Source organism: Enhydra lutris, unplaced genomic scaffold (assembly GCF_002288905.1).
Source record: "Enhydra lutris kenyoni isolate GAN:26980312 unplaced genomic scaffold, ASM228890v2 scaffoldscaffold85, whole genome shotgun sequence".
Lineage (NCBI taxonomy): Eukaryota > Metazoa > Chordata > Mammalia > Carnivora > Mustelidae > Enhydra > Enhydra lutris.
In genome coordinates this window covers 8,634,664-8,699,448 of record NW_019154169.1, presented here as the reverse complement: position 1 = coordinate 8,699,448, position 64,785 = coordinate 8,634,664, and the positions used below count along the sequence as shown (strand labels likewise).

Sequence of the window (64,785 nt, the reverse complement as noted above, 5' to 3'; positions counted from 1 at the left end):
CCTGGGATCGAGCCCCACATCGGGTTCCCTGCTCAGCGGGGAGCCTGCTTCCCTCTCTCTCTCTCTGCCTGCCTCTCTGCCTACTTGTGATCTCTGTCAAATAAATAAATAAAATCTTTAAAAAAAAAAAAAAGTCATGATCTAAAAAGCCAGGTCTGTGTGGGAAGAGAGGGAAGAGAGGTGGCCCAGTACTGTGTTCTGTCTGAGGGAAACAGGCAAGCGGGCTGCCTTTCCTCCCAGCTGTCTGTAAGTCACGTGGTCCGGCCCACGGTCCTGTTTCCATTTGCCAAATCAGAGACACCCATCTCTTATGGCCTTGGGGATTGGCATGGAGGTGTTGCTCTGTGTCCTGAAGGCTGGGCTGCTCCCAAAGGTGACTGCTGGGCAGACGCCAGTGCTGGCTGAGAGTGATACACATGCACTCCCTGTCCCATATTGTACCACGGCCATCACCCACCCCCGGGCTGGCGCACACACACTCCTTGGCTCCCCTTGATTTGGAAGCTTTGTGTGCCCGGAGGCAGTGGCACGCTTGCTTGGGTGTGACCTGCCCCCCCGCCCCGAATTTTCAGCTCCATAGGAGTCACAGGGGCCACACACAGAAGTCACACACACTGGGAAGTCACAGAAGCTGGTGTTTCCATTAACATGCCCTTGGGCACGTACCCAGCTAACCCATGCAGACGTACACACACTCACAAGCCACACGCCCAGGATCACGCAGACTTGGAGGTCACAGCTCAGATTCACACGCACTCGTGAAAACACTCGTGGGTCACATGTGGGTACTGCATTGGCTCATGCTTGGTAATCACAAGATGCCACATGCCTAGATCCATTTGGTCACCGCAGAGTGGACCCATGACCCACACCCCATGACCCCAGAGGTCGTCAGAGGGGGCCACCTGAGGGCCTGGGCCCCTTGGCTGACCTCCACCCTTCCCTGACTTCCCAGTGCCCGAGATGGAGCCTCCGGGTGCCAGTGACAGCGACAGCATCAGCGCTCTGTGCACGCAGATCAGCTCGTCCTTCGCCAGTGCTGGAGCCCCAGCACCTGGGCCGCCACCAGCCGCAGCAGGTAAGCCCAACCCAGCCCCTGTAGCGGCCACCCCGCAGCGCCCTCCCCGCAGCGCCCCGCCTGCAGGCCCCTGCTCCGTCCAGACGCCGGGAACCTAGGAATCCCACGAGCTTAGAACCGTGGGTCATCTAAGGGCTAGGGGACCATCCCAGCTCCATGGAATCAATTTTGAGCCTTGGATCATCTTAGAATCCCAGGGTGATCTCAGAGCCATGGGTTCATCCTAGAACCACGGGGTCAACTTAGAACCACGGGATCCGTTTTAAACCTTCCGGTCTCAGAACCATAAAATTGAGAAACCCACAGTCTTAGGATCACAGGATATTAGAACCTCCAGATTCATAGCCACGAAGCCTTGGAATCACCTTAGAGCCATGAGCTTATCCTAGAACCACAGAAGCCCTCGGAAGTGCAGTATAAATTTAGAACTCTAGAATCTTCAAAAGCACAACCTTAAAACCAGTGAACCTCGCTATGTTGGAAATGTATGGGACCCCTCGACAAAGACTTACACCATCTTAGAATTTTAGCCTCCCAAAACGATACATTGTCAAAATAATCAGAACTAAGGGTGCTATCAAAAATATTTAGGAACAGGTTTGGCCCTGACCCATCAGAAGGGAAGCTGGGCTGGTGACGGTCAGTCTTGCCTGTACTTTTCCATCTTAGGACCTGAGACTCTCAGAACTGTATTTTCTGAGCGCTCGGAACCAGCCCGTGGTCCGGGATGGTTAAGCAGTTTGCCCCGAAGTCGACACAGGTAGTGAGCGGCAGGGCCCAACCCCCAGCCTAGGGTTCTCTCAACTGTCCCCTCTCCTCTCTCTAGGGACTTCTGCCTGGGGTGAGTCCTCCGCGCCCCCCTCAACTACCTTCCAGCCTGGGCACAAGCGGACCCCTTCGGAGGCCGAGAGGTGGCTGGAGGAGGTGTCCCAAGTGGCCAAGGCGCAGCAGCAGCAGCAGCAAGCGGCCTCCGTGCCCCCTGTGGCCCCCGCTCTGCAGCCCTTCCCTGGCCCCGTGGGGCCTTTCGATGCGGCACCTGCCCAGGTGGCCGTGTTCCTGCCACCCCCACACATGCAGCCCCCGTTTGTGCCTGCCTACCCGGGCTTGGGCTACCCGCCCGTGCCCCGGGTGCCCGTGGTGGGCATCACCCCCTCACAGATGGTGGCCAACGCCTTCTGCTCTGCCGCCCAGCTCCAGCCCCAGCCCGCCACCCTGCTCGGGAAGGCTGGAGCCTTCCCACCCCCAGCCATGGCCACTGCCCCCGGGGGCCAGGCCCGCCCACGTCCCAATGGGGCACCGTGGCCCCCAGAGCCGGCCCCTGCCCCGGCCCCTGAGTTGGACCCCTTTGAGGCCCAGTGGGCAGCATTAGAAGGCAAACCGGCTGTTGAAAAACCTTCCAACCCCTTCTCCGGCGACCTGCAGAAGACCTTCGAGATTGAACTGTAGCTCGAGCTACCCTGCCCGTCCCAGCATCTCCTGGTGCCCCACAGCTGGGCATGGAGGCCCAACCTCTCTCCCTAGTCCCACACCCTGGGGCTGTGCCCCCCAACATCCCCTCCAGCCCCCTGATCACCCCCCGCAACCACTACAGAACTGACATTGTATGCCCAGATTGTGACAGGATGGAATTCAGGGATGGACCCGGCCTGGCTAAGGGACCCATTTCACTGCCAGACTTAGGCTGGCAATGCCCTCCCCACCCCCACCCCCACCCCCACCCGCACACACAGTGGGATGGCCGCAGTCCCGCTGAGTGCCCTCAGTTCAAGCAACATCTCCCAGTTTCTGTCGTTGATCTTCCACCTTCCAGTGTCGGGTGGGATGGAAAAGGGACGCCTGCCTCGGGGCTCTTCTGGGCCCACTAGGGCCCACCCCAAGTCTGGTCATCCCCTCCCATACACAGCACAAGCAAAGGGCTTCCCTCTGCCCACCTGCTGCGTTCACTGCCAATGCTGTGCTCACCCGGATCACCCCTCTCCCCCACTTGGGGGGGGCCCACATCTTCCCTGGGCCAAGGTCTCATGGGGGTGGGGGCCAAGTTGGGGGCCCAGGAGGCGGGGTAGGGGGAAGGGGAAGGAGATGCTCAGTTACCTCACGTCAGTGCCCGCTGGGGAGGGGTCCGGGATGAGGAGGCGGGGGCGCCTGGCGGGTACTTTTCTATCTTTTATTTCCAGATTTTTTTGTATCTAAACTTACAGATTTGTATTATACAAGGACAGCCAATAAAGGAAGAATATAATGACGCCCCTCGGGACAGTGGGGGGTGTGTCGGGGCGGGGATGGTGCAGTAGCAGAGCCTTTTCTCCTGAGTCCTCTCCTAAAACAAGAGGGACCATAACCTCTGAGTCATAACATGGTAGGAGGGAATGCTGGCCCAGCATTTGAGAGGTTGGGTATTAAAGGGGACCCAAAATTAATCACCCCGATTTCTAATTCTTAACAGAGTCTGAACCAAAGAATTCAAAATATTATAATCTGCTTCTAATCAGTTCAGTATTGAAATGTCATTTTTGTATTTCTTAGTCGAGTATGGAAATTCTCAATAACCAGCTCTGGAACAGTAGATCTTTGAGCTGGAAAATTGGTCAATTTGCATTTTCTATAACTTAGGCCAAAGTGTCATCTGACACAGCAGCACGTTTTTTTAAGTCTGTCTCTTGTTTTTTGGGTCCCACACCCCATGGAGACCGGTTCTTCAGGGTGCTTCTCCCTTCACAGAAAACACAGACCTGGGGGTAACCCACTCACTTCCCCCCCAAGCTTGGGCTCTCAGAATAGACCTAACACCCCTGCCCTATCTGGGAACCTCCTCCCACCTAACCCGCGTGGGGCATCCCAACCCCACTGCCACCAAGGTCACTTCGCGGGGACCACCCAGCCCAGGCTGGTTCAGTGCCCCTTTTCCAGTTCTGTCTAGGAAGCTCTGCCCACCCTCACAGCGGCTCCCCGCGCCACCCCCTCCCTCGGGGAACAGGCCACGTGAGCCCCTCCTCGTGCTTTCTGGGGGGTTCCGCCCTTCGCGATGCCTTCTCTCCAGGCACCAGGGAGGCCGCAAGGGCTCTTTTGGAACGTCCCACCGAAGGGCTAGTGCTTAGCGCCCCCTGCTCTCGGAAAAGCTCCACAGGGCGCCGCAGCCCAGGGGTACCCCGCCCCCGAGCCGGGGGAACAGACCCCACCGCGCTGGCGCCCTGCGGCTCCCCGGGCCCCCGCGCCTCTCGCCGCCCCCTGCGCCGGGTCTCTACGGAAACGTCCCCCACCGACAAACAGCCCCCGCCAGACCTCCGGCTCCGGGAAGGCTGCGGGGATCAGCGCGAGCGCGGGAGAGCAGCGCCCCCTTGTGGCCCTGTCCTCGGCAAGCCGGACCAGGGCTCGGAAGGAGAGACCCGCAGGACCGACGCTAAGGCCGAAAAAGTGTTCAAGCACATACATACACGCATGCGTGGATAAAAACAAAATTAGCGGCGCGGTCATGAACAACATTGTTCAGGCTCTGGTTCAGCCGTTTGCTCCTTCAGTAAATGCTCCCTGACTCCTCCCATCCCCCACGCCTCCCGCTCCTCCCTGAGCACCCTGCCCCACGCCTCCCCAGGTCTGGCCCCCTATCACAAGGACGCTACGAAGGCGCACGCACCAGTTGGGGCTTTCCACGACGTCGCCTCTGTTCAATCACGAAGCAAAGTTAAATCACAACTCTAAAGCAGGTTCAGGATTCCAAGCTCAATGACACCTCACCATGTGATTAAACATGGCTTCTTACCCAGCGCACAGAGCGGGACAGAAGACAAGCCACACGACAAACAAGAGGACAGAAGGGGGCAGAAAGTGAACGGACCAAAAGCAAGGTCGGGGTCAACTCTTTGCACCTACTGGGGCCTTTTTTTTTTTTTTTTTTTTTTTTTTTTAAGATACTATCTATTTGAGAGAAAGTGAGAGAGATCATGAGAGGGGAGAGGGTCAGGGGGAGAAGCAGACTCCCTGCATGGGCAGCCTCCATCCCAGGACTCCCGGATCATGACCTGAGCCAAAGACAGACGCTTAACCAACTGAGCCCCCAGGCGGGGTCACCTACTGCTTCTGATGTTCAAGCACAGAAGGATCTCGGTTCTGTTCGGAGAGCAATTGGGAGAGTCTTTGGGAGGAGATGCCTTTTTTTTTTTTTTTTTTTAAAGATTGTATTTATTTAACAGACAGAGAGAGCACAAGTAGGCAGAGAGACAGGCAGAGAGAGAGAGGAAGGGAAGCAGGTGCCCTGCTGAGCAGAGAGCCCGATGTGGGGCTCGATCCCAGGACCCTGGGATCATGACCTGAGCTGAAGGCAGAGGCTTTAAACCACTGAGCCACCCAGGCGCCCCTGCAGCTGCCTTTTTAAAGTGTCAAGACAGAGAGGAATCAGGTCTGAAGAGTCTCAACAGTTTGCTGCCAAAATCCTATCTCTTTTAAAGGGATTTCCTCGGTTTGGGGTCTCTGCTGACTTCCTCCGGTTCTGCTCGTTATCAAGTCTGGGTGTCAGCTGACGTTGGTCCCGGTGATATGTCCTAGCTGCGGTACCTTAACTGCTTGCGTCATTCCTTGACACAGGCTCCTGCTTGACATGAGAGACTCCATTTTGCTCTCTACACCCCCATCCCCAGGGCTGTCACTGTTGGCCTGTGAAGGCAAGGGACAAAGGCCATCTGGGTCACCACTGTAACTCCACAATCAGGGACACAGAGTAAGGCTCAGATGACCACCAAGGCACCCTCAACATTCTCCCTCAACACACATTTTGCTTTAATAGTTTTTTTTTAAGATTTTATTTTTTCATTTGACAGAAAGAGAGAGCAAGCATAAGCAAGAGGAGCAGCAGCAGGAGCGGGAGAAGCAGGCTCTCCTCTAAGCAGGAAGCCCCAAGTGGGGCTCGATCCCAAGACCCCAGGACCATAACCGGAGTCAAAGGAAGACATTTAACCATCTAAGCCATCCAGGCGCACCTACCCTAAAAAGATTTCTTGGGCCCCTTTGCAGCCACTCCCCATTCTCACAACCAGCCCCAGGCAGCCATTCATCTACTTTCCCTCACGTATATATTCTTTTCTCCCTTTTACATACATTTGCTGGATACCTGCTTCCATCAGATATTACGTGCTGAGAATACACAAAGACACACACAGGCTCTGGCCTCAGGGAAGTCAAAGTCCAGCTGGGGCAATGGCTAATGGGAAAATATGTCCATTTGCTCATTCATTCATTCAAAACTATTTAATGTTTACTGAGTACCTTCCATGTGCCACGTACTACCCTAGGATCTAGGGATAGAGCAGTGGTGGGAGGCGGGACAAAAATCCTGTTCTGCTGGAGGATATTTTAATGAGAGGCTAAAAATAAAGAAATCACCAAGTAGATGTATGATACAGTGCCTGGTGGAGTGTTATGAAGTTTTATGAAGAGAAATAAGCCAGTGGAAGGGATAGAAAATGATGGGGTGAGGGGCGCCTGGGTGGCTCAGTCAGTTAAGCATTGGAATCTGGGTTGTGGCTCAGGTTGTGACCTCAAGGTCCTGAGAGTGAGCCCCACATCTGAGCTTCTGCATCAGGGCTCCCTGCTGAGCAGGAGTCTGCTTCTCCCTTTCCCTCTGCTCCTCCTCCCTGAGCTAGTGCGTGTGTGTGTGTGTGTGTGTGTGTGTGTACACGCACTCTCTCTCATTCGCTCTCAAATAAATAAATAAAATCTTAAAGAAAACTATCCCTCCCTCTCTCCCTCTGACCCTCCTCCCCCACGCTGGTCTTGTGTTCTTTCTCTCTAAAATAAATAAATAGGGCGCCTGGGTGGCTCAGTGGCTTAAGCCTCCGCCTTGAGCTCAGGTGATGATCTCAGGGTCCTGGGATCAAGTCCCGTATTGGGCTCTCTGCTCAGCAAGGAGCTTGCTTCCCTCTCCCTCTCTCTCCCTGCCTCTCTGCCTGCTTGTGATCTGTCTCTGTTAGATAAATAAATAAAATCTTCAAAAAATAACAAAATAAATAAATCTTTTTAAAGAGATTGATGGGGTATGATTTTAAGGTGTTCAGGGAGCATGTCTATGAGAAATAAACATTTGATCAGAGACCTGACCTATTTGATAATAAATATATATAATAAATTTTATAATAAAGTGTTGAGGCCCGACGTCGGGGTGGCCCACACACTGGGGCACACTCTGCGCTCCTAGCCATCCCAGGTTTATACACGCCTTCTGAGCAGGTCTCAAGAGTTTGGTTTAGGGACCCCAGGGGAGGTCCCGGAGACATCATGTGGACAAAGTTCACATGATTTCCATAATAATATCAATATGTTCTTTTAGCTTATTTCACTCATGGAACGTATACTTGTAAGTTCTTATATTTTGTTTATTTATTTTGAGGTAGGATTTCACTTTATTTTTATCTTTTTTTTTTTTTTTTTTTAAGTAATCACTACACAGAATGTGGGGCTTGAACTCACGAGCCTGAGCTCACAGGTTGCATGCTCTACTGACTGAGCCAGCCAGGGGCCCCAGGTTCTTGTGTGTAAAATTCTCTGTTTGGGGGCACCTGGGTGGCTCAGTCGGTTCGGCATCTGCCTTCGGCTCAGGTCGTGATCCTGATAAGGGAGCAAAAGGCTGGCTAAGGACAAAGCAGACACTGGCACCCTACACCCCCCACCCCTTGTGACATCTGTGACATTCCTCCGGAACTGCTGGCTGCCCTACAGGAAGGACAGATGGTTAACTGATAGAGATCACAATCCTGCAGGATAGGAGTCCCCCTCAGTTTGCAAATGCCCTTGTGACTTACAAGGAAGAGGCTTTCTTATCAACAGCCTAACTTCCAAAGACCCATAACTCAGTTCTGGAAGCCCTAACACTGCCCCCTCCCTGCCCATAAGACTGAAGGATCCTGAGGTGAAAGGAGCTGTAGATCAAGCTGAGTTTATTCTAAACCTAAAGTTCACTGACAAGGATGTGTGACAGTAGAAATGTGACATTCCACCAGGAAACTCCCAACTGTCTTCATGTTGGTACCTCGTCGTTAGAGAAACAAACAAACAAAACACAGCTTGGCTTGACAATTACCAGGCCGCCAGTATCCTGAGTCTTCTTTACCATATGTCCGCCCATCTGACCCCTTTTGTCCTCACCTCCCCAACTCCTAAGTATATAATCAGCCACTCGGGATCCCGGTGCAGCAGCTCTTCCTGCCCACAGGGCCTGTCCCCGTGCTTTAACAGAATCACCTTTTTGCACCAGAGACGTCTTAAGAATTCTTTCTTGGTCATTGGCTCCGGACCTCACTTATGTTCTAAAACTTCATCATTTGGCACCCAAACATGGGGCTTTGAGTCCTTACATCTGGACTCTGAGCCTGGGCGCAAAATCGGTGAGTACTTTCTTTCCTCTTCCCCTAGTCTCATTTCAGGCACCCTTCAAGGAGTGTGGTCTTTACGGAACACTTGCCTGTCGATTGCTCAGGCTGTAACCATCTAGCCCGTGGCTACTCTATGGGGAGGAAAAGTCTGCCTTTTGGCTGGAAGTTAGTTTCCTGGTCAGAATGGTAGTAAGACCCAGAAACTTGATGCCCTCTCTTTATTTCTGCTTTTACACAAAGTTGTCTGTCTTGAGCACAGGGCAGCCACCTGTGTCACTAGGACGGCTGCTAATCTTAAGACTCCTGTGTGAGGCTTCCTCCTGACTGATCTAATGTGATCCCCTCCACATCCCTGGTCTAGCCACTTCTGCCCACAGGACCTCCACTGGGAGTCGGCCAAAACTAGTACATGACTGAATTAAAACCCAACTGGGGACCGTTTCTAGGGAAGTTGGCTGTAAGGACCACATATGTTGGAATGTCGGTTAGACCATGATGGATTTCTATCTTTATGGTTTTCTTCCAATGTCCTCTATTAACTACTTGAAGCTACACAATTGGGTAATTTCCTCTTGTGAAACTTTTCTAGTATTTTCCATGGGTTGAAAACGCCAGGGCAATAACACAACTTCCAGAGTGTAGGACGACACAATATTTTAGTCCATTCACCAGGCACCCACCTGTAGCCTAGGATGCGATGGGGAAGAGGAGGGCCGCCGGCACCCCTCCAGGGCCTTTTCCGGCAGGAACGGTGTCACAGGAAGGCAGGGATGGTGCTCAATAGTGATTTTCGTTGAGGGACATCTCTGGTCACTTTTGACACCTGGAACCTCTGACGTATCCTGTGTGGGATGCCACCCAGGAGTCGGGGGGGATTTTGGTAATGGACCTTCTTTTTCTAGGAACATGGGATCATCTTCTGTTCCCAAGGATTCTCCCTTGGGATGCCTTTTAACCCACTGGTATCAATTTGGACTACAAGATTAAAGAAAGAAAAAAAATGAACTTCCTCTGTAACACTGAATGGCCTCAGTACTCCTTAGGAGGTGAGGAAAAGTGGCCCATAAATGGGACATTAAGTTTCAAGTCAATCTGTCAGTTAGACCTCTTCTGCAAGGAGAAGGGCAAATGGACTGAAATCCCATACGTCCAAGGCTTTATGGCCCTAAATCAGGATCCAGACCTGCAGGCCTCTTGTAGAGTGTGTGTAACCCTCAACCAGGCTAACAACCCCCAGTGGATATGTTGGGTGAGGACTGTCTAACTAGGCCGATTCCTCTTAAAAACCTGGGATATTGGAGGAATTGCCAGCCAGTCCAAAGAAAGAGGATGTCTGCTCTGTTGCTATCCCTCCTCCTTATAAACCCCAAGACCCCTCTGCCCCCAGCCCAGCTGGACATACCAGGACGGGACTCCCTATCTTCCATTTAAGAATGGGATGCTTCCTCTTAGGGAAGTCACTGATGGAGAAATGGACACAATTAGGGTCCACGTCCCATTCTCCATGGCAGACCTGGCTCAGATAAAACAACCATTAGGACAGTATTCTGAAAACCCCTCTCGATTTATTGAGAGCTTTCAAGAAGTATCGATTGTGTTCGATTTGACCTGGCAGGATATATATTTATCATTTTAACTCGTTGCGCCCGTGAGGGAAAGAGACAAATCTGGGAGGGAGCACAGGAGTTCGTGACGAGCTGGCGATGAGAGGCAGGGATGGTTGCCTGGCCGGGGGTGCTGCTGTCCCTAGCACCAAACCACGCTGCAACTATCAGGAGGACAGTCCAGGGGGAGAAAAATGAGATCATATGATCACTGATAGAAGGAATGAAAAAAGGGTTCTCTAAACCTGTAAACTTTGATAAACTTCAGGAAGTCACACAAGGAACTGATGAGAATCCAGCTCTATTTCAGGGACGAGCGGTAGAGGCCATCCGGAAATATACAAATTTGGACCCAGACTCACCCGAGGGAGTCACCATACTAAATACGCCTTTTATCTTTTAAGATTTTATTTATTTATTTGACAGACAGATATCACAAGCAGGCAGAGAGGCAGGCGGGGGCGGGGGGGTGAGAAGCAGGCTCCCTGCTGAGCAGAGAGCCGGATGCCGGCTCCATTCCAGGACCCTGGGATCATGACCTGAGCTGAAGGCAGAGGCTTTAACCCACTGAGCCACCCAGGCGCCCCTAAATACGCATTTTATAAGCCACTCAGCACCTGACATCTGCCAAAAACGAACTAAAATGGCTTTAGGCCCTTAAACTCCCATTCAGTGCCTCCTAGAAATAGTGACTGGAGGCTTTAATAATAGAGACATGGCCTTAAGGCAAGAAAAGGACTGGAGAACTAAACTGCAGGGTAAGATACAGGCTCAAATGACGGCTGCACCATACTAACCAGGGGCAAAAGAAAAGGCCGGTAACAGAGAACTAGTTAAGTCCCCATGCTATACGTGTGGCCAGATCGGACACTGGAGCAGAGAATGTCCAAACAAGCCCTCTCCACTAGGGCTGTGTCCTGTCTGTAAAGAAACAGGACAGGGGCACCTGGCTCAGTGGGTTAAGCCTCTGCCTTCGGCTCATGTCATGATCTCAGGGTCCTGGTATCGAGTCCCACATCGGGCTCTCTCTCAGCGGGGAGCCTGCTTCCCCCTCTCTGCCTGCTTGTGATCTCTCTGTCAGGTAAATAAATGAAATCTTTTTTTATTTATTTATTTGACAGAGAGATCACAAGTAGGCAGAGAGGCAGGCAGAGAGAGAGGAGGAAGCAGGCTTCCTGCTGAGCAGAGAGCCCGATGCGGGGCTCGATCCCAGGACTCTGAGATCATGACCTGAGCCGAAGGCAGCGGCTTAACCCACTGAGCCACCCAGGCGCCCCTGAAATCTTTTTTTTTTTAAAAAAAACCTTCCAATAAATACCTCTGCCCAAAAAGTTGAAATAATGTTACTTATCCATGCTCTTTAGTTGGCAAAAGGTCTAAAAATTAACATTTATACTGACTCTAAATATGCCTTCCTGGTACTATATGCCCATGGGGCTATTTGGAAGGAAAGGGGATTGTTATCAAGTCGTAACTCCCCAAGCCAACATGGGCCTGAAATCATTACCCTTTTTTTTTTTTTAAAGATTTTATTTATTTATTTGACAGACAGAGATCACAAGTAGGCAGAGAGGCAGGCAGAGAGAGAGAGAGAGGAGGAAGCAGGCTCCCCGCTGAGCAGAGAGCCCAATGTGGGGCTCGATCCCAGGACCCTGGGATCATGACCTGAGCCGAAGGCAGAGGCTTTAACCCACTGAGCCACCCAGGCGCCCCTCATTACCCTTCTTGAGGCTGTACTCCTGCCCAAGGAGGTAGCATGATTCACCTCAAAGGATATCAAAAGGATAGGACCTTAGAATCTACAGGAATCATGAAGCCAAAGAGGTAGCAAAACAGAAACAGATATTAAGCCTTATGCCAGTCTTAGCTCCAATGGGGTCCATAATCCGCCAGTCTACTCAGATCAAGAGACTCACATAGCTCAGGAGCGAGGATATACTAAAACTACAGAGGACCGGCTTGTTAACAATGAGGGAAAAATCTTTATACCCAAAGATAATCAGTGGAAGTTAATACAGGGCCTACACCAAGCTACTCATTTGGGCAAAGACACTTTAAAACATTCAATTAAAAATATATTTGATGAGGGCGCCTGGGTGGCTCAATGGGTTAAGCCTCTGCCTTCAGCTCAGGTCATGATCTCAGGGTCCTGGGATCGAGCCCCACATCGGGCTCTCTGCTTGGCAGGGAGCCTGCTTCTTCCCCTCTTTCTCTCTCTGCCTGCCTCTCTGCCTACTTGTGATCTCTCTGTCTGTCAAATAAATAAATAAAATCTTTAAATATATATATATGTATATATATATTTGAAGAAGTGAATTTAACAGCCACAATAAAACAGGTCTGCCGATCCCCTATTGTCTGTACCCAAGTAAATCCGGAAGGCGCGGCTCGCCCTCCTCCTCTCTTAAAACCGGTCCAAAGGCCTGGATCCTCTCCAGGAGAGGACAGACAACTTGATGTCACACAAAGGCCATCCTGCAAAGGCTCTAAGTTTCTATTAGTGTTGTTGATACCTTCACCAGATGAGTCGAGGCCTTTCCATGTAAAACTGAAAGAGCCATAGAAGTAACCAAGATTCTGTTGCAAGAGATTATCCCTAGATCTGGCCTTCCTCGATCTCTTCAAGGTGACAATGGTCCTCCTTTCACCACTGAAATAACTCAACCCATAGCCCAAACCTTAAAAATTAAACATTTCTTGCATTCAGCCTGGCATCCACGATCCTCGGGGAAAGTAGAAAAGGCTAATCATAGTTCAAAACGTCATCCTGCTACACTTAGTCTAGAAACCCAGGAAAACTGGGTTATTCTCTTGCCAGTAGGACTTCTCAGGATAAGAACTGCTCCAAAACAACCCCTAAGACTCAGCCCTTTTGAGTTATTGTACAGATAACCATTTCTTTCTGTAGATCTGTTATTAGATGCAGATTATAATGCTCTATTATTCAGTGGAAGCTGGTTTAATTCATAGATTACTCAATGAATCTACTAATCCTCACTCCTAAAACCTGATTTAACTATAACTGAATGCCCACCCCATGTAAATCCCAGAGACATGGTTTATTTAAAAAATTGGAAGTTGGATACAGCAGAGAACTTAAATCCAGAATGGAAAGGCCCATATCAGGTCATACTATGTACTCCCACTGCGGTAAAGCTAGAAGGTCGCTCTTCGTGGCCTCATGTATCTAGAATAAAGCCTGCACCTCCTTCACAGGAACCCGGTGCTCAAACTAATGTGTCTTCTTCCTCCTGTGAACCCAGAGAAGATCTCAAACTTCTCTTCAAGCGAAAAAGATTGTATATCTTCTCTTTGCTTTCCTTTCACCTATCTTAACGGACAGTTCCTTTCTACAGTGGGCACAGTGTTATGCTGAACTACAAAATCAAACGGGTTGTTGGATGTGTGGAATTTTGCCCATGTCAAGTACCTCTGGGTTACCCTGGTGGGTTTCCCCTTCACAGGGCACTGATTGGCACACTCTATAGGATTATATTTCAGATATAATATATAGAGATAGCATGTATCAGGATAAATCTATCACTAGTCAAGAAATTTCTTCCTGGCCCGTGATCAGTAAGGCGTGGAACTCACCAGGACATGACCAAACTTTTTCATATGCTCAAACTATTAAAATCTTAACTGACCTTACAAACCCACAAATTAATACCCACCAATCAGCACCCAAGCTACAAAACCCTACTTATCGCTATACTGAGGAGAGCATGTATCAAATCTGGGATCCATGTTTCTGGCTCACACCCACTATCAGACAGCTCAACCAAAAGGCAGTTTTATGCTGGGAGCAAAGAAATCCTACAGATGATACTTGGACAAGTAACACACGACATCTGGGATGGCTGTCCTTAGAAGCATGTTCCCAAATAATAGTACTCCTGGCTACTGACTGGTTTGCTCCTGATTGGGTAAGGCGATCTGGCATCAGATGGCCAGCACCAAGTGGAACCCACTGGGTATTTGGAACTAACCTGTGGCCCCGGCTTCCTCTGGGGTGGATAGGTCACTATCCTTAGGTTTTGCTGGGATTCATGGATGCGTTACTAAAAACCATCACTACCAGGGCATGATCTCAAGGTCCTGGGATCGAGTCCTGCATCGGGCTCTCTGCTTGGCGGGGAGCCTGCTTCCTCTGCCTGCCTCTCTGCCTACTTGTGATCTCTCTCTGTCAAATAAATAAACAAAATCTTAAAAATAAATAAATAAAAACCATCACTACTGCAACTAATCTCCCCAATTTAAAACAAAGATGGACACGATCTGCTTTTAAATGGTATGATCACTTAACATCCATTTTTGTTCCATCTGTAGGGCTAGAGGATGTCATCTGGCATGTAGAACCCCTTCATAAATGCGCCGTGAAGGCACTCAGTGATTCACTAAATAGCATTTCCTTATTTAATATGGAAGTCACATAGATGTGCAAGGCGATCCTACAGAACAGAATGGCCTTAGCTGTCCTAACAGCGCGGCACAGGTGCAACGATCAGAACAGAATGCCGTGTGTACATCCCAGATTATCACAAAAATGTCACAAGACTAATAAAAGATATGAATGCCCCAACTGGGGCTGTACAAAATCCTTCTCTCTTTCAGCGATTGGTTAAGTTCCTGGTTTAAAGGAGGATTATGGTCAATGATTAAAGATCTCTTTCCTGGTCTTCTCGCAATTTTTTCCTTTTTTAAAGTTTTGTTTTTTTATTTTACAGAGAGAGAGATCACAAGTAGGCAGAGAGGGAGGTGGGGCGGGGGGGGGGGGGGAAGCAGGCTCCCCGCTGAGCAGAGAGCCTGATGCAGGGCTCGATTCCAGGACCCTGAGATCATGACCTGAGCTGAAGGCAGAGGCTTAACCCACTGAGCCACCCAGGCGCCCCTGGACTTCTCATTCTTATAGTCTTACTAATCTTAATGTGCTGCCTCCTTCGATGTTTCTCCACTTGGTGCTGAGACTCCGTGGCTACAATGACTTCACGTCATCCACATCATCCTGACCGCCCACAGAGATAAGTTCTGTACCGTCACTGTTGGATTCAGCTACCTCCATCTTCCGTAACTCCCCTACATTCCCCAACTGACCAATGTTGACTCATAGGTAGGGACAGCTCGATGCCCCTATTCAACAGGAAGAAGTTCCAGAAGATGAGACCTTCCACCTTCAAAAACCTTAAAGATTTAAGGGTCAAAATTGTTCAGGGGGGAAATGATGAGGGAACAGAAGGCAAGCTGAGGACAATGCAGAAAATGGCACCCGAACCGCCCCCCCCCATGGGATATTTGTGACATTCTTCAGGCATTCCTGGCTGCCCTAAAGGAAAAACAAATAGTTAACTTGTAGAGATCACAATCCTGCAAGACCCGAGTCTCCCTCAGTTTGCAAATGTCCTCATGATTTGCAGGGAAGAGGCTTTCTTATCAATAGCCTAGCTTCCAAAGATCCATAACTCAGTTCCAAAAGCCCTAACACTGCCCTCCCCACCCCGCCCCGTAAGACTGAAGGAGGCTGAGGTGAAAGGAACTGTAGTTTCTTCTAAACCTAAAGCTCACTGACAAGGATGTGTGACAGGAGAAATGTGACATTCCACCAGGAAACTCCCAACTGTCTTCATGTTGGTACCTCGTTAGAGAAACAAACAAACAAAACACAGCTTGGCTTGACAATTACCAGGCCGCCAATATCCTGAAAGTCTTCTTTACCACATGTCCGCCCATCTGAACACCCCCTTTTGTCCTCACCTCCCCAACTCCCGAGTATATAATCAGCCACTTGGGATCCCGGGGCAGCAGCTCTTCCTGCCCATGGGGCCTGTCCCCGTGCTTTAATAAAATCACCTTTTTGAACCAGAGACGTCTTAAGAATTCTTTCTTGGTCGTCGGCTCCAGACCTCACTTATATTCTAAAACTTCATCAATCCCAGGGTCCTCTATCAAGCCCCACATCAGGCTCCCTCCCTGCTCAGCAGGGAGTCTGCTTCTCCCTCTCTCTCTGCTGCTCCCCCTACTTGTGGTCCTTCTTGCTCTGTCAAGTAAATAAATAAAAATCTTTTTTTAAATTTCTGTTTTAAGTTCTAATATAATGAATATCAGTAATTGTAACCCCACATAAATAAAAGCTCTTTGGCATCCTTAGTACTTGTAAGAAAAGGATCCTGAGACTGAGAAAGTTCCAGAAGAGCTGCCCACAGCAAACCTTTCCCAAGTCACTGTGACAGTCACAAAACGCTTCCACAAATTTCCAAATGTTGCCCAGCCACTGCTCCTGGGTGAGAATCACAGCCATTGGCTACAGAGAGTCAACAGAAGTCTCTGTCCTTCTTCCTCTTACTTCTGTAAGAGGATGCTGAATTGGATTTTTCCAGGACCACCAGAATTGCTACTAAGTCCCCAAGATGGGGCCCAAAGTGTCCAACTACCCCATAGCTTAAGTTTAAGGTCTCCACAATTGGAACTAGCCACCTACCCAGAGAATTCACTGAGATGGTACAAGGCTGACCCACCTTCCAGCAACCCCCTCACCCCCCGCCACCAAAAGATGGAGCAGAGTAAGGAAGTGCCAGCCTGTTTGGAGAGAATGGAAAAGGCAGAGTTCCCTAGAGTAACAAGACCTTTCTTTCCTTCATAAACTCTGAATCAGGTTTCAGCAGAAGTTTTTTTATTTTTCCCCTCAAATATTTGCTATGAAAAAATTTAGGGGTGCCTGGATGGCTCACTCAGCCAAGTGGACGACTCTTGGTTTTGGCTCAGGTCACGACCTCAGGGTTGTGGGATTGAGCCCCGCTTCAGGCTCCGCGCTCAGCTGGGAGTCTGCTGGAGATTCTCTCTCTTTCCTTCTGCCTCTGCCCGCCCTCTCTCTCTAAAATAAAAAAATCTTTGAAAAAATTTTTTAAATCTATGGAAAAGTTGAGAGAATAGTACACAAACTCCCACATATCCTCTCGGTAGAATCAGCAGTGGCTAACATTCTATACTGTTTGCTTCCTCTCTCTCTTAGTACCCACACATGCTCACACACGTGACCTTTGCTGAACCATCCTGCGTGTTGGCTCCTAAAGACTTTATGTATTTTCTAAGAATAAGGATATTCACTCCCTGAATGACAATACCATTATTACACCCAAAACCATGAGCAAATCATTCCATACAAACTCGTGGTACCCAAGGCTCTGTTTTAAAATGAATGAAAATGAAGTACACCAGACTGATCAAGACAAATACCATAGGATTTCACTCACATGCAGATTCTAAAAAGCCAAAACGAATGAATAAAAAGCAGAATCCCACCTAGAAATACAAAGAACAAGGGGAGGGTTGCCAGAGGGGAGAGGCTGGGGGGGATGGGCAAATAGGTGAAGGGGCGTGGGAGGTACAGACTTCAAGTTACCGGCTGAGTAAGTCCTGGGGATAAAAGATACAGCATAGGGAATGTAGCCAATGATATTGTAATAACGCTGTAACGTGACAGACGGTAACTACGCCTGTAGTGAGCATAGGGTAATCTTTAGAGAGGCAGAATCACTATAGTGTAAACACCTGAAGCTAATGGAACATTGTGTGCCAACCAAACTCAAGAAAAACTTCAATAAAAACAAAATGCATGACAATGAGAAAAGCAGTAGAGAGTCTGGTGAAATTGTCATTAAGGTTCCCCCACAGCCTTTATCCAGCAGGGGTTGGGGGAGAAAGAAAGAAAGAAAGAAAAAGAAATTAACGTGGATATTAGGTGGGGCCAGTAGTTGAAAAACAAAAGGAAACTCACGTTTTGATCCCCAGGCACTGAGACTTCTCAATAAACGATTTCCATTTGGAATTGGGACTTGGACACCATGATCCCACAGGATGGTACTGGGCACTGTTGGGACAGAGGTAGGTTTTAAATTAGTACCAAGATGAGCCAGATTGTAATTTCCCAATTTTGGCTGTAACAAAGTTTCCTATCCCGCATATTTCCCGAGAACCTTGATGCCCCTCTCTTTGAGAAGTGAGGATTGTATGCCCTCTCTTTTGACTCTTTTGCGAAACACTCACCCGTTGGAGGCTGAGCTGCAGGGTCAGAATTCTAAATGCGCCGGGACCACCACCCTGTGAGGAAGCCCAAACTAACCTACGTGGAGAGACCACGTGAGGAGAAGAGAGCCGCCCCCCCACCCCGGCCCCCAGCTGCTTCTCTGTCCCGGCTTCAGCCACCCACTGATTGCAACCATATGAGATCCCCAGGCAGAACTGCCCTTCTGGATCCTTCCCCCAAATCTGACCACAGACATGGTGAGAGAGAACAGGCTGAATCTTGGTTTAAGCCATTATGTTTTTGGAGTGATTTGTTACCCAGCAGTAGTTAACTAGAAAGAGGGTGGAGTGCAGAAAATAAGTAGCTTGCGGAGAACTGCAGCCTCCAGAGCTGAACATGATCATATCAATGATAGCAATAGCTGATAACATTTTAAGTGTTTTTGTGTCTGAGCACCATTTTAAGTGCTTGACATTAGCCACCTTATTTAATCTGCACAGCAACCCTAGCAGGAGAGCGTCATTATTATCTCCGTCTCACAGATGGGAAACAGAGCACAGAAGACAACGGAAATTAGCTAAAAAGGGGAATTTGAACCCCCCGCTATAGCTTCAGCAGCTGGGGTTAACCACTCATCTTGCCAAAGAGGAACATGTGACTTGGCTCAGCCAATCTGGGCATTCTGCTCCCAACTCTCCCAGGCCACAGTGATTGGCTGTGAGGTGGGCATGTGACTAGAGCTGCAGTGTCATGTGACCTCGGCCAGCCAGTCAGAGTCAGCCTCATCACTTTGGCAGGGCAAGCTGAGTCTGAGGTGCTCTGTTTTACCTTCGGAATAGGAAGGCGGTGTCTAGTGGCCGGAGGGCTGCTGGCAGCCATCTTGGGAGCTGCCACAGAGAAAGATGGGGGCGGAAGGAGGGAAAAAAAATGGGGTCGTTGGTGACAATGCTGAACTATTGTCTCAGCTTTAGATGTGGCCAACCAAGGGGTGGATTTTCCAGTTAAAGTTCCCTTTGTAACATAAGCCATTTGAGTCAGCTTTTCTGTTATTTGCATGAGACTAATCAAAATATTTAACAACCAGTGGGGACCTGGGTGGCTCAGTGGGTTGAAGCCTCTGCCTTCAGCTCAGGTCATGATCTCAGGGTCTTGGGATCGAGCCCCACATGAGGCTCTCTGCTCAGCGGGGAGCCTGCTTCCCCGCTGCCTCTCTGCCTACTTGTGATCTCTCTCTCAAATAAATAAAATCTTTTTTTTTAAAGATTATTTATTTATTTATTTGTCAGAGAGAGAGAGAGAGGGAGAGAGAGCGAGCACAGGCAGACAGAATGGCAGGCAGAGGCAGAGGGAGAAGCAGGCTCCCTGATGAGCAAGGAGCCCGATGCGGGACTCGATCCCAGGACGCTGGGATCATGACCTGAGCCGAAGGCAGCTGCTTAACCAACTGAGCCACCCAGGCGTCCCAAATAAATAAAATCTTTAAAAAAATATTTAACAACCAGTGCTTTGGGCACTGAGAAGTCAGTGTGGTTCACTGCTGTGCAAGACAGTGCACTTCTCTTGCTGCATTGTGGAGAGGTCTGGGACGCTCTGGGGAGGGGACCAGGGCAGCTGGAGTGGTCATGGTGACGGACATTTGCGGGCCTCAAGGCAGCGTAATTTACCAACCAAAGCAAGTACTTTAGTATCTCAGCCACCGACACAGCGAGACAGTCCAGGCTGACTGTTCCGCTTTCCTTGCTGACTGATACAACCCCCTTTTGACATAAACTAGTGTGAATGGATTTCTGTTTCCTGCAAGTGGAAAAAAAGACATCCTTTCATGAACCTGAGTCATGAATCAAACCTTTAGGAAATAACAAATAGCAGTGAGATCTCAGTGTAACCGAATGAGGTCATTTCAGCTTCGGGTCAGGCAGAAACTCTACCGAGATTCTGACGGAGCTGCCAGAGTCCGCACCCTTTGGCCCAGGAATCCCGCTTCTGGGACGTACAAGGATGTGGATCGCGGCATTATTTATAATGGGAGGAAATTGGAAACAGCTTCAATGTCTGGCAACACTGCCTCATTGAGTAAACATTGTGCAAACATTAGAAATTGTGTTTATACAAAGATGTTTTAACAGGGGAACAGCTTACGTTTTAAGAAGGGAAAAAGTGGGCTGTATAAACAATTCGCTCACAGAGTTATGTAAAACACAGACACAGACACACACATTTTCTTAAAGCCTGAATAAAATAGAAAAGACGCAATGAAAATACATTAACCTGTTAACTACAATAGTGTCGTGGGGTTTGCAGGCAATGGATCTTTGTCTTTCTAGTTTTCTATATTTTCCAAACTCTGCTCAAGGGACAGCAAACTTTTTTTTTTTTTTTAAGAAATGTTAACTATTGGGGCGCCTGGGTGGCTCAGTGGGTTAAAGCCTCTACCTTTGGCTCAGGTCATGATTTCAGGGTCCTGGAATCGAGCCCCGCATCCGGCTCTCTGCTCAGCGGGGAGCCTGTTTCCCCTCCTCTCTCTCTGCCTGCCTCTCTGCCTACTTGTGATCTCTCTCTCTCTCTGTCAAATAAATAAATAAATAAATAAAATGTTAACTATTATTATATTTAAGATTTTATTTTTAAGTCATCTCTACACTCAAGGTGGGGCTGGAATTCACAACCCCAAGATCGAGAGCTGCTCTCTCCACAAACTGAGCCAGCCAGGTGACCTGAAACTCTTCTTTATTTTTCAAAATTGTAACTGAGATCATGAACATCTGCAGATAAAGGAAAACAAAACAAAAACAGAGAGACAGTAAACCCACACAGGCCCATCACCCAGCTTCAAGAACCATCAACATTCTACCATTTCATCCTCTTTCCCCTCCCCATTGTTTCCAATACTTAAAAAAAAAAAACAAAACCAGACATCACATTCATTTAAATGATACAATGAGCATCGAAAAGGGGGAGGGGTATATTTCCTTACATAGCTACAATGCCTAATCACATCTAACAAAATTAACATGTTTTTAAAAGTTTACTTATTTGTTTATAGTAATTTCTGCCCCTAATGTGGGGCTCAAACACTGGACCCCATGATCAAGAGTAGCTTGCTCTTCTAGCTGAGCCAACCAGCCACTCCAATACATTTCTTACAGCCAATCCTTATCTGGCTCCATTCACTGTACTTGTTCTTAATTGTTGTTGTTTGAACGAGTTCTACTCCCCAAGGTGGGCCGGAACACAGGACCTCAAGGTCAAGAGTCACACCCCTGTTCTTGTTTGTTTGTTTTTATATTCTTATTTACACACAGTGAAAGTCAAGTGACTGTGTGTGTGTGCGTGTGTGTACAGTTCTATGAGTTTTGACAACTACAGTCATATTAATGACCAGCAGAAGCAAGATTTGGGGCACTTCTACTCCAAAATGCCCCTGGGCTTTGTAGTCAAGTGTGTTTGATTTTTATGTTTCTGTACTTTTTCCTAATGGAAGAGAAAGCAATAATCAGAGGTGATTTAAGCCCTGAACTTACTTAATAAGATTTCCAACCATGGGGTTAGGTAGGAGACCTGGGCTCCCGTCCCCACTCTCTCCAGCTTGGGGCCTTCCTCTCTCTGGGCCTCAGTTTCCCATCAGTAAGGTGGGTGCTCTGAGGACCCAGTGAGTTATGAAGGTTCTCAGGAAGCTCTCAGTGACGGGAGATGGGGGGCGGGGGTGGTCTGACCTACTCTCCCTTCTTTAATCACAGCCCCCTAGACTGAGTCATCTGGTCCAGGCACGAGGCCTGCGCAGACCAGCCCGCACTCCTTGGCCCCTCCCCTTTCTCTCCCTGAAGCCAACCAGACACTGTGTTCTGCGGTTCCTGCTGTTAATGAGACTCTCAGCCGGCGGGGACCCCAGTGCCTGTGCCACCTGGGCCCCAGCCTGGCCTACAGCCTTTCCTTGTTTCCCCTGGAACCCGCTCCTCCTCCCCCCTTCCTAAATCACACCACACCCTGCGTGATATCCAACAGGATATCACAGAGGCCTGCCAAGTGCCCTCGTGCCCTATATGACAAAATTATTTCCAGTAATAATCAGAAAATGAAACGAACAATATTAATGGCCACAAAAAAATGCAGAGTGAACATTTTCTTTTCTTGAACCTCATATATATAAAATCATGCCAGTAGAAAAAGCATTTAAAAATAAACATTACAGTACAAAAAAGAAAAAAAAAGCACTATTAATTATTCAAAGTTTATGGCAAGATTCAAAGTTTGAACTTGGGTCCTTTGGTTACAGTAATGTAACCAAATGATGTAATAAAGTTTTATGTAAATAACTGAGTTTTTTTCCTTTTGGACGAGAGCGAGATTGGGAGGGAGGGAGACAGAAAAAGAGAGAGAGAGAGAACGCATACAAAGAAGCAGGTTGCATTTCCAATGGCTACTTTACAGTAAAGGCACAGCTCTGAGTCCCATCTTCCGGACACAGGGCTCTGAGCACTAGGGGGCGCCCTCCAAACCCACCCACCCCCGCCCCGCCCCCAGCCCAGGAGTTAGGACAATGGCTTCGCAGAAACCTTACCTCCTGGGCCCTGGCTCCCTCCAGAAGCTGCATCCCTCCGGTTCGCACCTCCAGCTAGGCGCTGGCCAGCCCTGACTGCCCAGAGTTCTCTGCGGGGCCTGCCTTGAACCTGCGCAGGGAGATGGGCTTAGCAAAGCGGAGGGTGGTGCTGGGGGGACGGGGTTGGAACTGAGACGGCGGGCAGGTGTGTGGATATAAGAGTTCTGGTAGTGGGAGGGCGCCTGGGTGGCTCAGTGGGTTGAGCCGCTGCCTTCAGCTCAGGTCATGATCCCAGAGTCCTGGGATCGAGTCCCGCATCGGGCTCTCCGCTCAGCGGGGAGCCTGCTTCCCTTCCTCTCTCTCTGCCTTCCTCTCTGCCTACTTGTGATCTCTGTCTGTCAAATAAATAAATAAAATCTTTAAAAAAAAAAAAAAAAGAGTTCTGGTAGTGGGAGAGAAAGGCCTGAGAGCTGAAAATGGCCTGCTTCCTAAGCTGGGCGGTGGGAAGAAGGAGGTTCATTTCATTTTTTTTTAACCATCTATTTAAGTAGACACACGTGCGAAACAGTACAATCTATAAGTGTACAGCGGGGTGAGTTTTCGCCAACTGAGGTCATTCTCACTGTGGATCCCCCGTGTGACTATACCTACTTTATTTATCCCCTCTCCGTTGGGAATGAGGGAGTCAGCCAAAGGGAAAGAGTTCTCCAGGCAGACAGAATAGTCAGTGCAAAGGTCCTGAGGTGAGAACATGTTTGGTATTTTAGAGGACCAATAAGGAGATAAGCGGGGTTAGAGAGGACCAAGCAAGGGAGGTGGGGTGGGTAGATGAGGTCAGACAGTGCGAAAGAAGCCAATGGTGCCCAGTCTTAAGGGCGGCAGTGGTGAGTCTAGCTTTTACTCAGAGTGAAATGGGGCTGAGGGAAGTTTCTGAGCAGGGGAGGGACCTGATCTGACTTGGGTATTCAGAGTCCCACTAACTGTGTGAGGGAAGAGAGCCCAGGGGCAGGGGCAGGACGGGGAAGAGGGAGGGAGTGGGTAGAAGCAGTGGAGGTAGCCAGAAATGTAGACGCAGAATACACTTTTGTGTATATGATTAGGGATATATTTTATTGACTTCTGCCATCTTATTTTGTGATTCTGTTGTCCCCACCTTTGCTATGTATTCCACTCCCTCTAATGTAGGCTTCTTTGAAGTGGCTAGCTGCATATTTGGCTTGGTCTTGTCTTACCTATTTTTTGCCTTTCTTTTCCTTCTATTAATTTGCAATTTATGCATTCTTTGTATTTTTTTAATAGTAATACTTTGCAATTTGGAGTTGCAATGAATTTCAATCCTTACAATTCGTGTACACTTTAAAAAATCAGGTCTGAAGTTTAATGAAGAGTTTAATCATTATACCAGACGCTATTTGGGTCACGACCCCCAGTCCCTAGACCAAAGGCTGGAACTGGCCCTGAGTGTTTACTGAGGATTGTGCGAGCACCGGCCACCAGGGGGCACGAGCGGTTTGGGGTGCACCGGCGCGCAGCGACCGTCAGGGGGCGCGGGGGCGCTCGTCCCGTGAACGCCTTCACCACCCGGATTGTTTTCCTCCGGACATTCCAAACGAGAACGCGTTGGTCCCCGATTTGTGCCAACGGCCTCATAGCGCTGGTTCTGAGGATTAGTGCGCGGGATACAGGCAGGATAAAGGCTAGATCTTCGATACACCGTCTGGGCCCCGGGGGGTGGGATGAGAGGGAAGCTGGAATTCGACCTCAAAGTTTTCCAGCACTGTTGGCCACCGCTGTCCCCATTCCTGGGACATTTATACCTCAAGGTGGTCGTGGGAGGAAATGGGATGAACATGGGCTTCCAGACAGAGGTGTCTGAGGGAAGGACAATATAGAAATTGCCTACGTTTGTGTGTTTCTCTTCCGTGATGTTCAGAGCTTCAACGGATTCTCAAAGGGACCTATAAACCCCCAACACAGACTGTTTGGAACCCTATCTCTTCCTCCAGGAAGCTTTCCCTGATGCTCTCTCAGACTGGGTCAGGTGCATTCTCTGGGTATCCACAGCCTCTGATCTTACCCCAGCTGGGTCCTGACCCCTCTACCAGTGCCTCTGCTATCCCAGAATGGATTGCCAGCCCCTTCCACCCCTGGGCCCCCGGCCAGCTCAGTCAGTTAAGTGTCTGCCTTCAACTTGGGTCATGATCCCAGGGTTCTGAGGTTGAGCCCCACACCAGACTCTGCGCTCAGTGCGTAGTCTGCTTCTCCCTCTGCCCCTCCCCACCTCTCTCTGGGCCAAATAAATAAAAATCTTAAAAAAAAAAAAAAAAAAAAAGACCCTAACACTGCTACGTGGGTGAAGAATGACTCAGGCAGAGACTTCCGTTCTGTTTTGTTTTGGTGCCAATGAGCCCTTCCACTCCCAACCGTTCCCTGTAGCCTAAGCTTATGATTTGCCAGGCTGTTTTTTGCCCTTTTTGTGGTAAGAATTTGGACTCTCCTGACCACCACCATCACCACTAACACCATCATGGCCAGAAAGTAGGCAGGGGTCACTGGGGTAGGGAGGCCTGTGTGGGACACTTCAGCATAACACACACAGCTCATTGTCACTTCCACATGTCTCTGCACAGGCCACCCACCAGGACAGCCACACCCTGCTCCTAGCTGGAGGTCCAGGTCTCCTCCGTTCATCCCTCCAGGGACTCCAGGCCCCACCACCTCCCAAGTCCCACAATAGCTTTTGACTTTGGGGAGTAGGGGAAATCTAGGGCCCCCTCTAGCTGAGAAAAGAAGGAGCCCTCTGAGCAAGGCCCGACACGGCAGGGGTGGAGGGTGGGGAGAGGGGAATCTCTCCTGAGATTAGAGAGATAGGAAAAAATACACAGACACAGAGATTATGTCCCTGTGTCATAGAAAAAACGAAGCAGAAAGACAAGAGCCAGAGAGAAAAGCGAGTCAGAGAGAAACAGACATAGGAGGAGAAAGATACATAGGCAGACAGAAGCGGAAGGTACAAAATAGGTGTTTTTTAATTGAAATTTTTTATAAAAAGGAGAGGGAACGTGAAGGCACCCAGGGCTAGTCCCAGGGCCCCACAGCGTCAGTAGGAGGGTCTAAGGATGGCAGGAGCAGTGAAGGGCATCCCTCTTTCCATCGGTTCATGCTTCGTGTGTCCCTCCTTGCTGGCCCTCAGGCACCCCCTGCTCATGAATACAAGCAGGCAGGAGGGTGTATGGCAGGGACCTGCGTGCTCAGGCGTGGAGTGAATGGCCTGGGGCTACCAAGGCTCAGGCCCGTGGCCTGGCAGGAGTGCAGTGGTGTGGCTGGTGCGAGGGTGCGAATCCTGGGCGGCAGATACAGCGGAAGGAGCCATCAGTGTTGACACAGCGTGCGTTGACACAGAGCGGGGAGGCTGCCTCAGCCTCGTCACACTCGTTGATGTCTGCAGAAGGAGGTACAGGGAGCGCTGCTCAGGCCTCGGGACCCTAGAACCCACTTGTCTGGCCCCTGGGGCTCCTGAGGCAAAGGGGTGCAAATGCTGAGCCTCCTACTTGGAGTCAATTGTGGCCACTACCACCTGCTGGCTGTGTGAGCCTGGGCAGGTGGCTTAACCTCTCTGTGCCTCAGCTTTGTGTTCTGTGAGATGGGGACGGTAGCCCTTAGGTCACTAGGTTTTTGTTAGGAAAATAATACTGATAATGATATCACAACAACCAATGCTTACTCTATACCAGACATTGTTTAAAGCACATTACGTGTACTTATCCTCCTAATAACCCTATGAGGTAGGTACCGTGATCCCGTTGCCATGCGGGCAAACTGAGGCCCAGCCTGGGAAAGCTCCTTGCCCAATATCACACAAGCCCCCTTTCTGCCCAGCGAGTTCTCAGGCCAGCTCTCACAGTCTCTGAGTTCTCAGTCCCCTGCTATTTCTTGGCTGTGAGTCCTTGGGACACTCAGTCCTCTTTTCTGAGCCTTGGTTTACACACAGGCCTGTGTCACCGTCAATCAGTACTGATGATGGTCACAACTCTACGAAATGGGTTCTGCAACTATGCTCATTTTTTGAATGCGAAAAACTAAAGGGCCAATGACCTGTCTAGGGTCACACAGCACATTGCTAGATTGAGCCTGAGGTCTGTCCAACTCCCCCAGCGTCCTTGTCTATAACCACTTTGCCTTACTGCTCCCTGAACTAGGCAGCCCTGACTCATATTCCCATTCTACAGAGGAGAAGTGGGAAGCTCTCCGAAGAGGTCAAGCAAATCGCCCCAGGTAGGACCGGGAGATCGCATCTGCAGGATTCTTCAGGATGCCTCGATCCTGCTTCAAGCCCAGCCCCCCTGAGGTCCTCGCAGCCTGACCTCAGCTTCTGCGGGCAAGCCCCATCCCTGTGCGGGAGCTCCTTCCTGTTCCCTGTGATCTGGCCGGACCCCTTGACATCTCCGACTCCTCCCACCCCTGCTCGAGTCAGGGCGTCCACCCTCTCCCGGCGCGGGCTGGTTCTGGCCGCCCCTCACCGACGCAGGCCATGCGGGTCATGTCCAGGCGGTAACCACTGAAGCAGTCGCAGGTGAAGCCCTCGGGGACACGCACGCAGCGGCCGTGGGCACAGCCGTCCAAGATCCCGCACTCCTCCGCTTCCAGTCCTTCGTAGGGCCCAGACAGGGTGCCTGCAGAGAAGGCGGGGACTCTGGGGTTGTTGTTGGTGGGGGGATGGTCTCAGCCTCCCATCCCTCGAACCCCCACCGTGGGGCAGCGCCCCGCCCGGGTATCCTCTTCTAAACTGTGCGTCCCGCTCGGGGGCTCTGGGGGGCGCTGTGGGGCCAAGTTTCCCTCGATCTGCTCTCCTGCGGTCCTCACCTCTTGGTCTGCTGGTGTTTCCGTCCCTCTTCACGGCTCTCCGTAGCTCTCTCCGACTGTATCTGTGTTTTCCCATCTCTCTCAGCCAATGCCCCCCAGACCCCCCCCCACGCTTCTCTGGGTTTCTGGATCTCATGCTCTTTCTCTCCCTCTTCCCTGTCTCCATCTCTCTGCACCCCTAACTCCCCATTTCAGTCTCCATCTCTCGGCCGCAGTGCTCACCAGGATAGCCTCCACCTTCAGGTGACTCCTCAGGCTCTGGGAAGGAGCCACGCGTGTCGCGGGACCGATAGCGCCAGCGGCTGCCTGGGCCAGGTGGCGCGGCAGCCTCAGAGTCACTGTAGGGGCCGCCATCGTCCTCAAAGTCGGGCATGTCGAAGGGTGGTGCTCCGTACGGGGCCTCCCGGCGGGCGAAGGGCCCAGGAGGAGGTGGGTAGGGGTCGTAGGGTAGCACGGCTGGCGGGTACAGTTCGGGCCCATAGGGAAGGCCCTGGTAGGGTGGACCTAGGTCAGGGCCATATTCGTAAGGGAGTCCAAAGCCACCTGGCCGCGGGGGACCGTATGCAGGGGGGCGCAGCACATTACACAGGGCCTCAAAGTCATCTGTAAACAGGAGCCAAGCCTCATGGTTAGCCCAGGCTAGCCTCAGCACCCACCATTCATGTCCTAGTGTGGAAAGAGGAGTCCAGAGAAGTGAGGAGGGCCTGGGGCTGAGGCATGGGAAGGGCTTCAAAGGAGGGGGCTGGGATCCCTCAGTCAGGATCAGGGGTTCTGGAGCTAGGATTAGGCGGCTGAGGGCTGAGACTGGGATTCCAAGTTGCTGGCATCAAGAGTACTAAGGACAGCTGCTGGTAGGAATCAGGGTCCAAGTGCTGGAATTTGGGGGGACCCCTGGGATCTTGGACTAGGGGCCTAGAGAAATAAGATGGAAGGTGTTTTAGGGACCAGAGCTGGGGAGTCCCGGGAACTGGGGGCCTGAGGGGCCAGGATGCATAGGAAGGGATCTGAGCCAGGGGAGCTGGAGGTCTGAGGACCAAGGACCAGGGTTTTGGGCCTGGGGTTGTATTCCCAAGGGCTAAGGATTGGGGGATTCAGGGGTTTTAAGAGCCAAGCTTTGGGGGTCTCTGGGATTGTGTGCTGGGGTCTTAGGCACCTGGAAGTGAGTGTCCAGTACACTGTGGTCTGTGGGCCAGGATGGTGGGGTCAGGCCTAAGGGCAGAGGATCTGGAAGGAGGGGTCTCATGGGCTGTCTCGGCCCCTGGGTGTGGCCCAGGCAGGTGGCAGTACCTGAGTCCTGGGCGGGGCAAAGGGCACAGTCCATGCCCCAGGCCTCGCCATAGAGGCAGCAGCACTCTGTGTAAGTGGCCTGGCGGTCCAGCCGAGGGCGACTACACACGAGGTCAGCTCCTACTTCCTGCCAGCACACTCCCAGGTTGTCATCTGAGGGCAGAGACAGCGTGCATCAGGGTGGGACAGGCAGGATCGGGTCCTCCCAAACGCTTGGAGCAACCCAGCCACCTGGTGCCTAACACCAGATGCTTCTCCTTAGCTGTGATCTGCCTCCCGGAGGCCCTCTGAGGTAGCTCCTGGGCTTGGTCTGAAATGAGGCAGTCGTAGAGGAGGTAGGGTCTGAGAGGATTCTCTCCAAGCCCAGCCTCTGAAGGGCAGTTGCTTTTTATATCTGAGCATTGTTTGAATGGAGTCCCAGGGTGTTTAGGGGGTGAGGGGTGGGGGGAAATGTAAAAACAGGGTGTGGAAGGAGAAGAGAGCTTAGGTCAGTGGGCAAAAAGAAAGGACCCAAAGAGATAGAGACAAATACATCCCAAGAATCAGAGACTCCAAGAAAAACAGGAAAGCAAAGATGCAGAGAGAGGGAAAGAGAGAAATGAAAAGAAACAGACTTAGAAAGACCCCAAGAGTGGCAGAAATTCCGGAAAGCCCAGAGAGGTGGAAAGAGACAGAGACACACAGGGAAATCATCACAGGAAGCGCGGCTTCAGCGCTTAGTAAAACCAGGTCCCATAACAGAAATAAAATTCCCCATAGCCACCAATCGCCGGCGCACCCAGTGTGCCGAAAGGAAGCCGGGACCCCGGGGCTATAATCAACGTGCAGATACACACGGCCAGCCAGTGGCAGGCTCCCCTGGGACCTCTGATTTCGGGAGAAGCCCCGGACACCACGCCAGTTGGCCTGTAGGAGCCTCAGACAACCGCGAGGAAATGGGGTTAGAGTTAGGGGCGTGAGGGGGCGGGGCCGAGCGTGGGCGCGGGCCCGGCGGGACGTGAGGTGGAGCCAGGGGCGGGACGAGGGGGCGGGACGGGAGGCGGGACAGGCGGATCTGGGGGCTGGGCTACCGAGGCTCTGGCTCTCGTTGGAGACGCAGCGGCGTCGGGAGCCGTCCAGCACCAGCGGGGGCTCGCAGGTGCAGTGGTAAGAACCCACGGTGTTAACACAGCTGCCGCCCTCACACGCAGGCTCTTCGTCGGCGCACTCGTCGTTATCTAAGGGAGGCGTGGAGGGAGTGGTTAGGAAGCAGCCCTTGATCCTTTCCCACTTGCCCAGCGCGTTGACAGTGATAGATGGAGTCTAGACTCCAGGAAGGATTTCCTGCTGGCGGTGGCTACATTCCAGAGAGGGACTGGTGGGGTAGACGGTCGGGGAAGTGGGGAGGGGAGGGGAGGGGGCTCGTACCGACGCACTCCAGTCGCTGGGCATGGTAGTAGTAGCCGTTGCTGCAGTAACATGAGTAGCCTGGGGCCGTGTTCACGCACACGCCGCTCTTGCACACCTGGTCTCGGAAGAGCTGGCACTCGTCCACGTCTACGGGAAGGATGGTCAGAGGCGCGCCCCACACCAGGCGAGAGAAGGGGGCGGGCCAGGGCGTGGGGCGGCTGGATGTGGGGAATGGGTGGCTCCGAGGCTTGACCCGGGAAGAGAGGGACCGAAAGGTGGCGACAGAGACCCAGAGGTAGACAGACAGGGAAAGGCGGAGAGAGCATGGGGTGTGGGGGAGTCGGGGAGACAGAGAACCAGTGAGAGATAGAGAAGAGAGAGGTGAACAGACCCAGCGGGTGAGACTGAGCTGGGCCTGGGGGCTGAGGGGGATTTGGGGTTGAAGTCTGGCCTTACCCCTCCGGAGGCTCAGGTCTCCACTCGGTGCCAGATAGCCCCGGCCATGGGGACATAGTGACTGGTACTCCACTGCACACAGACACAAGGCTGAGCACAGATGCGCTACACCCAGCCCCTGCCCTGGGTCCTGGGCTTACTCTTGCCCCTGGGGGCCACCCTTCATCACCCAAGTTTTCAAGCCCCCTGCCTTTGTGCTCACCTCTTGGCCTCATGCCCACCTGGCTGGCAGCTCACCCTTGCCCTTGCAGTTCCCAGTACCCCAGTCCATGTCCCAGTGCATCTGCTGTCCCAGTCCCATGCCCCCCTCTCTCGACCCAAACCCTCAGCCCTCCATCCACCCCATAGCCCCTGCCCACCTGTCTCAGTGCTGGGGCATTGCTGGATGCGGCAGCCGCTGCCCCAGCCCTCACCCACGGTGCAGCAGCACTCTTGCCACGTCACATTCCGTGCCAGGATGTTGTCACAGGCATCCGGGGCTGCCGTGTCAAAGTAGCACTCCCGGCGCCCACTGCCTGCAGGGCCCTGCCTGGGTGGGCTGGGCCGGCGGGGCGGGGATGGCGGAGGTGGCCGGGCAGGCAGACCCGGGCTGGCAGGAGCCTGGGGCTGTGGGCCTGGGAATGTGCCTAGGGAAGCAAGGGGCTAATTTAGCCCAGTGTGGGCTGAGCCTCCCACCCCGATATTATAGATGAGGAAACTGAGGCAGAACCCAACTCCACACCTCTCCCCATCTGTCCTCATCCATTCTCACTCCCTGTCGTTTCTCCATCTCTTGCCTCCCCAGTTCACACCCTGCTAGGTGTCTGGCCCATGGCCCAGGGGCACTTTGGGAAGCGGGGGCAGGAGGGGGGTGTCTCTGGCCTCCTTTTTATCTCCTGGGTCCTCAGATCCAGTGCATTCTAAACAGGCCCCAGAGTCTTTCCAGACCTAGCCTTAGGCCTGGACACATCTCTCTCTTCCACCAGGCAGCCCACAGCCTGGCCACCGGCCTCTTGCCTTCTGCCACCCACCCTCCCTTCCTCTCCCACAGCCCCCTGCCTTGGTCTAGTCCTCTCCTCTCCTGCCCAGGTCCCTGGCCCAACCTGCTCTCTAGGGTCCCAGCCCCTAGTGTCACCCACTCCAGTCCACCTTCACAGGGCAGCTGGAGGGAGGTTTTAAAATCTGATTATACCTCTTTCCCACTCAAAGTGCCCTCAGGAAAGGCCAACCTCCCAAAGATGGTAAATCAGTGCGATCCGGCACTGCATCCCTTCTGTGGCCTCGTTTCTCCCCACCCCTTCCCTTGCTCTGTACAGCATGCCACCCTGAACTTATTTTTGGTCCTCAAACAGGTCAGGTCCTCGCTTGCCTTGCCAGGCCTTTGCCCTTGCTGTATCCTCTGCCCAGAATGCCCTCCCTCACCCACTTCACCTGGCTTATTTCTACTCATCCTACTGCTCTCAGTTTAGACCTACCTTCCTATAGGAAGCTGTCTCTGACTTTCATCTCAAGCTGGGGTAGGTACCTCCTCCAGATTCCCATAATCCCCTACCCTTGCCCCGGCACAGCCTTGTTCCCTCTGGCCTGGGCTTCCTCCTTCTAGCCCTGATTTCTCTGCCTGTCCCTTCTGGTCTGTGAGCCCCTTAAAGACAGAGTGGTCTCAAAAAAAAAAAAAAAAAAAAAAAGACAGACAGAGTGGTCTCTCCTCATCACTACTGTGTCCCTAGGACCTAGAATAGGGCCTAAACACAGTGGATGCCCTGTTAACATTTGTTGAATGAGAGAATCTGGTATAGAGTTAGGGACAGGGCTGACACCGAGTCCCACCACCCGTATTAACCCATGTGTTTTGATTTTTTTATTGTTATTTAAAACAGCACTTAACATGGCAACTGTCTGTGCCTGGAATGGTTAGATCACATCATTTTTCTGTGAGCCCTGCAGCCATCAGTTAAATAGACTCATCAGTCTTACCAACAGAAGTTCGCGGGGGAACACAACGTCCAGTCATGGGGTCAAACTCCTCAGGGCTGGTAGGACAGACACAGAGGAAGGAGCCTTCAACATTCTCACACAGGGCAGCTCCACACACACGCTGTAGCGTTTCACATTCATTCACGTCTGTGAGCAAGAGACAAAGGAGAGGGTCAACGGTTGTAAACGTCTGTGATTCCAAAGCTCTAAAAGTCTGAAATGCCCAAATGTAATGGGTATTTTTAACGACTCAGACCCCATCATTTACTTCTCTTTGGGGGACAAACCCTGGCTTTCCCTTCGGAGCCTTCTGCTCCTCCATTTTCAACTCATGTATTTTTGAGTACGGTTAAATCTACTCCAAGTAGACCCGAGTTCCAGGCATGGCTGACCAGGTTACTGCATTTCTCTGGTTCAGAGAGATGGGTGGTGGGGCAGTCAATGCCAGTCCTGGGACTTTTGCTAGGAATATCAAGAATGAGCCTCCCTCTTTAGCGTTGAGGTTACCAAGCTAAGGATGTTAGCCTGGAGGTGCTAGGGCCTTCTTTGTCATTGTGAAGTGTCTGCCTGAAAATAAATACAACAGAGGAAAGCAGGGCTGAGAGGAGGAGACAGCTAGCCTTGTTAGAATCCCTGGATCCAAGTGTGCCTCAAGTTAAACATTTTCTAGGACTTCACCGTTTTAATTCTCTTCAAAGAAATAAAGCCTATTGTGTTTGCACACAGGGTGCCTGGGTGGCTCAGTCGGTTAAGCATCGGACTCTTGATCTCAGCTCAGGTCTTGATTTCAGGGTTGTGAGTTCAAGCCCCATGTTGGCTCAGCATAGAGCCCACTTAAAAAAAAAAAAAAATATATATATATACATATATACACATATGTATATATGTATATATATATATATATATATATATGCACAAAAAACTAGGATTCGTGCAACTCACTGTATGTAAATTGAACCTCAAGTGAAAATATCTGGAAACTCCTACTGGACTCTGGTTAATGCTATACATACTTTAGAATTTAGGGAGAAATGTACTGATGCCTGTGATTTAATTTTAAACCAATCCTAGAGAGAAGATGAATTACAGACAGGTAGGTGAGCCAAGAAGTAAATAAAAGAATGATAATGGAATATAGATCATGGGCATGTGGACATTCATTTTAGAGGTCTTTCAATTTTCTGTACATTTAGATATTTTCCTCACAAAATGTTGGGAAAAGAGAAAATGTTTATGTGCACTTAAGATTAGAGTGCATTAAAAAAAAAGATTAGTGTGCATTTTACACACTTTACACATGTATTTTTTTAAGCCCTCCCCAAACAAGATCTGAATGAACAGGGTTTCTGTTGCTTGCGACCAAAAGGAGTCCTGACCAATATGGAAATAATGTATATTCCAAGTCTAAGTTCCACAGGCCCAGTGTGTGTGTGTTTATACTGATTCATAGCAAATGTGAACTCAGAGCTGTTTGGGTCTGCAGAGGGGAGCAGGGCCTGACCAACCTCTTCCCCACCCTCTGGACCCATCCATCCCCTGGAGCCCCGTACCCACGCAGTGACGCCCGTCCCTGGCCCCCTCGTATCCCTGGTCACAGAGGCACTGGAAGGAGCCGGGCAGGTTCTGGCACACGGCGTGGGCCCCGCAGAAGGACCGATTCCGGCATTCGTCCACATCTGCAACCACCAGACAGTCAGGCCCTTGCTGGACTTTCCTTCCCCTCCACATCTCACCCAAAGCCAGACGGACACCTACCCTGGCATCCGCCCCCTGGCGTGGGCTGATAGCCAGGGTCACAGGCCGGTGTGCAGCGGTAGGAGCCAGGAGTGTTCTCACAGCGCTGGGCTCCACAAATCGCTGAGCCATATTCTTGGCACTCATCAACATCTGCAAAAAAAGTGGTGTGGGTGGAGGGGAGGGGAGTCACAGGACCAGATTCACAAGATCCTGATGCTGTTTCCAGTTCCCGTGGCTGAGAAGTCTCTATAAATCTGGTATTCTAGGAGTCTGAGCTTCTAAAGACTCTTAAGTTCTTACTGCCATTTCTCACAGTCCAAATGGTCCCACCTCAGGGCCTTTGCACTCACGGTTCCCTCCGTCAGAAACACTTTTCCCTCAACTCTCTGCATGGCTCCCTCTCTCACTTCACTCAAGTGTCAAGGTCGAGCCCTCCTAGCACCCCTTCCCCCACCGTTCTATCATCTATGTCCATTTATCCTGCTCTATTTTCCTTCTTAAACTTGATATTATATTATCCATGTGTCTCTTGGCATACCAACTGTCACCTCCCTAGACTACAAACTCCACCATGCTGGGACTTGTGTCTGTCTGGCTCCTGCCACCTCCCCCCCAGCCCTGTATCCCCAAGGTGTAGAACTGTGCCCGACACCCAGTAGGTGCCCCCAAAGTGTTTGCTGAACGAACCTTGAATCTATTTGTGTATTTACTGCCTATCTCTCCCCATCCCCTCCCCATCCCCCATCAGCTCCATGAGGGCAGGGACTTTGTTTGACTTGATGCCTGTTGCACCCCCCCCAGTGCCTGACACACAGGTGTTTAATGAATTCTTGTGGAATTCGAATGAGGTACCCTGAAACTAGGCTTCCACAGATCAGAGGTCTGCTAGCCAGAGAGCCCAAGTCATTTCATTTGCTCCCCCAATCCTCCCACCTCACCCCCACGAGAAAATGCAAGGGCACACTGGTGGCTTATTTCCACCACAGAGATGTGAGACACGGTTAAGTGCACGGGCTGGGGACTCCTTCGCTCCCCTCAAGTCCCGAAGGCAGGGTGCTCCTCCTCAAGTCCCCAAGAGAGCTGACTCCAGCAACTTGTCCTAGGGGCAGGGGTAGGGAAGGAGAGTAGTCTCACCGTCACAGGTGCCCTCAGGGCCCGCGTGGTAGCCAGGGTCGCAGTCTCGGACACAGCGGTAGGAACCCGGGGAATTCTCACAACGCTGGGACCCACACAGGGCAGGGCCCCGCTCGCGACATTCGTCCACGTCTGAGGAAGGAGAAACAGCAGTCAAATGGGGGAAGCAGAGGAGTCTGGGAGGCAAAGGAGAACAGGTGAGCGAGTTAAGGAAGGCAGTAGAGAGAACGGGGCGCCGCCGGGGGGGGGGGGGGGGGGGCGGGTAGGGAGGAAGCAGCGGAGGAGAGCCTAATGGGAGAGAAGGGGAGGTAGGAGAGAAAGGGCAGGGATCCGGCCGGGGGCGCCTCTCACCCAGGCAGGAGGCGAGGTCTGGGCCGGCGCGATGTCCGGGAGGACAGACGCACTCGAAGGAGCCGTCGGTGTTGGTACAGATGCCACTCTGGCAGAGGTCCTCCTCGCTGCACTCGTCCACGTCTGAGGGACCACGTTCGAAACGGCCGCCCACCTCCGCCGCTTAGCATTGCAGGCCCCGCCCCTCTGCCCCTTGCCCCGCCCCTCTGACTGAGGCCTCCTACTCTTTTCCCCGCCCGTCTTGGGCTCCTCCTTTCTCTGCAAGCCCCTCCCTCCCGACGGGTTCAGGCCCCGCCCTCTCCAATCACGGCACACCTTACTCCGACTCCGCTCCTTTCCCCTCCAAACCCCGCCCCTCCCTGATCGCCACCAGGAGGCTCCACACGCCCGGCTTTGAAGCTTTGCGACCTCAGTCCTAAAATTCAGACTCCGCCTTCCGCGCTCTCCTAGTCCTGATTTTCTTGGTGTAAGCCCACCCTTTCCCGGTCCAGACCCAGCCTGGGTACCGACCGAGGCAAGAGGCTCCACGGGGTCCGGGCCGGTAGCCGGGGGCGCAAGTGCAGGCAAAGGAGCCGTCGGTGTTGAGGCATTCGCCATGGGGGAAACAGAAGTCGCCCTCTAGGCACTCGTTCACGTCTAGGGTACAGGGAGAGATGGGACTCGGGGGTCGTCGCCCAAGGAGCAACTCCGCCCGCAAGCCCCACCCACAGCCTGCCAGACCAGCTTCCACCTCTCCAACAGCGTTTGCCGAGGAACGCAGACCCCTGGATTCCCAAGTTCTTCGACCCCTCTCCGCCCTCTCCCCTGCCCTACCCACCTGCGCAGGGCCCAGGCCGACCAGAGGGCGCGCGGTAGCCCGGCTCGCAGCTGCAGCGGAAGGAGCCTTCGGTGTTGGTGCAGTGGCCATGGGGGCCGCAGGAAGCACCCGAGCTGCACTCGTCCACATCTGTGGGAACGCAAGTTTCAGAGGAGGTCTGGTCTAGGGACACTGCAAGGATCCCCTTGGGGCTGAGGGGTCTTGAGCAGTTGGTGGGTAGTGTCTCAGGTTGGATAGGAGGTGAAGGCTCTGTGGCAGAAGTGAGTGGGGTACACCAAGATTCTGTGATTCTAGGGACCATAATCCTGTGAATCTGGATTTCTGGGAATTCCCTGTGCTAGGATCCTGGAGTCAGGGAGGGACTCTGGACTAGGACTGGGGTCAGAAATTAATTAGGTTAAGAGGCCAGGTATTACAAGCCAAGAGCACTGGATGGTATTCTGCTGAATCAGGGGTCAGAGTCAGTAATTGGCATCTGAGACCAGTTCGGATCGGGGTGAGAGTCAGGGTCCAGAATTCTGCCTCTAGTCAGGGTCAGGTCAGGGATCATGAACCCAATCAGGCCCCAGGGAAGGAATTCTGGGAATGGGCAGGGGCAGTGAGAGACAGGATCAAAGGTCACAGAAAGCCAGGGGTTATGGCAGGAGTTATGGCTAGGTTAAATGGCACAGTCAGTTTCAGGGGTCACAGGTCACATTCAGGGTCAAGGGACAGTCAGGATTAAAAGGGTTACAACTGCTTATCAGGGTTGTAGGGAGTGTTTATCAGCAGGGGTAATGGCTAGAGTCAAATGTCACAGCCAAGTTGAGGGTTCATGGGTCACAGAATTAGATGTCACATTCAGGGTCAAGTTTCATGGTCCAGATCAGGAATTGCAATACGGGTCAAGGGCCCATAATCTAGGTCAAGAGTCACAGTCAGACTCTAGGGGTCATGGTCCAGGGAACTGAGGTCCAGGTTAGAAGGGTATGGATCATGATGCAGGTCTAAGGTCATAGCCGGGGCTTGGTCTCACCAGCGCATCGGCCATGGTGCAGGTGGTGGCCAGCAGGACAAGCCCTACACTGGAAGGAGCCGGGTGAGTTCACACACTCCTGCCCAGGACAGGCCAGGTGATTCTCACACTCATCCACATCTGGGGGGCAGGGAAGAAGGTGGCCTTGAAGGAGCAGCCCAGAGCCCGCCTCACCCATCCACACTCCTCCCTCCCTCCCCGGCCTCACCCTCGCACTCGGAGACGGCAGCATTGGGTTGGAAGCCCGTGGGGCAGACACACTGGAAGCCGCCTTCTGTGTTCTCGCACCGACCATAGGCGCAGGGTGGTGGGCTACGGGCACATTCATCCACATCTGGGGGAGAGGGGACCAGTGGGACTGAGAAAGGGGCCTGGACCCAATCATCCCCATTGCTTTCACCATCTACTCCGACATTCCGGGCTGGAGGCAGGCTTCTGGACTTTGCCCAGGCTCATCCCACTCCCAGACAGACTCCTTTCCTGGACCCCCATCAATGGTCTCTCCAGCTGCCACGGGGAAGCTAGGACCCCACCTCCTACGTGCTGCTCTCCCCACCTCAGGGTGGTCCCCTCCCCAGACAAGCACATGAGTCATTCCAAAAGGGAGGAGGAACGCAGGGCACCCTCATATTCGGAGAAAGCGGAGAAGACTCTGGAGTCAACCCCCCCCCCACCCTTTCCGTACCTCCACTCCTGTGCCCCTGCTCTCCATCACCAACCCCCACCACCCTATCTCTCTACTCCCCAACCATGTCTCTCTCCAGTCCCCACAGCCAGTGGCTGTGGAATGGACTTGGACCCAGCACCCTCACCTTGGCATGGGGCCCCGGGCCCTCGGGAGCGGAAGCCAGCAGGGCAGGCACAGTGGAAGGAGCCCGCTGTGTTGTCACAGCGGCCTGGCCCGCAGGGCGGTGGCTCTTGGGCACACTCATCCACATCTTCTTCACACGCCGAGCCCCGGAAGCCAGCCGGGCAAACACAGCGGAAAGAGCCGGACAGGTTCTCACAGACCCCTCTGCCACAAAGGCCCGGGCTCTGCGTGCACTCGTCCACATCTGCCCAGGGCAAGGGGCCAGCCAGAGTCACACCTTTATGCCCCCCCCACGCCCCACCCCCACGATCTGCTCTGCCTCCCTGACTTCCAACACGTTCACTATCCCCTCTCCATCATTCTGCCTCCCTGTCCCATCACTCTGCCTCCTTGTCTGCCTCATTCTACCTCCTCTTCTCTGTTATTCAAATTCTCCGTCCTCCATCCCTCTACCTTCTCAATCCCTAAGCTTCCAGTCGCCCTCTTAGAACTCTAGTCCCCATCAATTGGTCTCTTTCTGCACTATTGGTTATTCTACCCCCTTCCCCCATAACTGACATCTCCATCTTCCATCCTTCTGCTTCTCCAACTTCCATGACTCAGCTTTTCTGTTTCTGACCACTCGGCCTCTCCATCCCCATGTCAGTCTGTCTCTACAGCCATCAAGCTGCCTCCCTGGCTCTTAGAACCTGGCCCTTCCGTCTCGCAGCAATCAGTCTCCTCCTGCCTCTTTGCTCAGTTTCTCCATCCCTCATCACTGCTGCTCTACCCTTCCCCCCACATCCCTTTCCCCTGAGTCCCTCCCAGTTCCTCACCCTGGCAGCCGGCACCGTGGGGAGCCGCCTGGTACCCAGCGGGGCACACGCACAGGAAGCTGCCTGGCGTGTTCTCGCAGCGCCCGCGGTCACACGGCGGCGGCACGCCGTGGCACTCGTCCACATCTGCAGGCACCAACCCGGAGGTTGAGGCTGGGCCAGACACTCCCCCTCACTCCCCCCACGCCCGCCTTCAGAGGGCTCAGGGAGGATGGGAGGTGGAGAGGGCAGGGGCGGAGCCAAACTTGGGCCGGTGCCACACTGGGGCGGGAGCCAGCGGCAGTAGGACAGCCCGGAGTGGGTAGGTTTAAGGCGTAGGCGGGGAAGGCGGGAGGAGGGCAGGTGAGAGGGAGGACCAGACGACGACTGGGGACCCGGCCAGGGCAGAGGCGGGGAGAAGATCAGCGAGGGGGGCAATGTGGGGAGGGCAGGACCTGGGCAGGGCTAGGGTGGGAAGGGCAGCTTTGGGGACCGAACAAAGGGAAGGCAGGAGCGAGGGAAAGGGCGCTGCGGGGTGAGGACGGGGCAGAGGTGCGGCAGGGTGGGAATTGTGGCTCGTGGTCAGGAGATAGGATGCGGCGGGTATAGGACAGGGGCGGAGCCGGGGGGAGGGCGGGAGCCCGTCGGGAACATGGAGGGGGCGGGGCCAGGGGAGGAGCGGAGCGGGACTGGGTCCGGGAGAGAAGCCGGGCGGTTGTACAGCAGGGACCCGCCCGGACGGGAAGAGCCGGCTGGGCGCCGAAGAGGCAGTGGTGGGGCCGAAGGGAGAGCGGGAGCAGATCGCGGGGGCGGGGTGGGGGACGGGAACAGAAGCGTGGGGAACCGCGGGACGGAGGGAACTGCTGGAGGGCGACCCCGGCAGGGGTGGGGCCTGAAGCTGGGCGGGGCGGATTTCTCACCCAAGCACTCCGCAGCCCGCGGGCCCGCTCTGTAGCCCTGGCCACACACGCAATGGAAGCTGCCTGGCGTGTTTTCACAGCGCCCGGGGGCACAGGGCGGGGGCACGCGGCGACACTCGTCCACGTCTGAGGGCATGGACGGGGCTGGTCAGGAGGCGATTGGCAGAGCCCCCCACCCCGCCCCGCCTCCGTCCACCCCCACTGCCAGACTCACCGATGCAGTGTGTGCCCTGCGGGCTGAGCCGGAAACCGGAGTCGCACGCGCAGGTGTAGCCGCTGGGCCGCGGGATGCAGCGTCCCGGGCCACAGACCTGGGGATTGCGCTGACACACGCCGGGCGAGGAACCGGGGGGGGGGGGGGGGGGGGGGGGTCCAGACAGCCAGGGTTCCTCCATCTCTGAATCCTCTGTCCCCTTCATCCCAGTACAATCCCCTCCGATGCTCTGCCTAAGGCACCCTCATGGATGTCCCTCCGCAAGTCCGCTTCTGAGCTCAGAGAGGTTAAATGACTTGCTTAATTGACAGAGAACTTGAACCCAGGCCTGTATGACACCAGCTCCTAATGTTACCCAACACTTGCCCGTCGAAACCTTTCTCTCTTCTCACCCGTTCCTTAACTCCTCCTGCTGTAACATCCCTATCCTGAGATCTTCACCTTGGAGCTCCCCACTGGAATCCCCACCTGTAATACCCCCATCGATGCCCTCGATTCTTTCTACTGCACCTGATTCAGGGATCTCAGGACCAGACCAGGCAGGGATGCTGGGCAGGGGAAGCTCAGGGCCCGGCCTGTGCTCAGGTGGGAGTTCTGGACGGTGGGTGGGCAGAAAGCCTGGCAAAAAAGGGGTACCAGTAAATGGAGACCTAGATTTGGGTGTCCCCCCTCCTCTCTCTCCTCTTTTCCTTACGAGGCTGAGTCCTCCCCTTGGAGATGGCATCTCCTCCTCCAGAAGCCAGCTCACCTGTGGGTGGCCTAGGGGTGGAGGGTGGAGCCCGGTGGCTCAGGGACACTCGGGGTGGCTCCTGGCCCAGGGGTCTGGTGTTGTAGCGGAGGTCAGAGGCCGAGTAGTGGTAGCCAGGGCCAGCAGGGCAGATCTCCCGAAAACCCTCTGGGAACAAGAAAGGGAGGGAGAGAGACAGAACGTGAAAGTAGGAGGGAATGAGGAGTCTAGAATCTGACCTTGACTGGGGGCAGGGCTTGGCTTTAGGTGTGGGTCAGGGGTTTGGGTTGGATGCTGGTTCGGGGTAGTATCCTGGCCAAAGAATGGGACATCTCAGAGGCTAAGGGTGCGACCAAGGGTGTTTTTCCTTATTTGGTATAGGGACAGGGACAAGGGTTGAGAGTGGAATCTGGTTTAGTCTGTGGAAGGGTCTGGCTTTAAGCAGAAGGCAGATTGCCAGGGAAGTGTCTCAGGAAAGGGGGTGTCTGGGGTGGAGCCCAAGAAGGAGCCTAGGCTAAGGCAGGGTCTCAGGAACTTCGGGCTTGGCCAAAGTTTGGGGGCACGGTTGGGCAAGGAGCATATCCAAAGGGCTAGGTGCTGTCAAATTGGGCGGGGACTCAGGGGTGTGTCTCAGGGGTAGGTGTGGCCAAAGGTGGGGTGGGGCCGGGCCCGAGTCCAGTCTGAGGATCTCAGGGGCTGGGGGCGTGGCCAAGGCTAGCGCCCGGGGGCGGGGCCTAGAGTAGGCAGCTTTAGTCAAGTCTAAAGATAGGCCAAGGCCGGAGGCGCTCACCTGAGCCGAAGGGTGGGCAGAGCTGGCAGCCTCGACCCCAGGCTTTGCCCACGCGGCTACAGCAGCAGATCTGCTTGGTGATGTTGCGCAGAATGGGCAGCGAGCAGCCACCGTCGCGGAGCACGCGGAAGCAGGGCCCTTTGGCCTCTGAGATCACGTGCTGGGCTGCGGTGGGAGTGAAAATTATTCAGGGCGGGCTTGGGAGTGTAGCGGAAGTAGGGGATCTGGGAGACAGGAGGATAGCCCCCGGGAGGGTTTAATGGGTGTAAAGGCCATTAAGAGGTCTAAGAGGGTCTGAAGGAGAGGTGAGGGGTCTGGAGGTCTGAGAAAGGTCTGGGGCCTGAGGAGGGAATGAGGGAATCTGAGAAGGATCTCAGGGTCTGCAGAAGGTCTGGTGGTGGAGGGAGACGAAGGGATTCGGGGCCTGAGAAGAGCTGAAGAAAATCTGAAGATCTGAAAGGATACAGACCTAAAGGTTTGAAGGGTTCTTAGAGGGGCTAAAGAAGGTCTAGGGAGTCTGAAGGTGTGTAAAAGTCTGAGACGTTCTGAGGGGTGTAATAAGAGTGACCAGGGGGAGTCTGGGAGGACCTGGGGAGTCTAAGGGAATTAAGGCCCAGGGATGCTCTGGAATGGGTCTGAGGGCTGGGAGGACAGACTCGGGATACAGCCTCAGCCCCCTCCCGGTGGCTCACAGATACAGCTGCTGCGGGATGAGTCGTGCAGGAAGCCGTCGGGGCACACGCACGTGTACCCGCCGTGCGTGTTCGCGCACTCCCCGTGTTGGCAGCGCCCACCGGTAGCGCACTCATCCACATCTGCCAGGAATGCCGTAGTCTCAGTAGCTTCAGGGACGAGCTCCCTGCCAGCCCAGCTCATAGAGCCAAGCCCTTCCCACTCCTGCCCCGTGCCCCCCCCACCCCCGAGCTTACCTTGGCAGGACCCATTAACCCTTTGAAAGCCGGTTGGACACGGTCCATCTGGGGTGCCTACTCGGTCTGAAATCCCTGTGGAGAGGAGAGAGGGGTGGGCCAGGGGCGGGCGGAGCGAAAATAGGTGGGCGGGGACAAAAGAGGGATGGGAGGGGTTAAAGGATGTTGGGAGCGGCTTGAGTGCGGCTTGAGCGCAGCAAGAGCCTTAGGTAGGAGGTGGGACAGAAGGCAACGTGGGAGGCTCCAGAAATGCATGAGTGGGGCCATGGCATAAAGGTGGGGTGAGAAGAGAGTAGCCTAAGTCAGAAAGCGGAGTGGGCGGTCCCAGAACGGTATGGATAGGTCTAGACTGGAAATGATCCCCACAGCTGGGCAGGTGTGGCTTGATTTTGTGAACACGGTTTGTCTGTGAGCAGAGTACCAGGAGTCACTGGGTTATCACCTCTCCCCAGCTCCAAGCACCTCAGGGACGTCCTGGGGCTTACCCAGGTGTTCCGAGCATGACTGACAGTCGTGAACGCCCCAGGCCAAGCCTGCCCCTCTGCAGCACACCTCCTGAGTCCGGAGCCCGGGCAGCGGGGACGCACACTGCGGAAAAGTGTTGGGTGAGCGCACCCCCTCGTGGTGGCACGCTCCGGGCCCCTCCCCACCTGCCTCGTCTCACTTCGCCTCCGCGCAGCTCCCGAAAGCAGTAACCGAAGCCGGAGGCATCCGAATAGCTGTCCTCGCGCGGCGCGCTCTGTGCCAGCACCGTGTAGGGCGCCGCCGCCTCCGCCCGCGCCGCCGCCTCCGCCCGTGCCACTGCCTCGGCGTCCGCCTCCTCCCAAGAGCCGGACACACGCTCCACCTGGTGCACCACCACGGACGCCTCCTGAGGATGCTCCACGTGGACGCTCACCATGGACGCCACGCCTGGAGGAGGCAAGGCAGGGCAAAGGGGTGTCGCCACGGGTTCTTACGGACTGGGACTAGGAATGGGGAGAAGGGCGCGCTGGAGAAGGGTACTCAGGGGAAGGCAGGAAAGATGAGGGTCAGAGAAACGGCGAGATAGTGAACAGATGGGGCCGAGGGGACCCGGGCCTCATTTTCCTCACCGTGCTCGTCGTCGCGGTGATTGGCCAGTGGCATGGTGTACACCGAGCGGGTGAGGCCCGGCATGGCTGGGGCCGGTGGCCGGGCGCCCGAGGAATGCAGCTGGCAGAACTTGCCAGCGAAGTCCGGGGGACAGAGGCAGCGGTCAGGCTTCACGCACACACCGCCGTTGTGACAGATCAAGGGACACAGGACTGGGGGGAGAGAGAGGCTAGCTCAGACCTTAACGTTATACTCAAAGTATGACCTCGTTGTAAGTCGCTCCGCCTTGAGCTGTCTTATTTCACCCCCACCAACCCCGGCCACCTGCACTGGCTGGGTCCCGTCGTCCAGCCCTTTGGTATAGCTCCGCCCCCTGGATCAGGTCCCCAGGCCCTTCCGCTCTTCATTCACTCTCAGGTCACTCCGCCCTTCCTCTCCAGTCCCACTTTGAGGCCGGGTCCAGGCGTTCCAGCACCACCCAGACAGCGCTGTCCCCGCCCATTGGTTCAGCCCGGACCACTCTCGCTTTTTCCTAAGCAGTTAGCCCCGCCCGTCTAATCATCTGGCTGGGTCTTTAGCTACGCAGGCCCGGCGCTGGTCTCTTCCATTGACTAAATCGACATTTTGGCCACCTCCCTGGCACCACTCCCGTCGCCCAACTCTGTCTCTTTACCATTCTAGGCACACGCACATCCCGTCTGCAGAGGTCCACGACACTCAGATTCCGTCTACTGGCTGGACGTCCCCTTCTAAGCTATTCGCCCACATTACCTTCTATCCACCGGATTCTAAAACCTCGGCTGTCAAGGTGTTTAACCAGCTGCCTTTAGCCCCGCCCACCCGCCTTTCCTCACGCGGATTTCCCCCAGCTCACGCTCCTCCCGCCCCACCTCCCTGGCTATCTGGGCGTCCTAGCCCCACCCACCGCGCTTTGTCTCCGCCCACGTCCCCTCCCGGCTCTGGCAGCAGAGTTCTCGCTCTGCCTTCCCGCCTCCTGTAGCCCCGGGGCGGGGCCGCGACGGGGACGCGCCTTCTCTCCCCTCTGCGCGCCCTCGCTGGGCCCCTAGCCACCTCTGGGCGGGGCACTGCCAGCTGTGCGGCGGGGTAAACAAAGAGAGGGGTGCGGCGGGGGTAGGGCGGCGGCTCCGCATTCCGGACCCTTGGGGAGCCCCGAGTCCTCTGAGCCAAAGAAGGCCGGACGTATCCTGAGAGGGCACCCCTCCCTTTCTCCCCTGGGGCTGCAGAGAACAGCTGGAGACAGCTGTGCGGAGGGAGGAAGGGGACAGGCGGCTGGGGCCGTCCAGGAAGGCGTGTGTGGGATTCTGAGCCACACAGTGGAGAGGGGAAAAGCAGAGAGGGAGATCCTTCTGTTTAGAAGGGTAGAGACTGGGCTCCTGGAAGGAGATGAGATAGAGTGCAGTGCTCTGGGATTCAAAGATGGCTCAAGATTTCTAGAATGGAAAGAGAGCCTAGTTCAGAGGAAACTGAAGCTCCCTTTCATTAGAAGTCTGTTAAATTCTTTTGGGGAGAGTTACCTAGAAAACAGGATTCTAGTGCCTTCTGGGGGACAGCCAAATTGAGGGTGCTGAGAACAGGGTTTACATGGAGAAGTGGGGTTCCCTGGGAGTCCCCAGCACACAGGAGCCTCAACTGTCTGGGAAGATTCTTAGATACTGTGGATCCCCCTCCCTTCCCAGCTCAGGGATTAGGTACCCAAGTTTTTGGATTAATGGCTGCATAGAGGGCACAGTGTTTGCAGAGTCTTCTTGGAGAACCAGCTGATTAAGAGCAGTTCTAGGGTTCTCTGAAGACAGATGGATCAGAAGTTCCTGGGGGAGGGGTCAGCTGGAAAAGCAGGGCTTGGGAAGACAGGAATCGGGAATCTGATGGCACTCGGCTGGAAATACAAGAGAATGGTAGTCTTTTGTGGAAAGAGAATTCAGTGAGGGAATGGAGTTATCGCTGTACAGGGTTTGTAATCTGGGGTTTCTCTGAGAAGTAGGGAGGAGTAGCTGAGGGACAATACTACAGAGTTCTCTGGTGAGGGGCACAGTTTGGGGGGATTACATCAGAAGAATGGGAGGGAACTTTACTGGAGGGGCTGGTCTCTGGAGTCTGTTGATGGGATGGGGAGGAGGCTTAGGGTCTGAAGGCTGAGATGCTGAGCTCCCCTACTTAAGGGAGTCGGGCCGTGACTCCAGAGTGCCCTAATAAGGGTCCTTAATTGAGTAGCAAGAGAAACTTAACTAGGAATCACGGTTCCAGAATAGGAGGGGTCTCTGGTGGTGGTCATGGTAATCCAGCTAGGTCTCAGGACATTTTCCAGCCTCCACCGGCATTTCTCCACCTTTTCTCCACCGCACCACCCAGCTCCCTTGGGGCTCCCACACCCCGGATGGCTGGTTACATGGGTACAGCCAACTCCATGCCCCACGCCTCTGGAGGAATAAGGAGTTGAGGACATCGGGGTCCTGCCAGGGTCAGCCCCCCTTCACATGCCCCTCCTGAGCCTCCAGGGGCTTGGCACCCGCCTGGGCACGGCGCCTGGGCACGGCGCCTGGCACGGGCGCGTTGGGGCTGGGGCGCGTTGGGGCTGGGCCGGGAGTCAGTGTAGGAAGGAGGGAGGGAGGGGAGGAGGGAGGGAGTGGCAGCGGGCGGGGGCTGAGGCGGGAGATGAGCTCACGCCGGCCAGGGCTGGATTGGCTGGGGGCCAGGCTGGGCGAGTTCTCAGAGCCAGGGGCCCCCACTCCCCACTCCAGAGGGCCTCTGAGGTTGGGGGCAGGTAGGCCCCGACCCTGAGAGCCCGCCCATTCCGGCATCCTGGGGCCAACAGGTGGCTGGCCCTCCCCACCTCACCTGACGGGGGGGGGGGGGGGGGGGGGGGGGGGGGTGGGATTGCTTCCTACTGTAGGGGTGCCCGGAGAACACCCTCCTGTCCCCTCTGCCCTCCAGGGGGCGCCCCTTCCTCCAGGCCTCCTATCTGGATTTCTCTCCCACGTGGGACCTTTGCAACTCAGTGGCCTGCAGAGACCCTTTCAGGGACCCTTTCCCTCTCAGCTCTTGGGATCAACTTTCCTCACCCCAATACCCCTCTTCACAGGCATTCTCACCTAGGACTTTAATAATGCCTCCCACCCAAGAATGAAACTGGGACACCCCTCAGGGCCCTGAAGCCCTCCCTTGGTCTCCAGGGATTCCTTACAACCTCAGAATTGGGGCCCCCTTCCCCCAAGCTCTAGGCCCCTCAGTTCTGGTATCTCCCGCTTTAACTCAGAGGCATGAAAGCTGTCCCCAGTCCCCTCACGTGGGACGCCACAGGTCCCTGAGAATCCTCATTGCTTGCAAAATCGGGACTCTCGGGGCTCAACTCCAAACTCTAGGAATTTAAGTCCCCCTTCCTTAAATACCCCAGGGATTCCCCAGAACTCCTGCATACCGAATCTGGGCTCCCTCTCCCTGGGGGACTGTCTCGCCCATCCCCGGGGACCCTCCTCCCCCAGGGAACCCCTCCCCCGGGACCACCACCCCGCACTCACAGGCGCGGAAGCCGGGTCCCCCCGGGGCCGCCCCGCCGGGCGCGCCGCTGTCCACGCTGGTGGCGTTGCGGGGCGCGCAGGTCGGGGTACAGCGGGAACCGGTGGGGCCATGGACGCAGCGCAGGCCGCACACGGCAGGGGTGAAGCGCACGCGGAGGCGCTCTCGGGGCCGGCCCAGCACGGGCTGCGGTCCGAGCAGCGCCAGCAGCACCAATAGCGACACCCGCGCGCCGCCCGCCATGGCTGCAGCGCCGCGCTCCGCCGCGCCGCCGCCCCAGCCCGCTCGAGGGGCCCGGCCGCGCCCGCCCGCCTGCGGGGGAGGGCGGCCGCGCCCCCGCTCAGGCCCCCCCTCCCCACCACTCCCTCCCCGGCGGCCGCGCGGGGGCGCGTGGGGCTGGGCGCGCAGCCAGAGGCGCGCAGGCTGGGCGCTAGACTCACAGGGGGGAGGGGGGCGCCCCGTCTGCCCCCGCCTCGCACCAACAAGTGAATGGGGCCCGCAAAGGAGCGGCGGGGAAGGGAACAGGTGGGGGCGGGTCGGTTTCCCCCTAGACAGGGCTGAATCCATAAAGAGGAAAAGAGTAGTGGGGGCCACATTTGGGGAGGCCGGTAAAGGCTGATTCCCCGCCCTAGACACACAGAAGGAGGCTTCATCTGGATAGGGGGCTGTTGTGGCACATCTGGGCAGCCAGGTGGCCCATCTGGGGGAGAGAAGAAGGGTCGGTGCACCTGGGAACGTGAAGGAATTGGGGGTCTAGATTGTGGGCAGGACGCTGGCGGGGGGGGGCACATCTGAGGATGCAGTCACATCTGGCCAGGACCCCCCACACCTGGTAGGAGAAGTCAGAATGGACAAGAGTGAACCGTGGATTGAGGCTGTGGGCGGGGGTCCTCACATCTGGCCGGATGCCCACATCTGGAAGACTTTAGGGAGAAGGGGACACATCTGGGCTGAAGGCCACAGCAGGGGGGGGGGACTTTAGAGGGTAGTTGAGACCAGGGGGGTGTGCTAGCCCAGGGGCCGAGCGCTGGAGTGGGAGGAGGGCAAAGGGAGGGTCGGGGAAGCAGGGGGAGGCCTTTGGCTCCTGGCCGGCCCACAATTTTGGGCATTCGGTGACCGGGCAGGCGCCAACCCGCACAATCGCTTTTGTTGTCTGGGCTAGTTCGGCTGCGCTCTCTGCCGGGACAGCGCCCCCCTCTTTGGCCGCAGGGAGCCCGGACGCCTGGCTTCCCGGCCCCACCCCCGCGGGTCAGCGCCTCTGGCCGGCGTCTGGTCCTGTCCCGGGCTCACCTCGCGCGGCGGGACGCCAGGGTCCCTAGAGGGTCGGTATCCTGGGGGCCTGGGGGGCGGGGGGCTGAGCTACAATGGGGGGCAGCTAGGCGGCGGCTGGACCGTGGGAACCAGACGGCTTTATCTGGCCCGGAACCCACCACCCTGCCCCCCGCCAGAGGAAGGGCGGATGTTCTTACCCTGGGTCTGGCCGGCAGGGGCGCGCTGTTGGGGCCTCCTTCTCAGCAGTGCCCGGCCCCCCGGCCCCCGGGGCCGCCTTCGTCTCAGCAGAGCTCTGGCCTCCTGCAGCCTGGGTAGGAGAGGGCCAAAGAGACAAACGAGGTTAGGTGGACACTCCCTCCCCCCTAGACCCCCTTCTCCCTCAGCTGGAAGGGGCCTTCTGTGCCAGGAGATCTCCCAGTAGCTGCTCTCCAACCGCGCCCCCCCCCCCCAATCCCTTTCCAGGGACCAGACCTTGAGCGTTCTCCACAGGCTTGGGGAGAAACGGAGGCAAAGATGGGGGGCGGTGGAGATGAGGAATGGAGAAAGAGGAGAGAAGACAGAGGCAGAAAGAGAGACAGAGAGAGTCAAAGACCCACAGAGGATAATGATAGGAGAAACTGAGACAGAAATGGAAAAGAACACATACAGACAGAGGGCATGGAGACAGGGGCAGAGAAATGGAGAATGAAAGACACAGAGGATGGGATAGGTGAGAAAAGGAGAGCTAGAAACAGCAAATCAAGTTGAGAGAGAGAGACAGAGAAGGGAGAAGAGACACAGGGAGCAGAGAGAAAGGTGTGTGGGGAATAGTGGCAGAGCTGGGAGCTCCTCAGCGTTTGGGCAGGGAGGGATCGCACACTCACGTCAGTGGCTGCCAGTTGAGGGACACCTGTCTCTTCCTCACGCTGGGGCTGGGGCTCGGCAGCACCAGGGGCACGGGGGTCAGGCACTGCAGAGGGCCTGCACACTTTTCGGGCGGGCAGCTCTGGACCCTGCAGGAGGCTTCGGAGACAGCCAGGGACTAAGTGGAGAAGGAGGGGACCAAGTCTTTCTTTCCACCAAGTGCATCCAGCATTCCAGCTGGGAGGCAGGGTGGGGAAGGGAGACCCCACCCCTGTGCTCTTACACTCCCTACCCATATCCCACCTAGAAGAACCCACCTCTGAGGCAGCGACTTCTCCTGGGCGATCGGCCTGTGCAGCACCGACAAGCAGCAAGACTATAAACAGGGGTGGAAGTCACTCAGGCCCCAGTTCTCTAAGACTCCCCAGAGAGGGAAACAAGGGGTAGGGGAGAGAAAGCCAAGAGAAGGCTTGAGAGCACTCGAAATAGATGTTTGATCAGTCTGAAGCACCATGCTGGAAGCCTCAGTTTCCCCATCTGAACCCTGGGAGGCAAATTGGCATAAACTCTCCAGGGATGGAGGTCACAGCAACCCGACTTTTACTTATTTTCTGAAGTGTTTAGTTGTAAAGTCTCATTGGTAAGGACATTTTAAAGTCTTTTTTTTTTTTAATGGTTTTTTTAAAAGACTCAAAGAGGGTTTCTAAGCTCGTTTCCAAGCCCCCGACTGTCTGGGAATCTAGAACCCCGCCCTCCCCGCTCATCCCTGTCTTTGACTCAGCCGTCATCCCGAGCAAGGCCGGCAGGTGGCGCGACTTCCACAGGCCTCCGCAGCTGGGGAGGGAGGTCCTCCTTTGACTGTGGGTACAGCAGGGTGCTGAGGTGGAGGGGGTTACCGAAGGAAACACAGCCCAGAACTGGGAATCCCAAGGCCTGAGTTCTAGACCGTTCCTGCCTTTCCACGAGCTGTGTCTTTGAGCCAGCATCTCCTGGTCTTTGGGCCTCAGTTTCCCGCTTGACCAGGAGGGAGGAGTCGTTCTTCGAGAAATCTCTGCGCCCAGAGGGTCTCAGATTCTGGATAGCGGAGTCCTCAGCTCCAGCGCCAAGTGCGTCGCAACCAGGGGGCCCCCCAGACAAATCCATTATCCAGGCTAAGGGGGACGAGAGACGAGGACGCGCGCGCAGGCCCCGAGAAAAGGGCGGTGGGGAGATGCTGTGAAGGGGACGTCGGGCGCACGGACTCTTTCCAGACGGGTGGGGCCCAGTGAGGGAAGAGAACGCCCGGATGGGAGCCTCCGGGCCCCCCGATATTGCCGTTATCCCTCCCGCCTTTTCTCCGGGTTAACCCCTTCCCGGCCCCGCCCCCGGCGCGTCTCGGGTTACTAAACGCATTCGCAGAGACCGAGGCGGGAGCGGAGCCCGGGGCCTTTGTAACCGAGCGCTGGGCCGCAGGGCTGGGGGTGGGGGTGCTGGGCAGACTGCTTTCTTCGATCTCGTCACCCGTAGACAGGAAGAATAGCTATAAACCCCAAATCTATAGGAAATTTTGGATCGCATGCCGCGAAATCACAGGTCCCTCATTCAAGCCCGGGATCCTCAAATTCTAGGAAACCAGAGCATCCCCAATCTTCATGAAATCCGAGGAACCTCCTCCGCACAAACGCCCCTTGCAAGCTCCTCGGCCATCAAGCCCGAAGTCCACGTCTTCCTAAGTTATTAGGAAAATCCAAGAGTCCCTTTTAATTCATCCAGACGTTCCCAAACCCTAGAAAACCAGGGCATCTCAACCCCACCATAGAGTCCCTTCATAACCTCCGCTACTCCTGTTCCTTCCAAGCACCCAAGAAGCTTGGGGAACTCCATCCCATCTGAAGGGCCCCACCCATCTATCATCGTGGGAAAACTCAAAACTCCATCCCCATAGAAGCTAGGACCCTTCGTCGAAAAGACCCTAGAATTCCCTGGGGCCATATTCTCCATCTACCACACCAGCGGCGAATCCCTCGCCTCCAAATTTCAGTACTCCCCGATTCTAAGCCATGCAAAATAGAGGGTCCTAATAAATCCAAGGGCTCTTGCACTTTCATCACTACCCACGAAACACAGGGTTCGTCATCCCCCTAAATCCGCAAGTCCTGGTGCTTCCGGACCGCCAGACTTATTGGGTGGAGGGGGCACAAGGAAGAAGGGGTTGCAGCGGGGCTTACCCGGCCGGGCGGCCCGGGATCCCCGCAACCTCGACGGCCTCGCTGGGGTTGGGGCTGGGGCTGGCGGCGGAGACGGTGGCTGCGAAGACCGGCAGCAGCAGCACCAGCAGAAGGGGGCGGCGGCCGCTGGGGCCAGGCCGCCGCATCGTGTCCGGCGTGGAGTCCTGCTCCAGGCGGGCAGTCTGTCCAGCGGGTCCGGCTCGGCGCGGCCCCGCCCCCCGCCCCCGCCCGAGGCAGACTCATTTTCTCCACAGTCGCGGCCGCTGCTGCGAACTTCCCGCCAATCGGAGCCCGATGCCGCCAGGGGGCGCTGCCCGCTTGGCCAATCGGAAGGCGGCAAGGGAGGGGCTAAGAGGGACAGGTGCCGGGCGGGGGGCGCTGGGGCCCGGAGTTCTCAGTGCTGGAGGGGAAATCGGGAGTCAGGTGCCGACTCCGGAAGGAGAAGCTGAGGAGTGCAGATGCTGGGACACCCCCCCCCACGGCTGGGAGGGATGCGTAGGCAGTGGGTAGGGTCCCCTAAACTAGACTCTCGTGCACAGGCCTCATTCCTCGTTCAGTTGTGGGAGAATTTAATCTGAATTTGCTCCCTGACTGGGATAAACACCGGAAGCCCCCAGAAGTGTCCACTTCTCATGCGGGGGGGGGGGGGGGGGGGGGGGGGGGGGGGGGGGGGGGAGGGGCGGGGCGGGGAGTGTTAATCCTAGAGTAGGCCCCAAGTCTGGACCCTCTGAGGCCCCAGGCCCACTCTGTACCTTCCCAAAGGATTTCCTTTTCTCAAAACCCTGTGGTTCAAGGGTTCCAGGTCCAACAAGCAAAAGCTTGTTCCTCAGAAGGCTGTAGCTTCTGTCCTTCATAGGACCCAGGCTCCACCGCTGACCCCCAGACTTGGCTCCCAGAGAGCTTTTCTTCATACACCTCTTCTCCACCGCTGCCCCGAGAGGTTATTAGACTCTCTTTCTCTAACCTGAGCCTTTATAAAGATTCCCAAGAGCGTACCTCCCAACTGACACTCCCTTCGGAAAATTCCAGTCCTCTCCCCTCCTAGGGTCCTCTACAGTCCTTCTGGAGCCCCAAGCCACAGGGAGCCTTAGGCCCCACCTGCACTCTCTTTTTTTTTTTTTTAAAGATTTTATTTATTTATTTGACAGAGATCACAAGTAGACAGAGAGGCAGGCAGAGAGAGACAGACAGAGGAGGAAGCAGGCTCCCTGCCGAGCAGAGAGCCCGATGTGGGGCTCAATCACAGGACCCTGGGATCATGACCTGAGCCGAAGGCAGAGGCTTTAACCCACTGAGCCACCCAGGTGCCCCCCCACCTGCACTCTCTTTAGAGAGTTCCAGGCTCCAAGCCTTGCTTACAGCCCCCCCCCCTTGGTAGGTCTCAAGCCCAGCCCCTTCCCTTCATTATAAATTCAAGGCCCCACTCTTTGTCTTCGCAATTACACGTCCCACCTTTCTTGTCCTAAAGTCACTGCCCCCCACCCCCACCAGCTTCAGATCTGGCTCCCCACTTGCCCCCTTCTCCTCTGAGTTTCAGGTCACTGTCCTTCCCACAGCAAATTCGAGCGCAGCCCTATACTTAGCATCCCAAGCCCCACCCCTTTCATGTCTGCCCCGCCTCGGGGTGGGGGGGGGGGTCCCAGGCCCCAACCCTGGAGGCAGTTTGAGTCTTAAGATTTCCAGTTCTGGAAACTTAGCTCCGCCCCCAGTGGGTCACAGGCTCCACTCCCACAGGATAGGAGGCCACGGGCCCTGACCATATAGGGCCCATCCTAGACTAAGAATATCAACCGATCCAGCTTCATCCTCACCACCCCCCCCAATCCAGCTCCTTCTTCCAGTGGAGGGTGTGCAGGATGGACGGGCACCCCTCACCCACCCCATTACAGCGAGGCACCCCGGTAACTCACACAGCCACACGCACACTGTTACTGCCGCCTACAGCAGTCCACGCCTCCACCCCACACTGACAGCCAGAATCTGGGCCCACCCGCCATCCAGGGACACGCAGCTCTTTAGAGCAGTAACAGCGACACTCGGGCCCCACTCGCGGGCATCCATGGGCAGTCCTAGCATGATGATGGAGTGCCTGACGGCCCACTGAATTTGTGCTGTGTCCCTGTTTTTGTGAAGCCCCCGCAATCTGGTTAACATGGCCCGGCAGGACAGAGTGTCCTGACAAACGCCCCCCACCCCTTGCCCTCCTCCTCACCTCCTACCCCGTGGCTGGAGCATTTGCTGGGGGCGCTGCCGAAATTTCTCCCTTCTGCCTGGGAGCCGGGGCATCTTCAATGCTTGTTGCTAGGCAACAGCCTCTGGCTCACCACTACAACTTCCGGGGATGGTGTTGGCTTCCCATCCCCCTGCCTCTGGATTCCCCCAGGCTTCCAATCCCTCCCTGACAGTGCCAGTATCTCCCAGGGTCGTTTCTATGTCATCTCTTGGATCCTGATCTGCTTTCAACCCTTCAGAATCCCTCAGAGTTCTAGAGCCACGGTATTCTGGAAGCTTCCTTGCATCATGTGCTCACACCCAGGGTTTTATCCCTAGTATTAACAAACAGACAGATCTCCTTAGCGTTCCAGATTTTTTGATTCTCTCTCTCTCAGTTCTAGAATCACCAGCATTCCAGAAACACAAGTGTTCTGGATTCCCTGGCAAGGAAAAACTATCTCAATATTCTAGATCTGGGAGCATTATAAAACATCCCACCTTCTAGATGCTTGCACATCTTAACATTCTTGACTTCCTAACATGCAAACACCCCCAGGATTCTGAATGTTCCGACATGTAAAAACATTTCCAGAGTCTGAGATTTGCAGGTATTCCAGAACACTCACATTTTAGAATCACTCGTCTCCCAATCATATTTTAGATTCTCTGCTAGTCCAGATCCTCCTGCCATTATGGATTTCTCAGAATGCCAACAAATCCTTTAGTGGTCTAGAAAAGCTGACATTCCAGAATGCCCCTAGGCTCTAGATTTTCTAGTACTCCAGATTGCTTTCTGTGTCCTAGAATTGTCAGCATTCCAGAAACTCTGGCATACAAAATAGTCCTACAAGTGTAGATTCATATGTATTCTAGAACACTCCCCTATTCTAGAATCATTGACTTCCAGATCCTTTTGCCAAGAAACCTCTACAGACTGCATTCTCTGAAATGAGGGGGAGAACCCTAATGCTGTTCATCCACTAGCATTCTAGAAGATTCCCTTACATTCTGGACCCCTCTCCATTGTTACAGAAACTCTGGCATTCCAGAAACTCTGGGATTTTCAAATTAGCAATATTCTAAAGCCCCTTGTCCCGAGTCTGGCCCCCTCTCCTCTTCATTGGTCCAAGGAAAAGAGGCAGAAAACTTTCCTGAGAAGTTGCCATAGGAATAGGTATTATTTGGGGGAAAACCTCAAGGATATTAAGCTGGAGTGAGTGGAATGGGTCCCACATAACTTCTCTGGTTGGGGCAGGAAAGGGATGAGACTGGGCAGCCAGGGATGTGGGCAAGGTGTTGGCCATGGCTAGGTTTAGGGTACAAATGTTAAGGATGTGGCAATTGTCTAGCCAACATCTGTGTTTCTATTGACCTGCAGCCATCCATCCCCGCTTGTTGGAACAGTACCCTGATTCACCTTTCAGGAACTCCTCCTCCCGTTGGAGGGGAGGAATGATCTCACCTCCTGGCTTGTGAGGGCACCGGACCCTTGGAACAGTGGAAGGCCTCCATCACACGGGGCATAGTGATTGGTTCAGGGGTAGTCATCTGACTATATTCGAGCCAGTAAGAATAGGCATGTGATTTTTTTTGCTGATGCTGGAGAGGAAAAAAGTTGCTAAGGAGGTACCTGGAGTCATCTTGGCACCCAGAGGGGAAAACCTGACTGAGAATGATGCATCCAGAGGCAAGCAAAGCCAAAAGATGGAAAGACATTCTGGATGAGTTTTTGAATCCCTGGATCCAACTATGCCTGAAGCCAGGGGTAAACCACTATGTTCCCCTTCTTCGCTTAAACCGAAAGACAGCCAGAAGTTCTTGAATCTATAGCCAGACATCTGGTTGGTCCCCATATCTCTCCCACCCTTTCCCTGGGGGTCCCCAAACCTTCTAAGAATGTCAGCAAGGTTGGGGTGCCTGGGTGGCTCAGTGAGTTAAGCCTCTGCCTTCGGCTGGGGTCATGATCTCAGGGTCCTGGGATGGAGCCCCGATCAGCAGGGAGCCTGCTTTCCCCTCTCTCTCTGCCTGCTGCTCTGCCTACTTGTGAACTGTGTCCAAAAAAAAAAAAAAAAAAAAAAAAAAAAAGAATGGGCAAGGTGTTGGCAGTGAGAACTTTATTAGGGGAGGGTGGCTTTGGCTCCAGAAAAGGTGGGGGGCAGTGGGGGCTTAGTAACAGTGACCATTCCAAGGAGGCCCTGGCCCTGAACCCAGGGCTCTGACAGGAAGCAGGGAGGCACCAGAGACCCCAACCCCCCACCCCCAGGATCTGGGTATCCAAAGGCACCATGGTAGCTGTGTTCAGAAGGAAGTTTCATTGAGCTTCACCTTGGGGGGTGCAAGGGGGGCTCCCAGACCCGTGGCGGGCCGAGGGGCTGGTGTTGGTGGCCGGCGGGGCTCTGGCCCAGCCCGCACCAGTTCTTGGCAGCGTTCCACGAAGTTACCTGCCCCACGACGCCGGGCCTCAGCCTGTGGGGGGCTCGGGCTCCCACGCCGGCCAGACAAGGAGGTGTTGCTGGAGGCCAAGTGAAGACTGGGGGGGCGGGGGGCGGTGATGAGGGTCAGGGTGGGTCATCCTGGGCTGGTGAGGGGTTGCTGCTCACCAGCAACCCCCTTCCCCCCACCCCACGGCCCTATTGGGCCCCCCCCCCCCCCCTGCACAAAGGGAAGTGGAGTCAGGCCTACCTGGTGACAGAGGTGTGGGGGGAGGGGCTGCGGAGGGAGCTCCTGGAGGCAGACAGGGGCGCCAGCTCACACTGCTCCAGCTGCTGCATCAGCTCTTCCTCGGTCAGGCCACCAGCTGGAGGGCACAGAAGTGGGTCAGGGGGGCAAGACAAGGATCACTGGGCAAGGGACGAGGGTCATGTGCAAGGGCTGAGGTCAGGATGGGAGAAAAAAGGCAGAGGTCCAGGAACAGGGGGTCAGAAGCTAAGAGGGCAGCAGGGTGGACACCCTGGGGCAAGGTAGGGTTCAAAGGCAGAGGAAAGGGGTCAGAGGCCAAGGGCTTGGGGAGGGAGACTGATGAAGGGGGTTGAGGAGAGGGGCTGGAGTGAGGACTAGGGGGTTCTGGGCCAGCACTGAGGTGGGGCAGGGAGTACCAGGGGCCTGGCCGAGGCCGTCCATGGCGGTGGTGAGGTCCCACATGGCCAGGCTGCCGTTGGCCTGGCCGGTGAGCAAATAGCGCCGGGGCCGAGAGCCAAGCCGCCGGGAGCCCTCACACTCGAGCACCGTAAAGGCGGTGGTGGGGGAGCCGTCCACGGAGCGCACGGAGCACACCCTGAGACAGAGGGGAGGGGGTCACCCTGGCTGTGGCTAGTCGTCTTGTCCTTACACCCTTCCAGGGCCTCAGACCCCACCGTTATGGCCTCAGTTCCTGCCTTTGCAACCACCATCCCAAGGCTCCTTATCCAACCCCCCCAACCCCCACCCCGTGCTCTCTCTCCGGGTGCTGCTGCCTCAGGTGGGATTCTCCCCCACATCAGCTGCTCTCCCCTGGTCCCACTGCAGGGAAGGCCTGAGTCATCCTGGGCACCTCCCTCATCTCCTATTGTTCCCCCCAACCAGTTCCCTCCGCCTCCAGCATCTCTCCCAGGGCCCCCTCCTCCCCTCCTGTCTGACCCAGTTGAGCGCTGCCTGCTCAGGCCAGGCACCTGTCCCTGCCTCCTCCCTGGGCTTTGTGGCTCCTAGACAACCTCCAGTTCAGCACCCCCCCGCAGTGACCATGGCTCCCCAGTGCCAACCTCCAGTTCAGCCCCCGCAGTGGCCACGGCTCCCCAGCATGCGTTCCAGGCAATCTCTCTCCACTCTTCCACTGGACTGCCCTGCACCACCCCCCCGCAACCTGGCCACTGCTCTAGCCCCCGGACCACGCTGCACCCCACTGGATGTCCTATTTGGTCACTTCTAGCCTTGAGAACCTCAGGGCTTCCTCCTCAAGAAAAGCCTCACAGACCCCCTTCCTAGGTTAGGGCGAGCACCCCCTCGGGGCTCCTACAGCGGCCCGCAGCCCGCACCCCACTCCCTGGCCCAGACACCCGTGCCTGCCCCCTGCCCCCGCACCAGGCCCTGATCACCCTGGGCCACCTGCCTGACGTCCAGCACAGGCACCTGGGGTTTCTCCTGCGTCACCGCCACCCATACGTGTCACCCCTTTGCTTCCTCCAGCCCCCGAACCCAGGCCAGGCCTTGGGCTCCCTCCTAGCCCTTGCTCCTTCAAGGGTCCCTTGGCTATGACCCCACTTTTGGCCTCCATGCCCCAGCTGTTATCTTGCCTTCTCCTCTGACCACTCCCCGCACCCTTTTTGATGGGATGGTCCTCACCTCTGACCAGTGGACGAAAGACGCACAAAGAGCTGGCTGGCACTTGGCACCACCTTCTGGATGAACACTTGCTGGTCATCCCGCTCGCCATAGGGGCCTGTGCCAGGATGGGGTGGGGGAGTCAGGGCGAGCAGGGGTCCCTGGGACTCCAGACTCCCAGGCTCTGCCTCCTTCCCCGCGGATGAGACCCTCCCAGGACCCTAGGTCCCCATTCCCAGGTTTCTGGAATTGGGTGAGCTCAGAGAGGGCCGGGGGTTAGCAACAGTTAGTGGAGTTCAGGGATGCGGGGTGGGGGGGCCCACGTCAGGGGGCAGTCAGAGGACACAATGGGATAACAGAATTCAATGGGGTGGGGGGTGGCGGGAAGAGAATGGAGGTCTACCAGGCTGGGGAAGGGGCCAATGGCGGCCAGTGGGGGTCAGGCAGGGCGCATGGGGCCAGGGGCCAGGGGCTGGTAGGCACCAATGTCATTGCCGGCGCTGCAGCCGCCATGCCCGTCGGCCGACTCCAGTGCCAGGATCTTGAAGGAAGCGAGCGGGGTGGAGCCGGGCTGGGTGGAAATCATGCCCCGGAAGCGAGTCACGGACCACGTGCGCACATGGTTGTTGTCGGCACAGACTGAGGAGCAAGGGGGTGGGCAGCAGGTCAGGTCAGCTATGGCATCCCCACCACCCCATACTCCTGAGCCCCAGGAGGACCCCCACGAAGGTGTCCCGATGCGGGCCGCTACGAATTCCTCCCCTTTAGAGAATGCCCCAGAACACCAAAGGGTTAAAAATCCTCTTGGCTTTGCCTCCAGAATCATTCCAGAGCTTGATCTCACCTAACCCCATCACTGTCCCCACCCTGGTCCTGTCCATCGTCACTTCCTCCTCCCTGGCTCCCTGCTCCTGTCCTGCCCCCAGGGTCTGTCCCCACATGCAGCCAGAGGGACCCTGTGAACACACGGCCCTCCTTTGCTCACAGCATTCCTTCCAGAGACTCTTTTCCAGTCAGGGTCAAGTACAAAGTCCTGCATGGCTCTGTCGCCCTCGCCACTCCAGGCACAGGGGCTCCCTGCTCCCCCCTCAGATCCATCCATCACCCTCCCAGCTCAAGAGTCTTTGCAATGCCTGTTCCCTCTGCTGGAATGGCTGTCCCCATCAAGCTGCCCTGCCCACTCCTTCATTTCAGCTCCAAACTCCTTCCCCAGTAACCCCACTGTGCTCTAGCCATGCACATGGCTCTGCTTTTTTATTCTTGGTCTTCATCACTGCTTGTTGGTGGTTTCTATTCTGATATATTTATCATTTGCCATCCCCAGCAGAATATGAGCTCCCCAGGGTTAGGGATTTGGCCTGTCTCGTCCATCACTGTATGCCCGGTGCCTGGCCCACGACAGGTGCTCCAGCAATGTTTGCGGACTTGGTGAATTACTCGCTCTCGCCTGGATGGGTCCCTTTATAGGATTCTCCCACTTCTGCAATTACTGTTCCAGGTTAAAATTCTCTCTGCCACTCCCTGGTTTCACACTCCCTTCTGGGCCACCATCCTGCAGGGAGACGGGCGGTGGGGGCAGCCCAGCGAGGCCCACCTGAGATGAGGTGCTTCTCCGAGAGCATGATCTTGGTGACAGGGCTGCGGTGCACAGTGAAGGTCTGGAAAAGCTGGGGCCCTGAGCCCACGGTTTCAGGGTGCTGGACGATGACCCGTACACCCCCGGAGCTGGTGCCATAGGCGATCTCAATCCAGTTCCCACTGTCACCTGGGGAGGGGCCAAGGACGAAGAGAGGGACCAATCAGAGAGAGAGAGAGAGAAGCAGAGACAGAAAACAAGAGAGAGACAGAGACAGAGCTCATATAAGAAAATAGAGAAACAGGGAGGCAAAGGGAACCAAGAAACTAGATCTCGGAGAGGGCTATAATGACCGACAGACACAGAGGGAGATGGGGTTACAGAGCAAAAGACTGAAAAACAGAGACATATAAGCAGACGGACAGCAAGACAAGAAAATGCAACCGGGTGTCTGAGGGACTGCGCACCCTCACCACCTTCCAGAGGGGAATGATTATTTTGCAATGGTTGGAGACTTAATGGACCATCTTAAGGAATGTGGGTAGGTAAAACGTGGTTTCTGTATTTTGTGCAGTGGCTCAAAACCTTGGATTAGGATCGTGCACAGTCACCCAGATGGACATTAAGCCTAAGGCAGGGTGGGCAAAAGGAAGGGGACAAGTGACATATACACTCGGGCCCATTTCTGCGATTTTAAAGCCTGCTGACAACACCCATCTTGTAAGGACACAAACAAATATAGAGAGAAATGACAGTATGGTGGCACGCGGCGCAGTGGGGGCTGGGGAAGAAAGGAATAAATACATGAAATCAGCAAGGGGCCCTCTGTGGAGGAAAAGTGATGCCAGGTGGGAAGTTAGGTGTGTTACTCATTTACTGCTGCTGGGGAAAAAAAATGAACTGTGAGCCTTACCTCACACCATACATAAAAGGTAATGGGAAAGGCAGCGGAAACCTGTGTATAAAAAGTTAAAACTGGGGACGCCTGGGTGGCTCAGTGCGTTAAGCCTCTGCCCTCAGCTCAGGTCATGATCTCAGGGTCCTGGGATTGAGCCCCGCATTGGGCTCTCTGCTCAGCAGGGAGCCTGCTTCCCCCTCTCTCTCTCTGCCTACCTCTCCCCCTACTTGTGATCTCTGTCTGTCGAATAAATAAATAAAACCTTAAAAAAAAAAAAAGCTAAAACTGCAAAGCCTCTAGGAGAAAGTAGAGGGGAAAACCTTCACAATCTGGGAACAGGCCAGGACTCAAGATCCAGAAAGCACTCCCCATGGAAAAAAAAGAAAGAAAGAAAGAAAAAAATAAATTTATGCCATTATACTAGGTGAAAAAAGCCAGATTGTTATGGTCCCATGTCCCGTGTACATGAAATGTCCAGAATCAGCCAATCCACAGAAGCAGAAAGTAAATTAGGTCTCCAGGGGCTGTCAAGAGGGAGAACAGGGTATGACGGCTAACGAGTTCAGGCTTCATTTTTCAAGTGATAAAAATCCTGTTCAGGAATGATATGGTAGTGATGTGCGCACAACAGTGTGAATTTCCTAAAAATCACTGAAGTGCACACTTTACAATGGGGAACGCTCCGCTAGGTGAATCACAGTTAAAAAAAAAAACAAACAGGGCACCTGGGTGGCTCAGTGGTTAAGGCCTCTGCCTTTGGCTCAGGTCATGATCTCAGGGTCCTGGGATCGAGTCCCGCATCGGGCTCTCTGCTCAGTAGGGAGCCTGCCTCCTCCTGTCTCTCTCTGCCTGCCTCTCTGCCTACTTGTGATCTGTCAAATAAAAAAAAAAAAAAAAAAAAACCCTAAAAAAAAAAAAACAAAAACAAAAAAACAAAAAGGAACCTATTGCTCTGGATTTGAAGTCAAGAAACCACAACAGAAAACTGCCCAAGTACAAGAACTAGAAAACGTGCACCTTCTTTATGAGCGCATAGGCGTCATGCCCTAAATGCAGAGGTGAAAAAAATACCCAAACGTGAACTACTAGTGGCCAGTTCTGCCCCCCAGTTGGAGGGGTCTGCCATGGTGCAGCCCCTGAAAGAGTGCTTTCATACAAGTGGTGCCCAGTGAGTGTTTGATGAATGACTAAACAAGAGTTGAATCTCCCTCCCCACCCCCACCCACCCCTGCCCCCAGGCAAATCTCACTGGGTCAAGCTACGTAAGTGGTGGGGAGCCAGCGGGGGGCAGAGGTTGATGGCAGAGCGGGGAGCCCATCAGAGCTTACTGGTTTTGGGGGTGAGGTAGACACTGAGGGCTGTGACTCCATCCTCTGCTGGGTCCCGGTAGAGCTCACTGACAAGGAGATCGTTGTCCTTCATGCGCAGGGGAAACTTCTGCACATCTGGGGTGGGCGGGGAGGGTTGGGTGGGGTTGTTCAAGCCACCCAGGCTTTCCCCTCCTTTTCTGCTTCCCCAGGAAGGTTCTGGGGCATGAGGGGGGGCTGGCTGCTGCTTACCCACGTAGTAGATGGAGCCGTTGTCGCAGCCCAGGAGAAGGAAGGAACCCGCCGCGTCGTAGCTGGTGATGGGTTGTACCTCCTGGACCTGAGCACCAGCAGGACTGGCTGTGGTTGGGGGCCGGGCACAGCAACCCTCAGGGTATCCGCCCCCCCAACTCCAGAACCCTCCCAGGGTTTCTAGGCCTGCTTCTCTCCAGCCTTACCTGCTCCAGGCCTATCTCCATCTGTGTCTCTCCATCTCTAGAAATCTCTGAGTCAGCGCCTCTATCTCTTGGCGTCTCTTTGACTCTGCCTTTCTGGCTTTTTCTAGTCCCCTCTGTCTATCTCTCTGTATCCCTTCACGTACCACACCGCCCTTCCCTCTGTCTACCCTTCCCGCATTGGTGGTTCAGTGGTAGAATTCTCGCCTGCCTCTGTCTACCCTTCCCGCTCTCTGTCCCCTCTTTCTGACTTCCTCTACTTCCTCTTCTATTTGTCTGTTTCCCTCTATCTCTGTCTGTCCCTCCCAAACACACTGGACAGGAGAAAGCCACACTGGAGATGTATTTTTCTTTCCATTTAGACAGGGTTTGGAAGGGTGCAGAGGGAATGACAGACATTTGCACATCTCCCTCTGGGTTTCTGCCTCCTACAGCGTCTGCACTCACCCGCTCCCCTGTTCAGTGCCTGGAGAATCCACTCTCCTCCTTCGCAAATCCATCATCTTTCCTGTCAGCTTGGCAGCCCCTCTTCAGAAGGCCTCCCTGATCTGACATCCCTTAGGCCTTTCTCCTGCCAGCACTCCCACCAGGATCTGGCCCAACACTGGGTTCTCTGGCTCTCTCCAGGAGGGGCAGAGCAGAAAGGCCCCCCTCCCTGGGTCTGTATGGTCTGGACACCTGGGAAAGAGGCAGCCAGGCCAGCCAGCACCCTGACCTGCCAGTGCTTGGTGACGGCATTCCACACCCCGATGCGCCCCGTGTGGCTTGTGGCAATGAGCTGGTTCCCAACGAAGAATAAGGCCTCCACGGGCACCCCCAGATGGAAGACGCCTGCAGAGGGCAAGGAGCACTTAGCCGGGACCCCGGAGGGGTCAGGAAGAATTCCAAGGCCTGGAGGCTTCAGCTGGGCGGTGGAATCTTTACAGGATAGAGGATTCCAGCAGGAATTAGAGGATTATACAAGCCAGATTCTTGATGGGGCGTGGAATTCTAACACGGTGGAGATTTTCAACAAGGCAAATAGAGATTTTTTTTTTTTCCCAAATAGAGATTTCTAATGGGAATACCGATTCTAACAGGCCCTGGGATTCTATCGGCATGGAGATCTAACAGGGCAGGGAATTCTGACAGAGGGGAGGATCGTATGTGAGTGGATTTTTCTACAAGCCGAGGCATTCTAACAGGATATGGAATTCTAAAGGGTAGGAACATCTTAATAATGCAAAGAATCTTTATGGGTGTGCCAACCGTATGTGGTGGGTTGTTTGAACGGGCCACAGGGTTCCAGTGGGGTAGAGAATTCTAAGGGACCAGAGGTTGAAGTATAATTCTAAAGGGCAGGAGGTTCTGGAAAAGTCCTGGTATCCTACCTATCTCAGAGCCACCGCCTTCGGCCTGGAGAGCCCACAGCAGGATCTCGCTGCCTGTGGCCGCTGCCACCATCTTGTCATGCTCACCCAAAGCCCCACCAAGCACCCGGGCCGTGAGCGCCAGTCGCTCAATAGGCCAGTCCAGGCGTGGACTGGAAAACACCAGCTGCCAGCCAGAGGCTTCCTTGAGCCTGGGGGATGGGGGGATATCATCAACGGTCACCGTGACCCCTCCCCCACAATCCACAGGGCTGGAGCCTCGGGCCACCACCCTCCCTGAGCACCTGTAGCAGACAAGGAACTGGGTGTAAGCCACAGCGATCCAGTTGTGATGCCCACACACCAGGCGCACCATCCCCGGCTCCTCCGGAAGCCCTTGAGGGGGTGGGAAGAACGGGGATCAGGACAGGGTCAGGGTCGCAGGGGTCCCACTAGCTGCCCCAGTCTCCCAGGGGACAGCAACGTACCTGAAGGGGAGGGCGGGGCTCTCTCATCCAGCATGCGGCCCAGCAGCCCCGCATTGCCCAGGTTGGGGGGCATGGTGTTGCTGCGTCGAACGGGGGCTGGGCGTCCCCCTGACTGCTGGGGCCCCACTAGGCTGTGCCGGTTACGCCGCTTCACTGGGAACACTATGGCAGGGACAAGAGCAGAGTGACAATAATGGTAACAATCGTACTAATGGCCACGTCGTAAGCACTTAAAGTATGCCAGATACTCATTTCCCCCCAGGTAGGGCAGAGTCTCCCGGGGAAAAGATTTTAGGTGGTGTCGGGACGCTGCATTCAATGACATTGAATCACACAGCAAGTTACTCCCTTTTGGGTTCCTGCCCTCACAGGCTGCCTTTTCAGTGTTTGCTGATCTGGTTTTTTTTTTTTTTTTTTTAAGATTTTATTTATTTATTTGACAGAGATCACAAGTAGGCAGAGAGGCAGGCAGAGAGAGAGAGAGAGAG

The 64,785-nt window shown here is 54.7% G+C and overlaps 3 protein-coding genes across 4 annotated transcripts in view; 1 reads left to right on the top strand and 2 right to left on the bottom strand.

Annotated features, from left to right (window-relative positions):
- The window catches only part of LOC111161489 (NUMB like, endocytic adaptor protein), a 21,015-nt gene extending 18,246 nt beyond the window's left edge, over window positions 1-2,769 (top strand). The window contains 2 exon segments of the mRNA XM_022525185.1: window positions 956-1,078; window positions 1,905-2,769. Of these exon segments, the coding sequence (XP_022380893.1) occupies window positions 956-1,078; window positions 1,905-2,524 (743 nt within the window). The 3' untranslated portion in view covers window positions 2,525-2,769.
- A 22,834-nt stretch (window positions 2,770-25,603) lies between these two features.
- LOC111161493 (latent transforming growth factor beta binding protein 4) lies at window positions 25,604-51,860 on the bottom strand. Of its 2 annotated transcripts, XM_022525190.1 has the most exons (33): window positions 51,715-51,860; window positions 49,825-49,883; window positions 49,528-49,666; window positions 48,862-48,971; window positions 43,879-44,070; window positions 43,449-43,696; window positions 43,270-43,372; window positions 42,785-42,859; window positions 42,548-42,670; window positions 41,856-42,020; window positions 41,087-41,233; window positions 40,852-40,956; window positions 40,339-40,473; window positions 40,125-40,250; window positions 39,226-39,351; window positions 38,412-38,654; window positions 37,808-37,933; window positions 37,600-37,719; window positions 36,585-36,713; window positions 36,278-36,403; window positions 35,768-35,890; window positions 35,417-35,548; window positions 34,301-34,432; window positions 34,096-34,221; window positions 32,546-32,692; window positions 30,952-31,218; window positions 30,593-30,664; window positions 30,155-30,283; window positions 29,818-29,964; window positions 28,748-28,900; window positions 27,683-28,063; window positions 27,118-27,270; window positions 25,604-26,039 (listed from the first exon to the last, which is right to left on the bottom strand). In XM_022525190.1, exons 1-33 carry the CDS (start codon window positions 51,858-51,860, stop codon window positions 25,885-25,887), a joined length of 4,860 nt encoding a protein of 1,619 aa, XP_022380898.1. In that variant the 3' UTR covers window positions 25,604-25,884. The 2 variants fall into 2 exon arrangements, with proteins under 2 accessions (XP_022380898.1, XP_022380899.1); XM_022525191.1 differs by lacking the exons at window positions 48,862-48,971; window positions 49,528-49,666; window positions 49,825-49,883; window positions 51,715-51,860 and adding an exon at window positions 47,395-47,635.
- Window positions 51,861-56,023: 4,163 nt separating this feature from the next.
- Window positions 56,024-64,785, bottom strand: part of LOC111161530 (SH3KBP1 binding protein 1) — an 11,394-nt gene continuing 2,632 nt past the window's right edge. Inside the window, exons 7-18 of the mRNA XM_022525257.1 lie at window positions 64,298-64,459; window positions 64,115-64,205; window positions 63,831-64,021; window positions 63,176-63,291; window positions 62,258-62,345; window positions 62,027-62,143; window positions 59,819-59,989; window positions 58,708-58,863; window positions 58,246-58,342; window positions 57,024-57,202; window positions 56,611-56,725; window positions 56,024-56,458 (exon numbers count right to left, since the gene is read on the bottom strand). Coding sequence (XP_022380965.1) covers window positions 56,227-56,458; window positions 56,611-56,725; window positions 57,024-57,202; window positions 58,246-58,342; window positions 58,708-58,863; window positions 59,819-59,989; window positions 62,027-62,143; window positions 62,258-62,345; window positions 63,176-63,291; window positions 63,831-64,021; window positions 64,115-64,205; window positions 64,298-64,459 — 1,715 coding nt within the window. The 3' untranslated portion in view covers window positions 56,024-56,226. The remainder of the gene's footprint in view (window positions 56,459-56,610; window positions 56,726-57,023; window positions 57,203-58,245; window positions 58,343-58,707; window positions 58,864-59,818; window positions 59,990-62,026; window positions 62,144-62,257; window positions 62,346-63,175; window positions 63,292-63,830; window positions 64,022-64,114; window positions 64,206-64,297; window positions 64,460-64,785) is intronic.

Coding starts and splice junctions, on each gene's coding strand:
- LOC111161493 (XM_022525190.1), bottom strand. CDS start 51,860: ATGCGGCGGCCTGGCCCCAGCGGCCGCCGCCCCCTTCTGCTGGTGCTG. Junction 37,934..38,411: donor GCCCGGGGCCCCATGCCAAG/GTGAGGGTGCTG, acceptor CCTCTCCCCCAG/ATGTGGATGAATGTGCCCGT. Junction 29,965..30,154: donor CCAGCGACTGGAGTGCGTCG/GTACGAGCCCCC, acceptor CGCCTCCCTTAG/ATAACGACGAGTGCGCCGAC.